The 65,923-nt window shown below is 40.4% G+C and overlaps 2 protein-coding genes and 2 long non-coding RNA genes across 12 annotated transcripts in view; all 4 read left to right on the top strand.

The window, feature by feature from the left end:
* Positions 1-1,903: 1,903 nt before the first annotated feature.
* Positions 1,904-3,188, top strand: LOC145554516 (uncharacterized). 3 transcript variants are annotated; one of them, XR_014090480.1, is made up of 5 exons: positions 1,904-1,977; positions 2,269-2,408; positions 2,584-2,721; positions 2,829-2,934; positions 3,024-3,188. It is a non-coding gene; the product is annotated as an uncharacterized LOC145554516 (long non-coding RNA). The 3 variants fall into 3 exon arrangements; XR_014090481.1 differs by lacking the exon at positions 1,904-1,977 and having other exon boundaries at positions 1,983-2,408; positions 2,829-2,910; XR_014090479.1 differs by lacking the exon at positions 1,904-1,977 and having other exon boundaries at positions 1,983-2,408.
* Positions 3,189-14,554: 11,366 nt separating this feature from the next.
* Positions 14,555-45,583, top strand: LOC103477529 (double-stranded RNA-specific editase 1-like). Its single transcript, XM_017307884.2, has 10 exons — positions 14,555-15,001; positions 22,023-22,097; positions 32,787-33,721; positions 37,368-37,482; positions 37,607-37,775; positions 37,964-38,118; positions 38,219-38,387; positions 39,050-39,231; positions 40,130-40,308; positions 40,612-45,583. Exons 1-10 carry the CDS (start codon positions 14,914-14,916, stop codon positions 40,792-40,794), a joined length of 2,250 nt encoding a protein of 749 aa, XP_017163373.1. The 5' UTR covers positions 14,555-14,913; the 3' UTR covers positions 40,795-45,583.
* LOC145554513 (uncharacterized) lies at positions 27,987-31,092 on the top strand. Of its 3 annotated transcripts, XR_014090475.1 has the most exons (5): positions 27,987-29,885; positions 30,177-30,316; positions 30,492-30,629; positions 30,737-30,842; positions 30,928-31,092. It is a non-coding gene; the product is annotated as an uncharacterized LOC145554513 (long non-coding RNA). The 3 variants fall into 3 exon arrangements; XR_014090476.1 differs by having other exon boundaries at positions 27,991-30,316; positions 30,737-30,818; XR_014090474.1 differs by having other exon boundaries at positions 27,991-30,316.
* Positions 45,584-63,153: 17,570 nt separating the features above from the next.
* The window catches only part of cep70 (centrosomal protein 70), a 5,944-nt gene continuing 3,174 nt past the window's right edge, over positions 63,154-65,923 (top strand). Inside the window, exons 1-6 of one of the 5 annotated variants that reach the window (XM_017308060.2) lie at positions 63,154-63,330; positions 63,437-63,492; positions 63,778-63,799; positions 64,226-64,325; positions 64,428-64,551; positions 65,738-65,903. In XM_017308060.2, coding sequence (XP_017163549.1) covers positions 63,470-63,492; positions 63,778-63,799; positions 64,226-64,325; positions 64,428-64,551; positions 65,738-65,903 — 435 coding nt within the window. In that variant the 5' untranslated portion in view covers positions 63,154-63,330; positions 63,437-63,469. Of the gene's footprint in view, positions 63,331-63,436; positions 63,493-63,777; positions 63,800-64,225; positions 64,326-64,427; positions 64,552-64,607; positions 64,979-65,737; positions 65,904-65,923 lie in introns of those variants that run through there. The other 4 variants (XM_017308062.2, XM_017308057.2, XM_008430437.3 and 1 more) reach the window with 4 other exon arrangements.

The following is a 65,923-nucleotide window of genomic DNA, read 5'->3' as shown; positions in this document are numbered from 1 at the left end:
TTAACTGGTAGCGATGCCAGGAATCCTTCAGCAGCTGGAACGACACCTGCAACTTGTCTTTTTTCCCACTTTCGTTCAACTTTTCTGCATTCACGGCGAGCAGCACGAGTTGTGTCATTCAGCCATGGTTCTAATTTAGTCTTCAATTTCCTGGGTTTCAATGGAGCCACTTCATCTAGAGCAGACTGACACGCAGAGTAGAACCAGGAGGTGAGAGCCTCAGTATCAGAAGATGTGGACATAGAAATGTTTTGATCAAAAATCTCAGAGAAACGAGTAGCCGTGAGCTGGTTTATAACGCGATGGCACCGTGCAGAAACACAGGGTTTAACAGAATTACCAGGCATAGCAATATTGAACAGCACCGGCTTATGGTCTGAAAACACAGCATCACCAATCAGCAAGTGAGAAATAGACAACCCAAATGATAAAACAAGGTCAAGTACATGACCACCTTCATGTGTGGGCTCAGACACCCACTGAGTGAAGTTAAAAGAATCAATCAAATTCAAAAAGTCTTTTACCATCGGTTTGTCCGGGCAGCAAACATGAATGTTAAAATCTCCAATAATGAGGACTTGATCATATTGGGGCAAAACGTCTGCCAACAGTTCAGAAAAGTCATTCAAAAAGTCCTTATTGTATCCAGGAGGTCTGTAGATAACAGCGCACAGCAAAGGGTGGGAGCGACCCAGCTCAAACATACTCAGTTCAAAGCTGGAGGAGGAGAAGGCCGCGGACAGCGGCTTACATTTGTATACGTTCCGAAAGAAAGTCGCTATTCCTCCTCCACGACCTGATGTCTGGGGACAGTTCAAATAAACACAGTCAGGAGGTAAGAGTTCAGAGAAAGCACTGAGCTCACCAACACTCAGCCAAGTCTCTGTCACAGACAGGAAATCCAGTTGGTTTAAAGTGAAGAAATCCTTAAGAATAAAAGTTTTATTTGAGAGGGATCTGGCATTTACCAGGCCGATCTTGACAGGAGCCGGTAGGGTCGGGTCTTTAGCGCCGCAAACACCCCGACGGAGAGCCTGGAGGTTCGTAGTATTAACTCCCTGCTGCCTGGAGCGGCTCGGAATACGGTAGCGAGGCCGCGGCTGCAGAAACAGTCCCTCTGAGCCAGCCACCGGCACCAACCAGGTGTAAGCAAAATCCCAAGGGCACCAAGAAAGGCTTCTTTCAGTTGTAGCAATCCGCGCTAAGCAGACCTTCAACCTCACCAGCCCACCGCTGCGTTTCCCTCGGGCACGGTGGCGTTTTCTCCGGAAAGGTAAAGCCGGAGCACAGAAAAGGTAGTCCGGAACTCCCGATAGAACCGGAGGCAAAGTTTTTGGATTTCCATAAGAAAATTTCGCCTCTGCTAGGGATCGGAGATCCAAAAGAGTTCGGCGGTCATAAATCAGTAGAGCGCTGGTGTAAAAACTTTGAAAAACAAGCGCTGATACAAACATTAACACACACAAATAAGGTGAGGACAGATGGCACGCCGTACACACTGGCGCCATCTTGCTGCAGATCAACCATGAAGACGTGCAGCGATTTTACTATTTATTAAAATTGCATACAATAAAAAAATTATAATCATGATGTAATTTTTAAGAAAGTATCCAATCAATTTTCAGATTTGTGATGTAAAACCTTATAATCAACGGCATTAGCTCCAGTTCATACTCCAGACCAGATGGTGGCGGTATTGCACATTTTCATTTATTTAAAAAACGCCACAAAGAGAAGAAAAACTTGAACGCAGGGAAGATAACAGATGCTGTTTAAATTAGCTATTTTTACTCGCATAATATTGCCTAAAAAGTAGAGAGGGCCTTGACAATAGTTACTAATTTTGGTAAATTCAAGCTGGTGACGTCCTAGTCAGAGTTAGACGACAACACAACGGGACAACAACGAATGGAAATGAAATGTGTGTCACAAACGGAGTCCGGAGGGACGAACTCTGCTAAGTGTTGCTAGCTAGTGGTAAGTTTACTTATTAATTATATTCATTTAATTATAAACAGTGCAGTAAAGATATATAACTTACATTGGTTTCATAAATTATTTTATCAATTTTATTGTGACTTATGATTACTATAGCAATCATTCAGCTTCATGTTATAACTGCATGGAGGCTGTTTGTTGCGACTTATACTTTAATTCATAAACTAACCTGGTTTTAATTAAGCTCCATAAGACAGAGAGACTTTGATATTGTGAGGTTGTTGTTCTAACTCGTTCATCAATGATTTTATCTTCAACATATGTTTGCAGTCTAAGCAAATGGAGATGAAAGAGGAAGCCAGAGAAATCAGGTGTTAGGAAACATAAAGACTTTCTGTCTCAGAAGAAGCTTTGACTCCACCAGGTCACCAACCAGCTCTGAGGATGAACCTTCACATCGTCTTCATGATGTAAGTTTGTTGTTTCAATGAGGAGCTAGCTACATTTTCAACAACAAAAACTGCTGTGTTACCAAAACTAAGTGCTTAATAAACATGATTTGATTTAAAGATAACTGGACAGAATTTATTCTCTTTGTTAATCTAATATTTATCTTTCATTTTTTTATTTGTTGTTGTCTTTCAGGGCCCTGTGATGGACTGGTGACCTGTCCATGGTGAACCCTGCCTCTCATCTGATGGCTGCTGGAGATGGGCACCACCAGCCCCCCTCACCACCCTGCAAGGATCAGTGTGTTCAGATCATGGATGGAAAGATTTTAAGGTAGTTTGTCTCCTTAAGTCCACACTCAAAACAGCTTCATAGTTAATGCCAACATCAACTGACTCTATGACATTGCTGACTATTTTTTCTACTTCTAACATAAACAGGCAAAGAAGAAACCCAGAAATGTTTTTCCACCCCAGGCATCTGGTCCCAATCATCATCAGTTCTGATGATGTCACATACATGGCGAGTCCACAACGTCTTAAAATTGTAAGTATTATTTTTTTATTTGCCATTTTTCTGTTCTCTTTAAATAAAATGCTTTCTCTGTTTAATTGCTCTCTTGTTCTCTTTTGTAGGTTCCTGTAAGGTGCAGTGAACAGGAATGTTCTGTCGTTGATCCTCACTGTCATGTTTTATTGTCACACTTAAATTGTCATGTTCATTGTGTTCACTTTTGATGTGTAAACTGATAATTTATGTAAAGTTCATAAAGTTCTGAGTAAAATTGGACAATTTTAAAATCCATCCATCCATCCATTTTCTTGCACCCTTTTTCCCTCAGTGGGGTCGGGAGGGGTGCTGGTGCCCATCTCCAGCCAACGTTTCAGGCGAGAGGCGGGGTTCACCCTGGACAGGTCGCCAGTCTGTCGCAGGGCAACACAGAGACACACAGGACACACAACCATGCACACTCACACTCACACCTAGGGGCAATTTGGAGAGGCCAATTAACCTGACTGTCATGTTTTTGGACTGTGGGAGGAAACCTGAGTACCCGGAGAAAACCCACGCACGCACAGGGAGAACATGCAAACTCCATGCAGAAAGACCCCAGGACGGGAATCGAACCCAGAACCTTCTTGCTGCAAGGCAACAGCTCTACCAACTGCGCCACTGTGCAGCCACAATTTTAAAATGTTGGTAATAAAACAAAATATTTGAATTACCTTGAACATCTTGTGTAATTAATCTTTCCATGTGATTGTAGCCTAAAACAATGTAAATACTGCAGTGTAGTTATGCATGTCATGTACAAAATAGGTACGTAGGAATAAAGACTTTCACGAGTAATTAAAATTGTAGTTTATTATCAAAAGCAGGAAATAAAAAATAAAAATTAAGTATAATTTAAATACATTACTAATATATTAATAGTATATTTAAAATATATTTGAAGTATATTAAATATATATTTTTAATATAATTCTGAGACCTAATTATTACACTCAAGATATAATAATTATATCAAAATATAATAAAGCTCTCATATATTTAAAAAGTATACTTTAAGTACACTTGAAGTTGTTCCAAAAAAGTACGTATAGTATACTAAAATATACTATTAATTGTAATTTAATACTATTTAAATACTACTAAAGTATACTAAGCACAAAATTAGTTGTTTCAAAATAGTACAGTTTAAGTACATCAATCAAAGTATGTTAAAATTTAGTATACTGAAGTATACTTATTTTCACCTGGGTAGCGCCACCTTCAGGTGCACATACCTGAATATGCGTATCTGAGTAGCGGTGTGGGTCCCGATAAAAGTTGTAATAAGCTGCAGTATGAGTTTCAGCAGAGAATTAACAAGAAAAATGTAAAGACAGAGTGAAAGCAGGAGGGTTCGCTGCCCAGCTGGCACCAGGCTGACGGCCGAACCTTACATTGGCCGTCCGCTCAGAACCCTAATGACTGTAGAACAGAAAGAAGCCCAACCAGTGGAATATCCCACTGGTACACTGCCATTACTTTGACAGCATAATGTACAGTTACTGAAGAAGTAACAATGGCCTACATGTGCATTATCATTAATAACTCAGATTTCGATGAAAGTACATCACCTGGGAGGAGAAAATAATATTTGTAGATGACCAAAAGGACGAGTTAAATGCAAACTACCAATATCAAGACTTTTTCGGGGGTGTGCTTAGTTTCTATTGCTACATGAGATAAAGTCCAAACAATGTCTTTTTTGTTCCATGATTAGCTGAAAGGCCACTCAGGCAGGAAGAAGACATTATTCCAGCAGCAACAGAAGAAGCCAGATTACAGTTCTTAAATGTCCTTTGGGACAAAGACCCACATTTCTGATCTGGTGAAAGTAGTTCTAGAATTTGGACCACTAGTGGGATTTGGAGGGGGAAAGATGGCAGCTTGTCAGCCTCTAACAATCTAAGCCTAACTGCAGCCAAGCCTAAAAGTATTCATACCCCTGGCAGAATTAGATTTAAAATTGTAATTTGACCAAGATATTTGTTTCTGACAGAAAATCAGACAGAGATCTCTCAGATCATAAGTTTTGAAAAAAGAGCAACAAACTATAACTCTAACAACTGTGATGTCTGCTTTAAAGTTATATGTTCATTTTTATATAGTATAACAAGTATAACACCAAACCATTTGTGATTGGACTTTGTTGGGTTCTGGAATTATTGTGCCATCACGTGAATGGTACCATTTTTACCTTCACTTTTCTCCTTTGCCTACCGTATAGTTTACCATTTTGGCCACTAATATCGTTCCTTAACCCCTTTTTCCGCCCTGCTCTCATATTATTTATTGTGCGAGTAAGTGTGTGTGGCCCAACACACACACTATGTGTTAACACTTTGACCCTGCTGCTTCCATCAAGACAGCCAATCAAATGGTTTCATTCAAGAGATCTCTGGGGACTCGTTCAGAGGAGCCGCTGTCCAGATAAACGCTCCCAGCATGTAGAGAAACCCTGAAGGACGAGGCACTGATGAATCTATATGAAGAGAACTCAGAACATCTGTCAGTCAGTGGACAAAAATGAAGAAGCAGATGTTCCCTGAACTCTTTGAATCCCTGAATATCTTAGAGCCTTCTAGCTTTATGTATAGCTATATGTATTTGTTGGCTGTAAGACTTGGATGACATTTTGTGGATTAAGAATGGCATCCTATCAGAACATGATAAAGGAATGTAAAATTAGACATTTATGTATTTATAAATCACCTGCCTGTGTTCTCTAACAGATTCATTCATGAACTTTTATTGGGCAGCTCCAAAACATTAGTATTACTTCTTGTCAGATGAAACATATTGATCTGATTAAAAGATCAATATGTCGATGTATGAATCATTTGTACTGAACTGCATGCTTTATTGGTAAAAGCATTGGGTTAATTCTAGGGCTGTTGTAAACGATTATTTTAGTAATCGAGTAATCTATAGATTTTTCTTACGATTAATCAAGTAATAATAATAAATAATAATAATACATTTTATTTCAAAGGCGCCTTTCTGGCACTCAAGGACACCGTACAATAGTAAAAAAAAAAAAAAAAACTGTGACAGAAACAAATAAAATGTAACAAGTAAAAGTAGATAAAAATAAATAAAACAAAACAATGTATCTATATAAAGACTATGTAAAATCAGGCAAACCAATTGTGTCATGTGGAAAAGGCAGATCTAAAAAGGTGTGTTTTGAGTTCGGTTTTAAAATTTGATAATGACTTTATGTTTCTAAGGTATGGTGGTAATGAGTTCCATAGTTGGGGAGCAGAGCGACTGAAAGCTCTGCTCCCCATGGTGGTGAGACGGGCAGAGGGGAGAGTGAAATGGATTGAGGAGGATGATCTGAGGGAGCGAGAGGGAATGGCAATATGAATAAGATTTGAAAGATATGGTGGGGAGAGATTGTAAAGGGCCTTGAAAGTGTACAGAAGAATTTTGTAATCTATGCGGAACTTGGTGGGCAGCCAATGGAGTCTTTGCAGGACAGGAGTGATGTGGTGCATGGATGGGGTTTTGGTAATGATACGGGCAGCTGAATTCTGGACCAGTTGGAGCTTATGAAGAGATTTCTGGGTGAGACCAAACAGAAGGGAGTTGCAGTAGTCCAGGCGTGATGTCACAAGACAGTGAACAAGGATGGCAGTGGGATGGGGAGTAAGGGAGGGGCGGAGGCGGTTTATGTTGCGTAGGTGAAAATAAGCCGAGCGGGTAATGTTATTAATATGAGACTGGAAAGACAGGGTGCTGTCAAGGATGACACCCAGACTCTTTACCTGAGGGGAGGGAGAAACGGGACAGTTATCAATTACAAGACTGAAGCTTTTGATTTTGGCCAGAGTAGATTTGGTACCAATGAGAAGAACCTCTGTTTTATCACTGTTAAGCTGAAGCAGATTTGAGGAGAACCAGGATTTTATTTCAGTCAAGCAGTCAGTAAGCGAAGACGGTGGGAGGTTGGAGGCGGGCTTACTGGAAACATAGAGCTGGGTGTCATCCGCATAACAGTGGAAATCAATGCCATACTTGCGAAAAATATTGCCAAGGGGAAGGAGATAAATAATGAAGAGAAGGGGCCCTAAGACAGATCCCTGTGGAACTCCTGATGTGACAGAGGAAGGCTGGGAAGAGAAGGTTTTGATCCGAATGAACTGAGTGCGGCCAGAGAGATATGATTTAAACCAGTTTAGAGGAGTCTGAGTGATGCCAATAGAGGAAAGTCTGTTGAGTAGGGTGGTATGGCAGATAGTGTCAAACGCTGCACTCAAATCAAGTAGGATGAGGATGGACAGCAAGCCGGAGTCAGCTGCCATAAGGAGGTCATTGGTGATTTTTATGAGAGCTGTTTCTGTACTGTGGAGGGGACGAAAACCAGACTGAAACAGTTCATACAGGTTATTGTTGGATAAATAAGTGTGAAGTTGGGATGCTACTATCTTCTCAAGAATTTTGGAGATGAAAGGCAAGTTGGAAATAGGACGGAAATTATTCAGATTATAGTGATCAGCACCAGGTTTTTTTAAGATAGGGGTTATGGCAGCAATTTTAAATGAAGCAGGAACTGTTCCAGTGGAGAGAGAGGAGTGAATAATGGCAGAGATAAGAGGGAGTATGGATGGGGCACAGGCTTTAACCAGGACTGTGGGAAGGGGGTCAAGCAGACAGGTGGACGACTTGGATTTGTGTATAAGGGTTGCAATTTCTGATGTTGTTGGGAGCTGGAAGGAAGAGAAGGAGTGGGCTGGAGGAGAAAGTTCAAGAGTAGGACAGGGGGAGGGTTGTGAGCTGAGATGCTGGTGGATCTTAAGAATTTTACTGTCAAAAAATGACATGAGGGAATTACAAAAATCAGTGGAACACAAATATGAAGGTAGAGAGTCCGGAACTTGAATGATGTTCTTATAAAGTGAGAATATTGACTTGGTGGAGCCTTCATTTGAACAGATTAAACCAGTGTAGTAAAAGGATTTGGCTTGAGTGATACAGTCCTTATAATGTAATATGTGATTTTTGTAAATGTCTTTATGAACAACTAGTCCAGTTTTCCGGTGGAGCCTCTCAAGTTGCCGTCCTTTGGCCTTCATGAGCCGAAGTTCAGGAGTAAACCAGGGGGCAGAACGAGCAAAAGAAACAGATCTGGTTTTTAACGGAGCAAGAGAGTTGAGTATTGAGTGAAGACCAGTGTTGTAATGTGAGACCAGGTCATCAAGGGTGGTTGAATTTAGAGTTGAGTATATATTGTCCATGAGTGAATTGACGCCGAAGGAGAGAGAATTTAAATTAATATCCTTAATGTTACGGAAGGAGATAAGACGGGAAAGCTTAGTGATTGAGAGAGGGAGACAAATATTAAATGAGAGGAGGAAATGGTCAGTTATGGCAAGTTCATCTGCTGTACAATCAGAGGGGGAAACACCAGAACAACAGACTAGATCCAGGACATGACCCTTAGAATGAGTGGGAACATTGATGAACTGCTGGAGACCAAAGCTCTGGAGGCAGGATGAAAAGTCTTTAGTCAGAGAACTATTGCCATCGTCCATGTGAATATTGAAATCACCCAATACTATGATGTTTGGTGAGAGGGTTGACAGGTGAGTGAGAAGAGCAGCAAAGTCATTCAGAAAGTCACTGTTAGTTTTCGGGGGGCGGTAGATGGTTGTGATGATGGTGGGGGTAGGTCCAGAGAGCTGACACACAGTTGATTCAAACGAAGAGAAGGTGGGAGCAGACAACGGCGAGACTTTCCACTTCTCGCGGTGAATTATCGCGAGACCTCCTCCCCGGCCGGTGCCACGGGGTTGACAGATGTAAACAAACCCCGGTGGAGTAGAATCATTGAGCTGAGAAAAGTCATCAGGTTGTTGCCAAGTCTCAGTCAAGCATAGAAAGTCAAACTTACGGTCAGTGAGGAGATCCTGGATGAGATGTCCCTTGCCCGTGAGTGAGCGGATGTTAAGCAGACCGAAGTTTACAGAGGAGTTATCAGACTTTGCAGGAGTGTTAGCTGACCGGGCTAGGCAAGCTAGCACGCTGCGGTCAACAACCCGGTTGGGAGCACGCCGGAGACGACGAGAGGTAGACCAGATGGATTGTATGGGTTTCGACGTGTCCTCTTGGAAGTTCCGACGAGACCCGCGGTGGATGTATTTCCGGCGTGGTAGGAAAGTTGCATCCGAGATGAGTAGTGAAGCAGGGGGAAGTGCAGGTAGATGAAACCGCAGCCGGAGGAGCTCAGCAGCAGAATACTGGATCTGACCTGTAACAGGTTGTTGAAAGAGTGCCAGGAGAGTCCAGAAAAGCACAGCCCAGATATATATCCTGCTAGTTGGCATTGTAGAAGAGGAGTCGGCAGCCTGGACAGGTGAGCAGCGACAGGTAAGACTCAGGTAGTAGATGAGAGCAGGAGAGTGGAAGCTAGTCCATGTACACACGCAGTGTTGTCAAAAACGGCGATTTAGCTGAACAGAGAAAAGTTAGTCAGCCTGATTAGTGCAATTGCATAGTCCATTAGGTCACAAGACCATAAACTAAGTTAATTTAACCGGCGAGCAGCGGCAGCAAGTCGCGCCAGCGTTCACTCCAAAACAGGAAATTGACTTTTTTTTTTTTTTTTTTAGTAATCGGATAAAAACAATTATGAAATAAAATATTGGTGAATCTTCCATAACACCAATGTTACTGTCGGATATCAACATCAGTCTATTTTTTCCACATTTGAGCTTCCCTACCAGTTACTTTTTTGTACACCGGGGGAGCAATACGGGATATTTACGGCTCCTCCGTTCAGAAACTCATCTACCAGCCATGTTCCGCCTCCAGTTTGTTCAGACCGGGATGATATAAGTTTATTGTGCGGTTCGTCCGTAAAGCTGCTCTGACCCTGTAAGCATCAACCCTCAGCCGCCCGCCGTGTTCAGTCTCTCCGCTCACCTGTATAAATCCTCCTCAGCTTCTTCCCGCCGTTCAACCAGCAGCTCCGGAGCAGAAAGGCTGCCGAACTCCCGGCATCGCGCCGGTCATTTTAAGGATGTTTATTGGTCCCACAAAAACGATGAAAACCCGGAATTATCACCAATCAGTAAAATCCCCGCGGGCCGAACCTGAAGATTGGACGTTATGTCGCTAACACGTAGCTTCCGTCAACAACTCAGAGGCGGAAGTCAGAGCTCCGCGCAACGCAAATAATGTTCCGGCTGAAACACGGTGCGCTAAATGATACAACATAAATTAACGAAGCTTCGAGGCAGGTCAATTTTCCTCGAGGAATTTTAATAATCAAGGTACTCGAATCACTCGAGGAATCGTTTCAGCCCTAGTTAATTCCCTTCACACATACAGTGTGAAGTTGCGTGGCATCCCATTCCTTAATCCACAGGGTTAGATAGAAAGTATGCACGCCCTGTCCAGGCATTGCAACTTCAGGAACTCTGGAAAGGGTTTTAACAGATTTAGGGGTGTCTTTATGGACGTTTTGACCATGTTTTCAGAAGTGCATATGTGAGGTCAGGCACTGATGTTGGACAAACAGTCTCTACTGCAAATGTATAAGGTTGAGTTCAGGAATCTGTGCAGAACAGTCAAATTCCTTCACACCAACCTTGCTGATCCATTTATTTGTGGACTAGTGCTCAGTTATGTTGGAACAGGAAAAGATCATCTCCAAACTGTTCCAACAAATGTCAGAGAATGAAACTGTCCAAAATATGTTGGTTTGATAGAATGACTAAGGGTTGCTCTCATTGGAACCAACAGAGTGAGCTCAACCTCTGAAGGACATTCTCCATGGTAGTCCTCCCTCCACCGAACTTTAGAACTGACACACTGAGGTCAGACAAATCCTGTCAAGTCAAATCTGAGTAACAAACGGCTTGTGTAGAAGAATGGAACAATAATGCAGTATTAACAAAGTTGGATTTTTGTTGAAAAAAAATAAAAATAAAAATCATATTAAAGGTCCTAAAAATCTGATCTTATCAGAGCAGCAGTGCCAGCATTTACAGTTAGTACAGAAATTCATCTATAGACTTCAATAAATCTGCACAAACTGAGTTGGGAATTGTTGAAGTGAACAGCAGTGGAGCAATTTCTCCAGTTATGCTTCTGTATTCAAGTGACAGACAGCAGGAGGCTGTGCTGTCAAGCTGCTGTTTTCAACTTTAAACAACCAGAAACTTCAATGGTTTGCAAGGATTTTGTGGGGGAAAAAAACCTGAATGGTGTGGCATGAATTTTTATTTAGCCAGCCTGATTCAATGCTTTGTGGAAATACATTTTGCTGCAGTTCCAGCTGCAGCTCTCTGGGGTCTGTCTCTACAAGTTTTGAGCATCTATAGACTAAAATTTTGGCCAATTGTTCTCAGTGAGATTGTTTGGAGAACAGATCAATCTCAGTTTTTAGCTCTTCCCACAGATCTGGTCATTTTAGGTCTGGACTTTTCCCAAATCACACATCTGTAATGTACCGACTGGTTTCTGTGTACAAGAGAATCTTAAAGTTCATTACAAAAATAATCTTTTGTTTTAAGTATTGAATAAGGTTCATCAAACTTGTAATCTGTTTTTTATATTTTCTATCCATAACTTTATTTGAAGACTAACCTACCTACTCTTTGTGCAGATTTGCTGGGCTGGTGTAAATTTATTCTGAATGGCCCCATTAGAAATATTTAAGCAGAGATAAAAGATGTTTAATGCTTATTTTACCAGCCGTACTTATGGCTTCTCATTTAAAAGTATGTTGGTTACTGGGTTAGATTGATCCCCCATGAAAACAGTTTTTGCTGAACCAGCTCTATGAAAATGTAACAATTTATTGATGACTTTTAAAGTTCACAGCTAGATTTATTTTGAAAGTGGGATGCTGGCGCTATAAATATAAGGGAGCTTCATTGCATGAGACTTGTTTAAAAGAGATTGGATTTACTGGTTAAAAAAACTTAGAAAAATGTAAGTTCAGTACATTTGCCTTACTGTGGAAAATATAAAAACCTGCTTGACTTTCAATTTTCTGTTTTAAATTTTGGACAAGACAATAGTTGTAATCTTTGGAGAAGAGCTTTTCTGTTTGGCTGAGTGGTTTAGAGCAGCTACTACACTCACTGCTTCTGTGACTGAACTTTCCTTTAACGTAAGCTCTGCTTCTGCTTGATGTTTCTTCCTGTTAAAACGGACAGTTCTCCTCTCAACTGTTGCTGTGTGCCTAATATGAGGGATTGCTGCAAAGTCAATGACACAATGTAAGTGAATGGTGCATTGATGACCAGGATCAGTACATGTATAACAAATTAAGACATTTCTGAGGTCTTTTATTTCAGTAATTCAGTTCACTGTGAAAGTGAAATGTGATCTAGATTATTTCCACACAGACGTCTTTATGAACAGAAATAAAATTCAAGCCTTTTGTGAAACGGATCAATAAAAAATAAATCAGTCTCATTAGAATGTATATTCTAATTTTTTAATGTGGCTGTACTTTTAAGCCTTATTCTTGTTTTAATACACTACATAAATTGGCTATTGTTATATTTGTAATATGCCTTGAGACATTTATTATGAATTGATGCTATATTATCATCTCCTCAAACAAACACTTATGAACATGATGGTTGCCGTAGTTCAGCTAACTGAGCCTATAAGGATGAGCAGCTGTAGACATCTGTCTATATCTTACATTATATTGACATTCACTTTGGTTTTATTCTTCAATATTTTAGTTGTAATCCACTGCAAGCTATATTATTTATCCTCTTATCTCATGTTTAATTTTCCTTCTCATGTCTGTTAGATATATTCATATATGGATGATTCTTTTTTTGCGGCAACATTTCGGCCTCAGGATTTTTGAAAAAAAAGTATTGATGTTTTAAGTTTTAAATATCTTGTTACAACACTGACATGTTTAATAATAAGAAATTAATAATGGGCAAGCTCAGGATTGGATAAATTAATAATTACATGTGTTTTTTTCACCATTGTCTCTGAATGTGTTCCACCTTGTTATGAACATTTATAGACCACAAATAGTTAAACACGTACATTTAGAAAAATAATGACTTTTTCTTAAAAAGAGTGTGTCCCTTTTACTACATGTTTTATTCTTGAAATTGTAACATCATGAAGTTACGAATCATTTATGACTGTAATGTAAAGAAAAAACTGTTTTTTTTACTCATTATTACTGACAGCATTGAAAATATTGGTCATTTTAAAAACTTATACTAATATTTGCATTTATTGGTTTTCAACTCCCAACATGGCTCAGAAAAATCCACAGTACTTAATGTTTCTGTAACAATATTTAATAAAAACATGTGGAATGGAACATAACAGGGTGGAAAATCAAAGTCTTTGATTCTAAAAACTGATGATTTTCATTATTAGTTGCAGGATTGGCTCTTTCAAGTCAAAGTACAGGTAGAGTGTTTGTCCTGGTTCCATTTGGGAAAACAGGTGATATTCCTGTAGTGGATTTTCTCAGGACAGGAACTCGTTGTTCCCCTCAGGAGTCAATGGGGAATCTAGTGAAATGAAAACAGACAAATGGCAAAGACATCTGATAAAACCTCAGACTGCAGCTCTATTCCATCATCTGAAATGTTTTTATTTGACTTAAAATTATTACTTTTCACCCTAATTTCTACCTTATTTGGTTCATGAACATAACAGGGTGGAACTTTTCTAACTAATCTACCTGAAGCTCTTCATGTGGTCAACATTTAGCTAGTTAACCTTCAACAGGATAACAAAACTTTAATGACTAAATCTAATATTATATTTTTTAAATTCTACTGAATAAACATTTTTCACAATCTTTCCTAACAGGGTGGAACTTTAAGCTTTACAGGTTTAACATATTGAAGATAATAAAAAGTACAGAGATGGTGACAGTTGAAGCTACTTTGTTTTCCATGGTTGAATTCACTTCAAAACTAATTTATGTCACTTACATGAAATGGTTTTTATGGAATTTTAGATTTTTTGAAGGCAGAAATGAAACATCATAACAGGGTGGAGTGTTAGTACTAGGACATGTATAATATGAAGAAAATATCAAATGAGAAAATAGTTTCAGTAGATTCAATTGCATATTAAAATAAGGTTTAGTCCAGTCAATCAACTTATTGAAGAAAAACATAAATATATATATATATATATATATATATATATATATATATATATATATATTATAGTCTAAACGTCATGAGGAAGTCTATTCCACTGCACTGGGGACACATGAAATTTAACATGTCAGTCACCAAAAAGGTGTGTAAAGAACAAAATAATATTTAAAAGGCATTTCATTTATATTGAATAATGGCAAACATCTAAATGTATAATTAAAATACTTTGTTGTAAATATTTGGCAAATTTTACTAGAAATAATTGTAAGCAAAACATGGGGACATGGAATGTTGCCACAAAAAAAGAATCACCCATATATATATATATATATATATATATATATATATCTTTGTCCCAGTTTTTCCTTTTCATCTGTTTTACTCAGAAATTGGATCAGACCTGTTTCATTTCTTAGAATGTTCTCTGGCTTTAAACAGTAAATGTATGTTCAGCCTCAAAAATCCCAACACATTTATCTTCACCCCTCCAGGTCACAATGATGCTCTACTTTGTGTTGTCGTGCCACATTGTGAAAAGGGACAAAATGTCAAAACCTTCATTGGATGTGAATACTTTAGGAAGGCACTGCATCAGGTTGCATCAACATTTCAATGTCAAGTGGACCAAAACAAATCTGAGATGAGGAGAAAATGAAATGTTCTGAGCCCTAAAATAAAGAGGGTGGAGTGGAGCTAATTCACAGGTCACTGGTGTTGTTAGCAGTTTGCTCCATGTGTGGGATACCAAGAATCAGTGTGGCAGGCAGAGGAAGGAGGTGGAGATCAGTCCTCTGCTCCTCCTCCCTGTTCGCTCCAAAGTTGTCGACAGTCTTCCAGAGCCTGTAGGGACAGATCAGCCATGGCTCTGCTGCTGGATGTGGCTGCACACTGCTGCCTGGTCCGCCGGCGGTTCAGGAGGAGGAGGAAGAAACGCTCAGAGCGTAAAGGTACGAGTCTACCTGCTGCTCCAGCTTCATCCTTTTTGCATGAAGCTGAATTTAGAAGCTGCTCTTCACTTCACAGGAGTTTTAGTTGTATTTGTGCTTCATTGTATCAAAGCCAGTCTCTTTTAGTCATTATTAAGGTGTGTCTTGTTCAGAGGAAAATATCTGTTCAGTCATTGCTCATGTTCAATAAGTGGTGCTGCTCTAGGTAAACCACTGAGCACACGGAAAGCATGGAGCCGTGGATGTGATGTTTTTGTCTTTCTTCTAAACTCTGAAATGTTTGACGTTAGCTCCACAGCTTCAGTTTGATAAGTTTCTGTCTTATTTGGTGTGGTGCTCACTAAAGTATTTATACCCTTTGAATTATTTACCTACATGTTATCCAAACTACAAACTAATGTTCAATTGTTGATTTTATATATATGTGTGTGTGTGTGTGTGTGTGTGTGTGTGTGTGTGTATACACTGCTAAAACAAAATAAAGGGAACACTTAAACATTTAAGTGAACACTGAAGTGTTCCCTTTATTTTTTTGAGCAGTATATATATCTATATCAGTGACGTCACCAGCTTCATTGCTGGTGACTCTGACTTATGACTTAAACACCATCCATGTTGTTGGACCTACGGAAATTTTGCGCATGCGTACAACGCTGTGGGGCAAAAAGACTAATCTTTTACATGTCATCTATAGCCGCGTTAACTCAGTGAAACTTACAAATGTAGGTATTAATTTCGTGCTATGATCCACAGCAAAGTGATCTGTATTCTCCAAGCTACACAGACTCGTTGCCATAGCAACAGACAACAATGCCACTTCATGTTTTAGGATTTAACACCAAAAAACATTCAAGAATTTTGCACACAGAACAAAACATTTAGTTTGTTGTTGTACGTTTTAGACTTAATGTTTTATTAATAAATAATTGCGGTGGTAGATTAGCTACCGCTTCTACTTTACTGAATTATTTAAACATTAACTGTAGCCCACAAAACGCACATTTAATTAAAAAACTAAACAAAAACATCTTATTGCTGTCTTACCTTTACGTATCAATGAAATCCATGCGCCGCTAATTCTGCACAGAAATATCCGTTCATCCAAAACCAACTTTATCCTCCATGTCTTTTCTACTCCTTCAAACTGTCTTGAAGTAAAACGTTCAGCTCGGTGTTGGTCTTCCTTTAGTTATCATCTCCTGCTTCAATTGAAAATCCACTTTAAAAAACTGTTTAAGTGTAGAAATGTAGTCTTTCATGTTGACGTCGGAAGAGAGAAGAAAACAAATTTATCGCTGTACTTTACTTATTTACTGTGTGGCTAGCTCTATGGCTAACTCACTGTGTCTTACTCTGCAGTTGTGCAGTCACTATATCTGGGATCATGAGCGCCCCCAGCGGTGAGGCAAGAGCCTCGAACCTGTTCTCTGCCGTTTCTTATGGCTCCTCCGAACACAAAACACGATACACACACAGTTGGTGACAAACAAACACTGTATATTTGATTTTCCATAATCGAAATTATGGAAAATCAGTCCATATATTAAATGTTTCTTAGCCATTTTATTGCCGGCGTACAGACAGGACGAACATGCTGTCATAATGGCAGCCAGTGCAGTGAGCGAGAGGTTCATCAATCCCAGGTGAGGCTCAGCTGCTGCTGCCTCACCGGCTTCGCTTCTGAGGATTTGAATGGAAAAATGCGAAAATTCAGCGATTTTGAAGAAAAACTAATCAGAATTGATTAAGCTAAGAAAAAAATAGATACTTTATAGTACATGAAAATAGCAATATAAATGATTTTATATTACATATATTATTTATATTACATATTATTTTTCCATGATGACAGGTGCCTCCCCTGACTGCACGTCACTGACACACACACACACACACACACACGCACGCACGCACGCACGCACACGCACGCACACACACACACACACACACACACACACGCACGCACGCACGCACGCACGCACACACACACACACACACACACACACACACACACACACACAGAGAGAGAGAGAGTTTATATTTGCTTGTATATTGTGCGTTGTTCTGAAGTGTGTTCTTGTTTAAGTGAACAGACCAAAGTACCAAACTGGATAACAACATATCTGATTAACAAAGTTCTAAATATTTTCCCAACAGCAGTCATTGTCAAACACGGATGTTTGTGGACTACTGGAAGCTGTTGAACTTCTAGAATATAGTTACAGAATCACACAACATCATCAGCTGCTTCCTCTTCATTCATCTTCATTGGCTTTGGGTGAGATTAGAAACAACTAATATCCACTCAGGAACAAATGCTCAAGTTTACTTAATCCCCACATTTATTCAAATTTTAGTTGCTGCACCAAAAGCCCAGGCAGCAGATGTGTTGTGCTTCCTCATTGCTTTATTAGTCTAATGGTAATTCATGCAGTGTGGTAAACAGCAACATCGTAGGAAAAAAGAAAAACTGTACTCAGCCATACTTTGCATGCGGGGAGAGTATAAAGCCCATTATTTTCATGTTCCTGCTAAGCGAGGTGTTGGGAGATGAACTGAAGTGTGAGTTTAATCTACTGGGAGCAAAAGTGATTTTCACACGAGCTCTAAGCCGATGTGCTCTGTGAGGCGTACATGCCATGCCGCTTCCATGGGATGTGCCTGTCGGCCCAAAACTTGATCTGTCTCGCACACAGGTGATGTGCAGGAACTGATATCGCCCTCACTCCTCCCTGCCTCCACCCTCCAATGTCAGCTCTGTCATCAAACTCTGGCATTAATCAACAGGTCTGTTAGACTTCCTCCATGACAGCCCATCAGAATGCCTGTTAAATGTCTGAGTCACCTTTTATTTACATCAATTGTATATAACACACATTAATCTGATTGGTACCTGAAAATTTTCCTCTGGACAAAAAGTGCCCTTCTGAAATCTTTTTTTTTCTTTTTTCTTTTTACAGTGTAGTGTGTGGCCTGTAATAAATCTCATCCTACTGAGGCAGCAGGCGGTTCTAAATGCCACACAAGGTGCCGTTTTTTTTATACAGTTTCTTTCTTTTGTGTTATTTCCTTTATTTAACCAGATAAAAAAACCCGTTGAGATCCAGATCTCATTTGCAAGATGGATGTGGATGGAAAATCTGCAACACACAACAACCTGCTTACACAACAGTAAAACAAATTACACAATTTAAACAAGTTTGAAACAAATTACAAAACAGCTTGAAAGCAATAACACTGATTAATAGTTATGTTGCTTGTTTTCAAGAACTGCTCCAAAGAAACCAAATCTGACATCTTCACTTCAGCCGGGAGCTGATTCCATGCAACATTTATTAATCTAAAGAAACCAGACTGAGATGGGATGGAATGACCTCCAGGATGGAGGAACCACACGGTGATGACAGACTAATGGGCTTTTGGTGCCTGATCAGCAACTGTTTTCATTTACTTCTTGTTACCTCATTAATACATTATTCATCTAATTATATCTTACAATAATACTTTAAAACAAAAAGTGGTATTTTGACCAACAATTGATAAAACCTTCAGATAATTAATACCACAGAGGCCCAAAAACTACAGGCTGAAAAGTGTTGACTGTGCTGATATTCCCTGCTTGTTAGGCTTCAGCAAACACCTTTACCTGCCCTTCCACCAGCTACTGCTGACCTTAAAACCAAAGCCTCAGAAAGTGAAATTCAACATCAGTCCATCCCCGGCTCCCAGGGAGATAGCAGTGGACCGGGCCTGGACTGGGCCTGGCTGTGGCTCGGCCGGGGAGAGCAGAGATAACCGTCTGTTGTGCACAGTGAGCTCAGTGATGCAGGGAGAACGCGGTAGAGATGGGTCAGTGGATGGCAGCAGGAATCTGAAATCACTCCTATAAACTTCTCCATCTTTATTAAAAAGCTGAGGTGAAGCAGAACTGGCACGACTGCACCTTTTTGGATTGTTAGTATTCCACCATATATTTCCCCTCAGTCAACTTGTTATCACAAAGATTGAGTTTTTACCGGTAAACTTTCTCTGTCAATCTGCTTCTTAACCAGCAACACATGCTGCAAGCTTTGAAGGCTGTGATGAAACTATGCTGGATGGGAGTTCAGCAACTGCTCTGCTCTGTGCATCCGTCACTATAACAACTGAGGTGTGTAGTGATAATTCACAAGACACAATCCAAAAGTCCATATACTTGCAAACCCCTTAATTTTCTAACTGTAATGAATGTTTTATGAAGAAAAAATCTTTTTAGGAATTATTGTAAACTTTTATAACTTTTTGCCGTTCAGTATTTTCAGGTTTTTCTGTGAAACGTGACTCAAGATTTGTTCAAAATTCCCCTAATAATGGATTTTTGTCATAGAGCATATCTAAAATATTCAAAATAAAATGTAGCTTGGAAAGCTAAAATACCAAGGTGCATTGCTCACTGGCTGCTGCTGTTTGCTAAGCAGTAAATCCTGAAGAGTCATTTGTTCTCCTGGGCTCTAAATGACTCCAAGGTTGTGTGTATTATTGCATGTTAAAGTATATTTGGGGTTTGAACTGTTAAAATATTCACTTGCATGTGTTTGTAGACAGAGTCTTAAGTAATCCAAGATGTTAGCTTTTTGTGGGTGGTAGTGATTCTTAATTCCATCAGATATCGGGAGTTTACTGATGACTGGGAACACGTGTTCATACCTTCATAATCCATTAAAGTGTTGTCTGTCTGCATCTTCTAACGGTAGTCCTCATGTCAAAAAGTTGCTCAGTTCTCCTCAGCTGCTGTAAAGAGTCCACTACAGTGTTTTAACTCATCTGCTGTCAGCAGCACTAATACCTGTAGGTGGGGATTCTGGTTTGGGGCCAATGTGGTGACTGCATGGTAACTCTGTTAGCTTTAAGTGGCATTAGTACCTGAAAATGACTCAGGCCCTACAGCGACTTCCAGAGTCACACAACAAATTAAAGCTGTCATAAAGATTTCACAGAGAAGTTCGGAGGATTGTATTCTTTGTGATCCAGCCAGGCTGAGTCTAAATCAGCAAAGAAACTCAGAAGTAATCACCCCAACCTAACTTGTAGAAAACAATTAACCTAACATCCTGTTTTTGGACTGCAGCTGATGTTTTCACATATTTTCTTAGTAATTGGTAGAATTGCCTTTTAAACTATAGGATTTGGGTCAAATGTTTCAAGCTTTCTTCCTCAAGCCACTAGAAATACCTTGCTTGGAATTATGGGCTTATTCATCAAGCTTGACTGCCTGTCACTGGCCAAACCACACTGAAACAGAGCTTGTTGCAGTGCTGTCTGTCTGCATGTGATAGATTGTACATTTTTCCAACAGTAAGTATTTTAGCTTCAGAGGTCAAAAAAAGTGTTTTCTGTCTTTTGCTGAATCTTTCATTAGACGGATCCTGTTCTGTTTCCCTATAATTTGCAGTAAATGTCACAAACATTTCCATCCGAAAAGTTAAGTGAATTTTAAACAGAAGCTTCGTGTGAACTGCAGGTTAATCAGCTTTCTTTTTGTCCCGTTCAAGCTGAAAAGGTCAGGCAGTAATCTAGGAGAATTAACTCAGCTTTACAGAAATATCTTTCTTTGCGATATTTTTTTTCATCACTTAAATGTCACATTTCAAAGATTTGTTTTATTTACATTCTAATTAAATGCCAAACCACAAATCCTATTATTGGATTTAGAAAAGTGGGTAACACTTTATTTGAAGGGCTGTGCATGAAACTGACACTGTCATAAACATAGCAACACCTTTTATGAATAGAAAGGAGACTTCATCAATGTTTATGACAGATAAAATGAAGTATTATTTGGTAAATATATGACTTTAAAGACAAAGATGCCAGTGTTGTAGTCAAGACCACCTAACCCAAGACCAGAGTGCATCGAGACCGAGTCAAGACCAAGACCAGTGCCCCGTGCTACATGACACAATAAAATGTGAAATATGATTAAAATTGCTTCTCAAATTGATATGAAAGATCCACATTCCCATAAAAGCACACAGATATTAAATGCTTAGAGTTGAAGTAAATTATAATGATCAATTCAAACTCTTCTTTGTTCTGCTTTGCTTCCATCTCTGTGCCACAATCTGCAGAGGTCTTATGTCGCCCCTAACAAGATAACGCCCGGGGTGGTTGCTCATGTCAGAAACCACCCCTGTCTTGTCCATTAAACATAAATCATTAATGGTAAACGGTCAACTATGAACACTGACCAAGGAGCAACAAGCAAGAAGTAACCAGGCACAGGGAGAACCGTTACTGTCGTCACTCTGTCTCCCGCTCCATGAAACCAGGTGACGAAAATAATCAAAGAGCAATGCGCATGCGCTACGTTCTTGTATTTTATTTATTCAATGATCAAATAAATATATAAAATTGAATAGTAATAGCTACTGCAGCATGCACAGAGCTTTGCAAAAACAAAGAACGGTTCTCAGTCGGGCTACAGTCCTGTCGTTCTTAGTAGAGAATAGGAGAATCGGATCATTCATGAACGTCACATCACTGTATTGCAGACTTTGGTTACAGAGGCGTTGCACATGTGCGACACATCAGTCAATACCTTCGCACAATAAGCGCAGAAAGTGACAGCATTTATCATCCCAAATGCAACATATTTGTCACTACACAGCTAGCTTTGCTAACATCACTTCAAAGAGCTAACCATTCATTGCATGCCATATGTGGAACCTCATACCAGGGCGAGGTAAAGGGGAGGCGATGTGTTAAAGAGTAACAGAAACACATAATTACTAAGTCACGTTATTCAATCCAGTGAAAACAAGGATGTTGACAAATAAGCTGAACAATATGCTGACAATTTAGTGACATTTTTACGGTTGTGGTTTGAAGGGTTTTAAAATAAAATTCCGAGACTGACACAAAATTGAGACTGGTCTCGAATATTACAACTCTAAAAACCCTAAAAGATGCTTCAAGTAGTAGTTGGCAACATGAGAAACGAGAGAATCCAATGAAAGCTGATTGAAGTTTGTGTTTCCTGCAGGTGGATCAGGGAACCGGCCGACCCGAACCCAGCAGAGGCAGCCCATCACAGAGGGGATGGAAACACAAAGCAGGAGTGAGTCCAAACTCCATGTTGATATCTTTAAGTAAAGTTCTGCTTTTTGTGGAGAATTGACTCTTTTTGGCTCCAGTTGCTCTCTTGTAGCATGTATGTCATTTAGCATCTCTTAACAGAAAATCATCACAAAATGTACCATTGAAGTTGTTTAAGGGGAAAGAAATAGATTAATTTGAATATGGATAATCCGTGAATGATTTCAGACTATTTTTATGTTACATTCTAACCTCCATACTTAGTACAAAAATTAAAAATACAAGCTGTGGGAACAATGACTTATTTTGGAACATATAGGAGATGTAGAACATTCCAGATTTCATTGGGGCTAATGCACTAGTTATTAGCCCCAAGTCCATTCTACCTCAGATAACATTCAAGATAGTTCTAACTGGTGGTAACATGTTACCATATTTTCACCTGACACAATGTGAATTTTGAGGTTTGGAGACAGAAGGAAGATGTTTAACCTGACAGATAATCCAGCTCAACCCAGCGCAACAGACTGAGACAGTCAGGGAAAATGTAAGTGAATGATGATTGCGTTCAGTGTAAGAGTGATAGTGCAATTATTCTCCTCTGTGGTTTGGCTGAGCCAACAATTTATTTGGCTCAACACTAACACATGCAGCCTCCTTACACTGGTTATTTGTGCTGGGTGGTAATAATCCCATCCCTGTTGGAGGAACATGTGGATTATGGCTGACAGTGGTAGAGCTCAAGGTTATTGAAGGGCTTAATGCAGCAATTTGTACAGGTTTCACTCATTGTGAGGTAATCAATCATATTGTTAAACATGGTTTGACAACATTATCATATCACTTCACAATAAAAATTTTCATGCTGAACTACCAGCTGTTTACTGCGACAGACTGGCGACCTGTCCAGGGTGACCCCGCCTCTCGCCCGGTACGCTAGCTGGAGATAGGCGCCAGAACCCCTCCCGACCCCACTGAGGGACAAGGGTGTAAGAAAATGGATGGATGGACTACCAGCTGTTTATTTAAGAGGAGTAACTTCCCCTCCCCCTCTTGTTGCTTAGGGCTTTGCCCTTTTTGTTGCTCAGTTCCATCCAGCCCTTCTGTCTTTATCATTGTCTTTGCATGCTGTCCATTTTGCTGCTAAAACCCAAACTTTGTCCTGTTTAATCAGTGCCTCCACTCCTGTAATTTAGTGTTCTTATTGGATTACATGAAGCTGAGCTGGTAATGAGTTTTGGTCAGAAACTGGCCTCAGTCCCATCTGATCAATCTGGATCCAACGGGACAAAACAGGACAACAACCTTTAGTAGTGGAAATAAAAGGGCAGCAGTTACATACCCACAGGGTGTGACATTATTCCACTTTCAGGTTAAACACAGTGTTTGCAACAGAAAAACTTGATGATTTTTTCCTTCCTGGCCAACAAATTCATAATGTCATATCTAGGCCTGTCATGATAACACATTTTACTGAGCGATTGTCTAAAAAATTATTGCGATAAACAATAATATTGTTTCAAGACCTTTAGACACTGATTTAATGGACATTATGTAATAATGCATGCTATTTCCTGCCATAGACTTTATTTTCAAAAGAACACATAACACTGGAACTGATAAACTAAATAAACAAAACAACCAAAAACAAAAATAAAATGGATTCTCAGTCTCCATTAACATAAAATGTACTTGAATAAAAACTAAACAACATAAAACCAAAGTGGAAATAAATACCACATTCAACCAAGAGAGTGCAGATTATGAAGTCTGTATACTATATTGCCCTTCAGTAATCAATAGAGAAAACGGGCACATCTGACCACCTGATGCAATAGTTCATCACTCTACACCATTTTTTGCCCCTATTTTCCCCTTATGACAATCTTAGATCGATGGCTGATCTAACCGATCATCCTGCAGTGTGTGGTGTGTTACGGCAGATCGTCGTGGCCGCTCCGATCTAAATCAGGGGTTTTCCCCGACTGGGAGTTTAACGCTGAATGTGACAGATAGCCAATCAGAAAGCGCGGATTCTCCTCCATGCTTTCTGAGGGGAAATTGTGAAGGGGAATCCCAAACAGCTGACACGGCGCAACATGAAGTCCAGAGGACATTGGAGATGATGTGTGGTATCATTAATGTTTATTCAACATTTCGTGCAAAGAATATAGAAATGACAAGGGGAGGAGTTGGGGCCAAATTACTACCGCAGTTGATGAACCCGGTAAGTTTTCAGCTGTTCTTCATTAACGTGACATAAATAGGTTATAATGATTTTTATTCAGTCAGGACTTTACGCTGACTCTATAGCCACATGCATCACAGGTAGATTCTAGTAAAGCATTGATTAATGCCTGATTTTAAATTGAGTTAACTGGACTTGTAGCCATTATTTTGTGCTACAAGTCCAAAATAATGGCTGGTGGCTGGACACCACACAGCACCATAGAACCACTATAGCCTACCTAGGATTTCTGTCGGCTAATGTGTCTCAGGTTTTGAAATTATGGCCCGACAATCGGCCGACAAGTCGTGTCGTGTGCGCTGGACATTAGACTAATGAAATGAGGAAGGGAGGGTCAGTGGAGAGCACCGGAGCTGCCCAGGTGAAAAAATAGTACACTTCAAACATACTTACATTTGTGAAAGCATACTTTAAGTATACTAAATATTAAGTGTACTAGCTATAAGTATATCTGAAGTATACTAAAATATACTTGTACCAATTTTGAAATGAGAACTTTAAACACACTTAAACATAATTGTACCAAAATATACTTTTAATATATTAAATAAAAGTATACTTTAAGTGAACAAAATATGAATGAATATGTATGAATTTAAGTGCCTTAATAATATTTTACTATTTATTAAAATTGCATACAATAAAAAATGATAATCATGATGTAATTCTTTAAGAAAGTATCCAATCAATTTTCAGATGTGTGATGTAAAACCTTATAATCAACGGCATTAGCTGCAGTTCATACTCCAGACCAGATGGTGGCGGTATTGCACCATCCATCCATTTTCTTCCGCTTAAAACGCCACAAAGAAAAAACTTGAAAGCAGGGAAGATAACAGACGCTGTTCAAATTCGCCATTTTTACTCAATGTCAAATTTATTTATATAGCACTTTAAAACAGGTATAAAACTGCACCAAAGTGCTGTACAAGAACGACAACACAAATAACAAAACAGAGCACAAAGCTATACATCAATTAAATGCCAAAGAGTAAAAATGAGTTTTAAGAAATGATTTAAAATGATCCAGGTTGTGGGCAGATCTAATCTGGAAAGGTAAGTTATTCCATAAAACAGGAGCAGCAACAGAAAAAGCTCGATCTCCTTTCCTCTTAAGTCGAGTCCGAGGAACTGCAAGTAATAACTGATTATTAGATCTTAAAGTTCTGGACACAGACCGGAAATTTAAAAGGTCCCGAAGATAAGGGGGGGCTAACCCATTTAAAACTTTATAAGTTAACAAAAGAATCTTAAAATCTATTCGATAAAAGACAGGCAGCCAGTGTAAAGATGCCAGAGTTGGTGTTATATGGTCATGCTTCCTGTGAGAAGCCGTGCTGCTGCGTTCTGGATCAGTTGAAGTCGCTGAATCTGTGATTTATCCATCCCTCTATATAAAGAGTTGCAATAATCCAGACGAGTTGTTATGAAGGCATGGATAAGTCCTTCAAAGTCCTTAAAACAGAGGAAAGATTTAACTTTTGCTAAAAGCCGAAGGTGGTAGAAACTTTATTTAACGACAGAACTAACTTGTTTATCTAACTTTAAAAAGCTGTCAAAAGTGAAACCAAGATTCCTAGCAAAGGTTTGATAAGACCGAGCCAAGAATCTGATCTGGGTTTGTAGTCTGAAGTTTTTGACCAAATAACAGAACTTGAGTTTTGCTCTCATTGAGGTGAAGAAAGTTTTTTTCCATCCATAATTTAACTTCAGCTAAACAGTTTAGCAACAGCTGAAGAGAATCATTTGTACCATTTTGAATTTTAAGAGGCAAATAAATCTGGATGTCATCTGCAAAGCAATGAAAGGAAATATAACATTTTTGGAAAATCTTACCAAGAGGCAGTAAATACAAGATAAACAAAACGGGCCCTAAAATTGACCCTTGGGGAACACCATACTTAAAGGTCTGGCCCCAGAACAGGATTGGTCAAGATGAACAGAGAAGGTTTTGTTTTCTAAGTAAGATTTAAACCATTCTAATACTGAGGCCCTCAGGCCGACACAGTGTTTTAATCTATGTAAGAGAATCTGATGATCTACAGCAGGGGTCCCCAAACTTTTTCCTGTGAGGGCCACATAACGTTTTCCTTCTCTGGTCGGGGGCCGGAGTCAGTTTGTAACAGAAAAAGTGAGACGATTGCTTGTATTTTATTGTATTGCAATGTATTGTTTTCCAGAAAGCACAATCAAATAACCCTCTCTGGGTTCTTCACCACACTGCTCTTCCTGTTCATTACTTTTATGGACAGAATTTCTAGGCGCAGCCGAGGTGTTGAGGGGATCCGTTTTGGTGGCCTTAAGATCGCATCTCTGCTTTTTGCGGATGATGTGGTCCTGTTGGCTTCATCGGAACGTGATCTGCAGCTCTCACTGGAGCGGTTCGCAGCCGAGTGTGAAGCGGCCGGGATGAGGCTCAGTGCCTCCAAATCCGAGGCCATGGTCTTGAGCCGGAAAAGGGTAGAGTGCCTTCTCCGGGTCAGGGGGGTCATTCTGCCTCAAGTGGAGGAGTTTAAGTATCTGGGGATCTTGTTCACGAATGAGGGAAGAAGGGAGCGGGAGATTGACAGGCGGATTGGGGCAGCGTCTGCCGTGAAGCGGGCGCTGTACCGGTCCGTCGTGGTGAAGAGAGAGCTGAGCCAAAAAGCGAAGCTCTCGATTTACCGGTTGATCTACGTTCCCACCCTCATCTATGGTCATGAGCTTTGGGTCATGACCGAAAGAATGAGATCACGGGTACAAGCGGCCGAAATGGGTTTCCTCCGCAGGGTGGCTGGGCTCTCCCTTAGAGATAGGGTGAGAAGCTCGGTCATCCAGGAGGGACTCAGAGTAGAGCTGCTGCTCCTCCACGTCGAGAGGAGCCAGTTGAGGCTCGGGCATCTGGTCAGGATGCCTCCTGGACGCCTCCCTGGTGAGGTGTTCCGGGCACGTCCCACCGGGAGGAGGCCTCGGGGAAGACCCAGGACACGCTGGAGGGATTATGTCTCTCGGCTGGCCTGGGAACGCCTTGGGATTCCCCCGGAGGAGCTGGAAGAAGTGGCTGGGGAGAGGGAAGTCTGGGCCTCCCTTCTGAAGCTGCTGCCCCCGCGACCCGACCCCGGATAAGTGGAAGAAAATGGATGGATGGATGGATGGATGGGTTCTTCACAGAAAAAATCCAGGACAGATTATAGTCCGTATTTTCCTAACTATGAGCCGCACCGGACTATAAACCACAACCCAAAGTTTTTTTTTTTAACCAGTAAACATACACATATAAGCAGCAGATATCTCTGCCGCTCCAGGTTTGCCACAACGATGCAGCAGCAGCAGATGGGGGGGGGACAGCCAACATTTGAGTCATAACAGGTCAATTGAATATCACATTACGTTGAAAAAGAAAAAGTTGCCAAGTTTAGATTTAACTGAACTGATTACGGTAGTTTCTGTACGGTAACTAACAGTAAAAGTGCTGATCCTTCGTGTTGCTACTAGCATGTGCTAAAAGAAAATGGGCGCCTTCTTCTTTAGATTTCAACTGCAGCTTGCATCCATTATTGTTGCACTACTGCCATCTACTGGATCCTAATATCTATACCTCAAATTATCATAATGATCCCAGTATCATTTAAAAAACTGTTAAATAGCATTTCCCCTCAATGCTATTTAACTGATCAACAACATTCTCAAATTTCAATTCCCTATTAAAACCTAATTCCGTTTTAATGGGCGCTTTCTACTTTTATTTCCAATTTTGATTCACTTTGTAATGGTCTCACTATGGTGTCTTGTACCAAAACTAACCATCAGCCAAACTCCTTTCACACCAGTCAGGATTAATTAGTTCTTCCTTTATTTCCACATAGAATGGAGTGAAACTGTCAAAACACAAACAACTCAGGATGAGCTCAGAGCAGCTTACAGAAGTGTTTTACATTCAATTTCACACATTAGAAGTACAACTGATACAGCAGCTACCTCAGAATGCTATGAGCTGCAATGCTATGTAACGACCTGAGAAATCTTAGCAGCCTGCTAGTTAGCAATGACGTATCACATAATCAAATTGCCCGCAGGTATTTCCAAAACTAATTCAATAAACAAGTTACTTATTTTATCATATGTTAACATAAAGGCTCATTTTGAAGTATAGTATATAGTATATGCTTCCTGGTATTGTTCAGGGGGCCGGACCAAATATGGAGGCGGGCCGGATCCGGCCCGCGGGCCGTAGTTTGGGGACCACTGATCTACAGTGTCAAATGCAGAGCTCAAATCTAGAAGTAATAAAACTGCAACGTTGCCTGAAACAACTGTTAAGAGGAGATCATTATACACTCAGAGCAAGGCAGATTCAGTGCTATGAGCAACTTTAAACCCAGACTGAAACTTCTCAGTTATATTATTCTCATTTAAAAACATTTCAAGCTGGATAAAAACTAATTTTTCAAGAATTTTAGATAAAAAAGGCAATTTAGAAATGGGCCTGAAATTTGCTAGGTCACTGGAGTCTAGATTGGATTTTTTAAGAAGGGGTTTGACCACAGCCTGTTTAAGAGTAGATGGGACACAACCTGACTGCAATAAGGTATTTATCACCTTAAGAATATAGCTGCCAAAAATCAGAAAAATGTCTTTTATCAGACGAGTAGGAAGACAGTCCAATGGATAATTTGAAGGCCGCAGATGCTTAATAACCAAAGTCAGTTCATCTATAGAAACAGGCTGAAAATGCTCCAGAATAGCTATGCATTGTGGCATTCCATAGGATTCTAAATCTACCAGCTTATTCGAGCCTCTAAGAGCTTCAATCTTGTCTATAAAAAACTTAGAAAAAGCCTCACAACGTTCAACAGAGCCTAAAGGGCTAGATATAATCGAGGGATTGACAATCCTACCCAGGACATTAAAAAGGACTTGCGGACTATGCTTATTTGAAACTACAAAATTAATGAAGTATTTCGATTTTGCTAATTTGACAGCATTCTGATAATTAAATAAACTGTCTTTCAAAATTCCAAAAGAAACCTGCAGTTGATCTTTTTTCCACCTCCTCTCAGCGCGCCTACATTCTCGTCTGAGCGCACGAGTGGTTTCATTAAGCCATGGCTTTAAAACTTTCTTTCTTGTAGTTGATATAGTTTTCAAAGGAACTACAGTATTTAGAGCATTAGAACATACGTTGTTAAAATTTGTAATAAGAGATTCTATATCAAGGTTATCAGTAGGGAATGTAGTATGAGCGAAGATTTCATTCTGTTAGAGAGCAGTATCAGAGTTAATGGTACGACAAAGTAAAGGTTTAGCATTGGTTGTAACCACAGAAGGTGAAATCTTAATAGAGAATAAAACAGGGAAATGATCTGAAATACAAGTCTGAAAGATTTCAATGATATCTTGCATAATATTGCCTAAAAAGTAGAGAGGGCCTTGACAATAGTTACTAATTTTGGTAAATTCAAGCTGGTGACGTCCTAGTCAGAGTTAGACGACAACACAACGGGACAACAACGAATGGAAATGAAATGTGTGTCACAAACGGAACCCGGAGGGACGAACTCTGCTAAGTGTTGCTAGCTAGTGGTAAGTTTACTTATTAATTATATTCATTTAATTATAAACAGTGCAGTAAAGATATATAACTTACATTGGTTTCATAAATTATTTTATCAATTTTATTGTGACTTATGATTACTATAGCAATCATTCAGCTTCATGTTATAACTGCATGGAGGCTGTTTGTTGCGACTTATACTTTAATTCATAAACTAACCTGGTTTTAATTAAGCTCCATAAGACAGAGAGACTTTGATATTGTGAGGTTGTTGTTCTAACTCGTTCATCAATGATTTTATCTTCAACATATGTTTGCAGTCTAAGCAAATGGAGATGAAAGAGGAAGCCAGAGAAATCAGGTGTTAGGAAACATAAAGACTTTCTGTCTCAGAAGAAGCTTTGACTCCACCAGGTCACCAACCAGCTCTGAGGATGAACCTTCACATCGTCTTCATGATGTAAGTTTGTTGTTTCAATGAGGAGCTAGCTACATTTTCAACAACAAAAACTGCTGTGTTACCAAAACTAAGTGCTTAATAAACATGATTTGATTTAAAGATAACTGGACAGAATTTATTCTCCTTGTTAATCTAATATTTATCTTTCATTTTTTTATTTGTTGTTGTCTTTCAGGGCCCAGTGATGGACTGGTGACCTGTCCATGGTGAACCCTGCCTCTCATCTGATGGCTGCTGGAGATGGGCACCACCAGCCCCCCTCACCACCCTGCAAGGATCAGTGTGTTCAGATCATGGATGGAAAGATTTTAAGGTAGTTTGTCTCCTTAAGTCCACACTCAAAACAGCTTCATAGTTAATGCCAACATCAACTGACTCTATGACATTGCTGACTATTTTTTCTACTTCTAACATAAACAGGCAAAGAAGAAACCCAGAAATGTTTTTCCACCCCAGGCATCTGGTCCCAATCATCATCAGTTCTGATGATGTCACATACATGGCGAGTCCACAACGTCTTAAAATTGTATTATTTTTTTATTTGCAATTTTTCTGTTCTCTTTAAATAAAATGCTTTCTCTGTTTAATTGCTCTCTTGTTCTCTTTTGTAGGTTCCTGTAAGGTGCAGTGAACAGGAATGTTCTGTCGTTGATCCTCACTGTCATGTTTTATTGTCACACTTAAATTGTCATGTTCATTGTGTTCACTTTTGATGTGTAAACTGATAATTTATGTAAAGTTCATAAAGTTCTGAGTAAAATTGGACAATTTTAAAATGTTGGTAATAAAACAAAATATTTGAATTACCTTGAACATCTTGTGTAATTAATCTTTCCATGTGATTGTAGCCTAAAACAATGTAAATACTGCAGTGTAGTTATGCATGTCATGTACAAAATAGGTACGTAGGAATAAAGACTTTCACGAGTAATTAAAATTGTAGTTTATTATCAAAAGCAGGAAATAAAAAATAAAAATTAAATATAATTTAAATACATTACTAATATATTAATAGTATATTTGAAGTATATTAAATATATATTTTTAATATAATTCTGAGACAGAATAATTACACTCAAAATATAATAATTATAAAAAAATATAATAAAGCTCTGAAATATATTTAAAAAGTATACTTTAAGTACACTTGAAGTTGTTCCAAAAAAGTACGTATAGTATACTAAAATATACTATTAGTTGTAATTTAATACTATTTAAATACTACTAAAGTATACTAAGCACAAAATTAGTTGTTTCAAAATAGTACAGTTTAAGTACATCAATCAAAGTATACTAAAGTATGTTAAAATTTAGTATAATGAAGTATACTTTTTTTCACCTGGGTGAGCCTTTCTCATTCAGTGTCATCAAGAGAAAGAAAAAAAGGCAGGAAGAGACGATAAAGTCGATAATTAAAATGAGGTCGATATGTTTAATTTATCATGCGATTAATTGATTTATCGTTTATCGCGACAGGCCTAGTCATATCATTACTTTTGTCATGTTGAAACTTTAATTAAACTGAATGATTCTTTTAAAATCTATATTAATAATTATTTGCTATGACAATTTTAATATTGTGCAATGTGTAATTGTTTAATGTGAAAGGTTTTTATACAGTTAGAATTTGAACTCCGATCCCCTGTGACTCCATCCAGTGTGTGTTGACTGCTGAATTGATCTGTTCTTGCTGACGTGACGAGAACTTCCAGAACACAGAGGTTTCTTCTGCTAAGAAGCAGAACAAAAAATATATATATATATATATATATATATATATATATATATATATATATATATATATATATATATATATATATATATATATATATATAATTTCATTCCAAACAAAACTTGGAATTTATCCATGAGGATTTATAATGTTTAAATGTTGCAGAGTTCATACATTTTGTTTTATGTTTTTTTCTCCTTATCCTGATTTTTTTCTCACGAGCACCAAAAGCAGTAACCTATCAAGCTTTTGCTAGAGGATGTTATAAATGGGAATTTATGTAGCATTCCAAGGACTTTGTTAACAGGGTCTGGTGATATGTGTTCCTAAATGCCATGAATGACTTGAGAAAGAAGAAACAATTCAGTTGGAGTTTGAGCTTTAATTTTCATATGAACTTTCCAGTTTTAGGTGCAAATGAGATAGAGGCAGCTTTATTTTTGTCTTAAAGAATAACTCTTGCTGGTTGTAAGTTTTAGCAGTCATAAATGATGAAAATACTGTTACGCTTCAGTTGTAAATTTATTCTAAATATGTAGTCAGAGTTTCATGTTTCATAAAAACTTCTATCAATATTTGACACTGTTAATACACTAAGTGTGAGTGAGAACTTGAGGTCCGGTTGGAGAACACACATCACTGAGCTCAGTTGCAAAGAGATAATAAAGGACTCTAAATTTTACATTTACAAGATCCTGCAACAAAGGCATTGTAAGTTACTCTTTCTGGGTACCGCAGGTTCATGCAGCACAGATGTTAAGGAAAATCACAACTTGGACAACCTCTTCTCAAAAGAAGGGGTTGCATCTGTTGCTGTTCAGCTCCGCAGTGGAAGGACGGGCAGAGCTAGGAAACGTCCCTTAGCGGAGGGTAACAATGGCCGCACACCCAGCAAGTACTGGCCGAAAAAGCGTAAAAAGGTCTCAGGACCCATTGTGCCCAAGAATGCCCTCATGCAGCTGAATGAGATAAAGCCTGGACTTCAATACAAGCTGCTTTCTCAGTCTGGCCCAGTACATGCGCCTGTGTTTGTGATGACTGTTGAGGTCAATGGACAGATATTTGACGGCGCAGGTCCGACAAAAAAGAAAGCCAAGCTAGGCGCTGCGGAGAAGGCCATGCGTTCCTTTGTCCAGTTCCCTAACGCGTCTGAAGCACACATGGCCATGGGTCGGACTCTGGCTGTTCACACAGACTTCACCTCAGACCAGGGGGACTTACCTGATGAGCTCTTCAATGCCTTTGAGACATCCAGAGCTCTAGGCGACCCATTATACCTGACCCCCAACAGCAGGAGATCTTTCACAACTCTGGGAATAGAAAGCCCATTGCTCCCTCCCCCCACCTCAAACATTGTTCAGTCTCCGCTGCCCCCTAATCCATTTGCCTTCACTTCCTTGACAAGTGGCAAGAACCCTGTAATGATTCTGAATGAGTTGAGGCCAGGACTTAAATATAATACTGTGTCTGAGAGCGGGGAGAGCCATGCCAAAAACTTTGTCATGTCAGTGACAGTGGACACTCAGAACTTCCAGGGTTCTGGGCGGAACAAGAGGCTGGCCAAAGCTCGAGCTGCTCAGGCTGCCCTGTCTGTACTCTTTCATATTGAGCCGGACCAGGTATTGTCCCGGCAACCTATACCCAAAGAGGGATTGCAGCTTCATCAACCACAGGTGAGCAGGATTTTACTTTGTTTTACTGTCTGTTTACCTGTACCTTACTATAAACTAGAGAATCATCAACTAACTTAGTAATTAATTAATTGTTAACAGACTTTAAAAACAGCTATTTGCTGCAAGAACAACTAGTCAGAGCTGTAATTTAGCTAAAAGTGTTTGTGTAATATAACATAAAAGTGGTTTCAATGAGAAATCTGCAGAATTGGACATTTTATTTTACCAAATTAGTCAATTAGTCAACAGAATAGTTAACAGAATAATTGATTGAATAATCAATTACTAAAATAATAGTTACTACAAACTGACTTTCACTTATAGCTCTGTGCTGTTTATATCAGTACCATCAGCTGTTAGGTATCTTGTTTCTGATCACATATGTGATTTAAATAAGTAGAAATAAAGTAAGAAAACTTTATTTATGTAGCATCCTTAATCATTGACATTTACCTATTAAGAAAATCTAGTTACCTATTATAAAAATCTTAACACTTTGCAAACATTTAAGTTTAAATTAATTCTTTGTTCCATCCATCCATCCATCCATCCATCCATCCATCCATCCATCCATCCATCCATCCATCCATCCATCCATCCATCCATCCATCCATCCATCCATCCATCCATCCATCCATCCATCCATCCATCCATCCATCCATCCATCCATTTTCTTCCGCTTATCCGGGGTCGGGTCGCAGGGGCAACAGTTTCAGAAGGGAGGCCCAGACTTCCCTCTCCCCAGCCACTTTTTCCAGCTCCTCCGGGGGAATCCCAAGGCGTTCCCAGGCCAGTAGAGAGACGTAATCCCTCCAGCGTGTCCTGGGTCTTCCCCGAGGCCTCCTCCCGGTGGGACGTGCCCGGAACACCTCACCAGGGAGGCGTCCAGGAGGCATCCTTATCAGATGCCCGAGCCACCTCAACTGGCTCCTCTCGATGTGGAGGAGCAGCGGCTCTACTCTGAGTTCCTCCCAGATGACCGAGCTTCTCACCCTATCTCTAAGGAAGAGCCCAGCCAAAGCTCATGACCATAGATGAGGGTGGGAACGTAGATCGACCGGTAAATCGAGAGCTTCGCTTTTTGACTCAGCTCTCTCTTCAACACGACGGACCGGTACAGCGCCCGCTTCACAGTAGACGCTGCCCCAATCCGCCTGTCGATCTCCCGTTCCCTTCTTCCCTCATTCGTGAACAAGATCCCCAGATACTTAAACTCCTCCACTTGAGGCAGAACGACCCCCCTGACCCGGAGAAGGCACTCTACCCTTTTCTGGCTCAAGACCATGGCCTCGGATTTGGAGGCACTGAGCCTCGTCCCGGCCGCTTCACACTCGGCCGCAAACCGCTCCAGTGAGAGCTGCAGATCACGTTCCGATGAAGCCAACAGGACCACATCATCCGCAAAAAGCAGAGATGCGATCCTAAGGCCACCAAAACGGATCCCCTCAACACTTCGGCTGCGCCTAGAAATTCTGTCCATGAAGGTAATGAACAGAATCGGTGACAAAGGGCAGCTTTGGTGGAGTCCAACTCTCACCGGAAACGAGCCCGACCTACTGCCGGCAATGCAGACCAGACTCTGACACCGGTCATACAGGGACCTGACAGCCCGTATCAAAGGGCCCGGTACCCCATACTCCTGGAGAATCCCCCACAGAACCCCCTGAGGGACATGGTCGAACGCCTTCTCTAAGTCCACAAAACACATGTAGACTGGTTGGGCGAACTCCCATGCACCCTCCAGGACCCTGCTGAGGGTGTAGAGCTGGTCCAGTGTTCCACGACCAGGACGAAAACCACACTGCTCTTCCTGAATCTGAGGTTTGACTATCCGACGGACCCTCCTCTCCAGGACCCCTGAATAGACCTTACCAGGGAGGCTTAAGAGTGTGATCCCCCTGTAATTGGAGCACACCCTCCAGTCCCCCTTTTTAAACAGGGGGACCACCACCCCAGTCTGCCAGTCCAGGGGAACTGCCCCCGATGTCCATGCGATATTGCAGAGTGCGTTAGCCAACACAATCCCGCAACATCCAGAGCCTTAAGGAACTCCGGGCGGATCTCATCCACCCCCGGGGCCCTGCCACCAAGGAGCTTTTTGACCACCTCGGCGACCTTGTCCCCAGAGATTGGAGAACCCAACCCAGAGTCCCCAGGCTCAGCTTCCTCAACAGAAGGCATGTTGGTGGGATTGAGGAGGTCTTCGAAGTATTCCGCCCACCGGCCCACAACATCCCGAGTTGAGGTCAGCAGCGCACCATCCCCACTATAAACAGTGTTGGTGCTGCACTCCTTCCCCCTCCTGAGACGCCGGATGGTGGACCAGAATCGCCTCGAAGCCATACGGAAGTCTTTCTCAATGGCCTCTCCAAACTCCTCCCACGCCTGAGTTTAGCGACCACCCGAGCCGCATGCCGCTTCACCTGCCGGTACCCATCAGCTGCTTCTGGAGTCCCACAGGAGGGGCCCCGGTGACCCGCGTCCGGGCGAGGGAAAACGAAGTCCAAAGTTTGTATTCATCATAAGGGGTCTTCGGGCTGCGCTTTGTCTGGTTCCTCACCTAGGACCTGTCTGCCTTGAATGACCCTACCAGGGGCATAAAGCCCCAGACAGCATAGCTCCTAGGATCATTGGGACACTCAAACCCCTCCACCACGATAAGGTGTTTTATAAAAATGTAAAATAGCTATGATTGTTTTTCTTTAATTTGTTAATAACTTTAATATTTCAATTATGATTTCAATATTTCCCTTGATTCAGCCAAACTCCGATTTGCCTATAGCAAATTTAACTCAAACTGATTTCTCTTTTTCTAGTCTTTTTCTAGTATTCATTGCTAACATAAGCTATTCATCTATATCAGCACTTTCCTTCAGTTTTACATGATTCATTCACATTGTGGAAAACTATAGAACTTTATTTCAGTAATTTCCAGGTGGTGAACATTGAAAAAAAAAAAAAAAAAAAACGCTTAAAAATATTTGCATTTGAGAACTGAAAAGTCCTGCCTTTCCTTCCTGGTTTTCTGTCAGGTTTCACTTAAACTCCACCTGGTGTAAAAACGTCCAGAATTTTTATGAAACTGAAGGAAAACTGGAAATTTGTGTATGGGAAAGTATGGAATTACTCTTTTCTAGTGAGAAAAAATTATAAAGAGATACCTTGAACTGACAATAGTTTTATTCTAAAAAGGCTTTTGTTGTGACCAGTTTGACAAAATATGATTAAAGGTGACTTCAGGAGAGACAAGTTCAATTCACTGAGAGTCTATTTACACATAAACTGATCCATACCTGTAATCCCTGCACACTGATAACAGAGTTGTTATCTTAATTAGTATCAGCACCATGGCTGAGTACCATTCAAACACTGTTCTTCATCAAGCTGCCTCAGAACGTCAGCGAGTGCAGCAGCTCTCAGAGCGCTTCGAGTGGAGAACCTGAGAGCTTCTTTGCTCTCTGCCTGTCATTTACACCAGCAAAAAAAGTGCAGAAGAACTATCATAGCTTTTTACCTCTTTTTAGCACGTTGTCTATTGCTGTTTCATAATTCATAAATACTTATAATGAGATGCAGGTGCTTATCAGGAGCCTTTCTTTCAGACTGTTTCTGGAAGCTTTGTGTCTTATTGTTTTGCTTGCCTTAGGTCCTGGCTGACGCCGTCTCTCGTTTGGTTGTTGAAAAGTTCAGTGAACTAACTGATCACTTCACATCTCCACATGCTCGAAGGAAAGTCTTGGCAGGTGTTGTCATGACAGCAGGTATTTTCTAATTTTCTTACTCTGTACTTTACTAGGCGCTCTGTCAAGAATAAAGAAAATGTTAAAAATAAATGTGGAGAACTTATGTACGTTGTCATCTGAGATTTGGATTTTCCCCACCCAGGTTCAGATGTAAAGGAGGCACAGGTTGTCTGTGTATCCACAGGGACAAAGTGCATCAATGGTGAATACATGAGTGACAGAGGACTAGCCCTGAATGACTGCCATGCTGAAATTATAGCTCGGCGCTCTCTCATCAGGTTCCTGTACTCCCAACTGGAACACTTTCTCAGGTGAATTTTGCTGAGTTGAAGAAAAAGAAAATAATTAAATTATGACCAATACTCCCCACTTGCTCATATTAATAGAGAGAACTGTGATTTTTGCCTTGCATTTGTATGTGTTGACTCAGTTTCATAAGCCTGATTGATACCAGTTTGAAACTAAACTTTGTGTCTGTTTTATGAATTTGAATCTTTAGTCCTAAGGAAGAAGATCATCACAAATCTATCTTCACCTGCTGTGACAACAAACAAGGCTTCAGATTGAATGAAAATGTCCAGTTCCACCTGTACATCAGCACCTCCCCCTGCGGCGACGCCCGCATCTTTTCACCTCATGAAGCTGCTGTAGAAGGCGAGGATGGGTTCTTCAGCTGCCTTTAGCAAAAGGTTTTCTCCTCATTCCTCAGAGGTTGTTGCTCCATTTTCCTTGTTTCTCTCTTTGAATCTCTCAGACCAGAGCGACAGACACCCTAACAGGAAGGCCCGCGGGCAGCTGCGGACTAAGATTGAGTCTGGTGAAGGAACCATCCCAGTGCGCTCTGGTAGCACCATTCAGACATGGGACGGGGTTCTTCAGGGTGAGAGGCTGCTCACCATGTCCTGCAGCGACAAGATAGCCAGGTGTGTCTTCTGGCCCCCACACACAGACAACTGACCAACTCACTTTGGTTGTAAAGCTTTTTGACACCTTGGGATTCATCAGACTCTGTACCTGTCAGTACTTTCTGTGTTGTCATTTTAATGATCCACTTTTGATCAAATTATGGCATAATATGCCTTGTGAAAGTATTCATACCTATAAAACGTTCTTACCCAAAATGATTGGCCCCTAACCTTTGTAGACCAACCCTACATGCATGTGTAATGTAGGGTTGATGAATTAATCATTCTTACTATGAAATGATGACATAATATCAGACTTACATAGTGCTTTTCAGGACACTAAAAGATGCTTCACGTGATTATGCTGTATCACACAGTTAGCCCTTATGAACACCAACAGGTAAGGCAGGTGAAATGTCTTACCTGGGGATCGAACCCACCAGGTTGAAGAGCCAACTCATACCATCGTCGTCATTGTGTCTCTAGATTCGTAGATGTCAGTATCCAACATATTATTGGATTATGCTTTTTGATGAGTCAGCAGAAATTGTATTACAACTACCTAACCCTGTCAGAATTTCTAGGATACATTTTCATTGCAAGAATGTTCAGTGGGTGTTGTAGATATGTGATTTTCTTTGAGTTTCTTTTCTGTATTTGTCTTTTGGCATCATGAAAAGGTGGAATGTGGTTGGATTCCAAGGCTCTTTGATGACCTACTTCACTCAGCCCATCTACTTCTCCAGCATCATCCTGGGCAGCTTGTATCATGCGGACCATCTGTCCAGAGCCATGTACCAGAGACTGACTGAGATGGAGATGCTACCGCCACCTTTCAGCCTGAACAAGCCTCTGCTCAGTGGTAACTGATGTCATACTTGCATCCCACAGTCCTCCAGCGGTGGCCACGTCTAGCCCTTAAGAGCTACTATTCTGCTACTCTTAGAAACAATCCCTCTCCAACACCCCAGAATCACATGAATTATCAGTCCTCTGTAGAGCTAAAGGTCTGCTGATGAGGGAATTCAGGTATGTTGGACAAGGTGATGCACATGACAATTGCAGGACAGTTCTTCTCAAGGACTGGTCTTCCTTACACAGATTCCTGTAAATCTGGTAGCAATTTCTGAAAACTTAAAAATAACCAACTAGTTTATTGCCATAGTGTTATTTCACACTGAAACTCAATTACAATTTGATATCAATTAACTTTATTTATATAGTGCCAATTCATATGTCATCTCAAAGCACTTTGCAAAAATGTATTTCCATACAATTATACATACATTCCAAATGATCCTAGTTATCAAACAGTGCAGTCAAATTCAATTTGCTATTCAAATTCGTTTAAAATTGGTCTATCTAAGGAAAACCAGTATATTGAATCAATCTACTCAGACTAAGCATGCATGTAGTAACTCGTCCATCTAAATCTGTCCTGTCATGGTGTGAAGTAGCTGAATAAGCAAGCAGGACTAAGACAGTAAGGAGAAGGTTCTGTTTCACTGCTAGAGACATTTTTAGTGTGAAATGTTATACTGTATTGTGTCCATCACCTGTTTTATACCTCTCACTATACTGATCGATTTCTAGTTTCCATAAAAATCTGAATATTTATGAGTTAAGGGGAACATTTCTGGTTTGAACCTTGCTTTGAAACTCATGAACGAATCCTCTATCAGAATGTTTTAGAATCTAACCTGTTCAAAAGACAGAGTCTGATGAAGAACCTGAATGAGCGAGACCCTGATTTTCTACAGGAATTAGTAACACAGAGGCTCGTCAGCCTGGAAAGGCCCCAAATTTCAGCGTGAACTGGACCATCGGAGACCAGGGTTTGGAGGCGATTAACGCCACCACAGGAAAGGATGACCTGGGCCGACCCTCGAGACTCTGCAAGCATGCTCTGTACACCCGCTGGATTGACTTGCACAGCAAGGTAACGCCTATGAGACAGAACACTGCATGTATTGTGACAGAGCAGGAAATATGAGCAGATCACAGACAGAGGTGACCCTAATGCATTTTATCTTGCAGGGTAACAATAGCTCACCTGAACTGAAGCATGTGTTAGCAAAGCCAGTGTGCTTTACTAGGCTTATCCTGTTTGTATTCTCTAACTACTTTGCTTAATTTGTATTCATCCCTGATGTTGTGCTTTTTATGCAAGAGAAGACTGTGAAATCATTCATCTTTTATGAATTTTTCTTTAAAATGTCCCTTTTGTTTTTATGCTTAACAGCTGTTCTCCACCCTGCGTATTCAAACACTGGAGCCCAGGAGCTACCATGAAGCTAAGCAGGCCGCAGTGCAGTACCACTCTGCCAAGCAGGCTCTCTTCAGAGCCTTCCTCCAGGCCGGACTGGGAGCCTGGGTTAAGAAACCTGTAGAGCAGGACCAGTTCTCTTTCAGCAACTGTGTGTGAGCTGGTCATGGATCTTAGGTGGAGAAGTATGTTCCCTATTGATTTTCTATAGACTGAACTCTTAAATTATTACATTTGTCATTATTAGTATGTTCAATAGGAGATAGAATAGAGGGAAATCACAAAATATGATGCAGTCTGCAGAAACAGAATGTAGCTCTGTTCTGCTGCATATTTGACTGCACATCCACCCTCAGTAGGATGCAACTTCACATTTAAGGTAACGACAGGACAGTGGAACCATGAATTTGAAGAAAGTAATAAAAAGTCTTTCTCTGATTCAACATTTAACAAGTAGAACTAGTTTTGGTAATCTTAAATGACCCAAAACATTGGCAAAAAATATCCAGTTTCACATCAGAAATAGAGAAAATAATGGCTATGTGTATTTTTATATGGTTTATATGGTTCCAGTTGTGTGCAAGGCAGATGGAAATCCTGTAAACTTAATTTCATGACAGTGAAAGATGATGTCTTATTATTGATTGAAGTCTATTTCAGGCTAATCAACATCACATAAATCTTAGTTTGGTTATGATTATTATTAGATGTAAACTAAATTTTAATGTTAAATATGTCATCATGGTGGTGTACAAACTCCTAGACTGACTCAAATGTACAATCAAAATAAGTTCAGCTTAAATGTTTATTTAATGACCCATTCAGATCTAGTTGTCATGGTGACGTGATTTTCACAGGCTTAAAAAAAACTTTGTTTCACAAAACCAGTGATCAACTCAGATGGAAAGTAGTACACATGCAGACAAATGGAGGAAATCTAAATGATTTTCAAGGAGTTAGAACAAGGCCATGTGGGTTAACAGGAGGATTTTAGATCCAGTGGGAACATGAGGTCTTCCGCTCACACCGTCATCTAGACGCTCTAATCAAAGATTTGTTATCCATGTTTGACCTCCAGTTTTTGCAATGCTTTGACCTGACAGTACTGATCCTAACCAGAAATGTAGAGTCCTCTGTAAGAACTGTAATTATATATAAACAGTGTTCAAAATGTTTTCTTTCAGCCTTCCTAGCGGTCATCAAGGATCTACAAACCAGATTCCAAAAAAATTGGGACACTAAACATATTGTGAATAAAAACTGAATGCAATGATGTGGAGGTGCCAACATCTAATATTTTATTCTCAATAGAACACAAATCACAGATTAAAAGTTTAAACTGAGAGAATGTATCATTTTAAGGGAAAAATATATTGATTAAAAATTTCATGATGTCAACAAATCCCAAAAAGTTGGGACAAGACCATTTTTACCACTGTGGCGTCTCCACTTCTTCTTCCAACACTCAACAGACGTCTGGGGACAGAGGAGACCAGATTCTCAGGTTTAGAAATAGGACTGGTCTCCCATCAGGCCTCTAACTGTTCAGTCGTCTTGGGCCTTCTTTGTCACACCTTCTTCTTCATGATGTGCCAAATGTTCTCTGTAGGTGAAAGATCTGGACTGCAGGCTGGACATTTCAGTACCCGGATCCTTCCCCTCATAGCCATGATGCTGTGATTGCTGCAGAATGTGGTCTGGCATCATCTTGTTGAAAAATGCAGGGTCTTCCCTGAAAGAGACGATGACGTCTAGATGGGAGCATATTGCTCTAGAACCTGAACATAGTTCTCTGCATTAATGGTCCTTTCCAGACATGCAAGCTGCCCAGGCCACCAGCTCTCATGCAACCCCAGACCATCAGTGATGCAGCTTCTGAACGGAGCGTTGATAACAACTTGGGTTATCCTGGTCCTCTCTGGTCCGGAGGACATGGTGTCCCAGTGTCCATAAAGAACCTCAAATCGTGACTCATCTGACCACAGAACAGTCGTCCATTTTGCCTCAGTCCATTTTAAATGACTCCTGGTCCAGTGCAAACGGCTGAGCTGGTGGAGCTTAGAAATGGCTTCCTCTTTGCACTGTAGAGTTTCAGCTGGCAGCAGTGGATGGATTGTGTTCACTGACGATGCTTTCTGGAAGTATTCCTGAGCCCAGGCTGTTATTTCCTTGACAGTGACGTTCCTGTTTGAGGTGCAGTGACGTTTAAGGGCCCGGAGATCACGAGCATCAGTAGAGTTTTACGGCCTTGACCCTTACGCACAGCGATTGTTCCAGATTCTCTGAATCTTTTGATGATGTTATGCACGGTTGATGATGATAACTTAAAAGCCTTTGCTATTTTACACTTGGTAACACCATTCTGGTATTGCTGCACTATCTTTCTGCCCAACAATGGTGGAATTGGTGATCCTCTTACCATCTTGGCTTCAGAGAGACACTGACACTCTAAGATAGTGAGTAAAAAGGGGGCGTGTCCGATGAAGCCCCGCTTTGAGGCTTGTGTGGTCTTGCTGAAAACCACGTGACTGGCAACAAACGAGGCCTCGCATTGCATGGGTCACGTGACTGCTTCATTTTGCGTGTTGGTTTTCAAAATAAAAGCGCTGCATCATGGGTTGTTGTCCTTTTGGTCTTGCATCAGAGGATATTTGTCTTCAGTGGCCAAAATAAAATGAACATTGACCAACATATTTGATGTGTATTGATGATGGCACTCATCAAAATGTAATGTTTGTTACTGCTTTTCTCAATTGTAGATTGTTGTTTTTTTATAATTATATTTTTGTGATTTTATGATGTAAATCTCTTTGAACTGTATTGTTGCTGACATGTATTACAAAAGTAAACTTGATTAATTGTCTGAAATGGAGCCAGCAAGAGGAAAATCTCTGACATCTGGGAATACTTTGAGATGATCGCTCACAATACAATTCTGAGATAATAATTAACCCTCCACCTCCCAATTTCTCACCTTCTGCAAAGTTCCACTATTATTTGTAGTCTGATTGGCAAATATATATCAGTCTTGCACAGCAGAAACAGATTTAATGGTGTTGCAGAACTAAAGTTCAACTTGTAGCCACATATAAGGGATCAGAGCCAATTAGAAATCCAAGAAAAAGCAAATGTCCCAACATGCACTGCACTCCCAAGACACTAAAACATCAAATGTCTTTATTGTCAAATCAGTCTGGACATAAAAGAAAACCCAACACAACCACTGACGTTCAACATAAACCAGGATTAGATTGGCTCCAAATCATTTTAATAATTAAAACAGATGACGATTAAATATGGTTTCATTGATTCTCCTGTTACTAAACATGAGTTTGATAAAAACTTTGTGACAATATTACATTTAGTAATTTTTGGAAGTATGATCCAACTGAGTGACGAGGCTGTTACAGTTTCACCAGCAGGTGTCACTAGTGAGCAATGAATGAAGCATCGAGTCATGAACCTTTTTGCAAAGCAAAGGGCTGGAAAGCTTCATTGCTTCATGAGGCTTCCTTTGCTCATCACTACTCTAAGAAGCTCTTTTTATACCCAATCATGTTGTCAATTGACCTGATTAGTGTTAATTGGACTTCCAGCTGTGTGTTTTATGTTCAATTTCCTTTTTCCAGCCACTTATTGCTACTTGTCCCAACTTTTTTGGGATTTGTAGACACTGAACTCTTGAATCAACATATTTTTACTTGAAAATGTTACATTTACTCAGATTAAACTTTTGATCTGCCATCTATGTCTATTACAAATAAAATATTGACATTTGTCAGCTCCACATCATTGCATTCAGTTTTTATTCACAACTCTTTTGGAATTCGGTTCGTACTTCAGAAGCCAAGGTGACATCACAAGGTGCATGATAATAGTAGTTACAGGAAAATCATGTTTTATGACTTCAGAACAGACTAACTGTTTAAATTGACATTTAAAAGTTTCACTTGACATTTTATGTTAGCAATCTGTGCCACTTTCATGGTAAACAGCAGGGCCATGTTTATTCCCCACTGAATGTAGATCCTTTTGCTCTGATATTAGGTAAATCTGCCAACAAGGTGCCAACATGTCTAAAGGTTATAAAATGGCAAATGAGCCATCTCATATTTTATTTAAATTATTGCTCCCAATAAGCCCCTTTACAGTTTTAGGGTAACATTTGGGTAGAAATTTTATTAGGATGGACCAAACATTTTAAAATATGTCTTTTGATTGAAGTCTTTATGTATATTTTATGTCTCTTTTAATGTTTAACTTAATTTACAAACTCACCAAAAGTGATGCAAGGATAATTACCTCAAGAATCCTCATTTCCCTTGTTTTTATTAGTGTTTTCTGCCTTTAACAATAATTTGTGAAACTTTTTATATGTGATGCGGATTTCAATATAGTGTGATGTAACCCCTAAAACATTAAAAGATGGAATAAAAAAATGTTGTATTTCCTTGAGCATGTTTTACTTTGTATTTGCCTTTTTGCGGGACATATTATATCTATAAATTAATTCCTATTTGATATTTGTATTTAATATATTTCAGGCCTTTATCCCCTTGTTTCTAACTAGTTTCTTTTTGTATTCCTGTTTTGTAACATAGCACCGCTTTTCTTTTATAGGTGTGAGCTGGATATTTGCACAAACTCATCCACTTTAATGGCATTCTGCTTGGCAGGGCGACATGTTCCTGACTGTAGCAAAGTGCATTGGAGTGGGTGAATGGAGAACAATGGTCATCTGTGTGTCAGTTCTTCATTAACAGAAATGATATCTCTATTTCCTCAGAACCTACCTTTGTGGATGAGTGAGAAAACTTTGTTACTGATTGTTTTCTCAGTGACATGATAAAGTCAAACTGTGAGGCACAATGCATGAGCTCTACAGGTAAAACATAAAAGAATATGTAAAAGCTGACAAAATGTTTAATAAAATATTACTGTCATTTTAGCTGGTTTTGTTATTTTTAAATAGTTGGACTTGGAAACAAATCAAAAAATATTTATTCAATAAAATATTTATCCATCCATCCATTTTCTAACACCTTTGTCCCTAGTGGGTTGCTGGTGCCTCTCCAGCAAGACATTTCAGGTGAGAGGCAGGGTACACCCTGGACAGGTCACCAGTCTGTCGTAGGGCAACACAGAGACTGACAGGACAAACAACCACACACACACTTACATCTAGGGAGAATTTAGAGAGACCAATTAACCTGAAATTTGGACTGTGGGAGGAAGCTGGAGTACCCAGAGAGAACCCAGCATGCAGAGGGAGAACATGCAGAAAGACCCTGGGAGGCTGACCATGTTTGGCTATCCATGAAGAAAGTAGTGAAAGCTGGAGTGGGTATAGATGATGGTTGGATTCACCTGCCTCCAAAGTGATGGTGCCAGATGAATTTGGTTTTTAAATTATTTCATTTTGGCCATGGGCAAGGCACTGTCTCAATGGGGTAATGTATACTGCTCAAAAAAATAAAGGGAACACTTCAGTATTCACTTAAATGTTAAAGTGTTCCCTTTATTTTTTTGAGCAGTGTATAATGGTAGAGAAGCTGCAGAGAGGCAATTGTTCTTTGATTTATCCAGTGCATTTAACACAATTCACCCTGATTTGCTTTGTCAGAAATTCCAGAAGACACAGGTGGAGGCCTGAACAATCACTTACCTCATGACTACCTCACAAACAAACCACAGTTTGTGATGTGTGCCTAACCAGGTGATCAGCAACACAAAAGCACCACACGGCCTGTACTCTCAATGTTTCATTTTCACTCTGTACACTTCAGACTTCCAGCACAAAAGTTAGCAAGATCTTTCAAGATACAATGTCTTGTTTACAGCGTCATCTCTTCTGTTGTCATCTGTTGGGGCAGCAGCATCAGAGCCAGGAACCTAAAAAGGCTCAACAGCCTGTTAAAAAAGGCTGGTTCTGTTGTAGGGATTGTGGAACCTATGGATATAATGACGCCAAGGAGGATTCTTCATAAAATCACGAAAATTATGGACAACCCTGACCCTCGTTTTCATGAGACTGTCTTGGGAAGGCAGAGTGTCTTCAGTCAGAGGCTACTTCAAATTCTCTGTAACACAGACCACTACAAGAGATCTGTCCTACCAACAGCCGTTGGTAGGACTTATTTGTAGGTTAATAATTGTTGATTTTATTTATCTTTTGTTTTATTATTTTTTCTTATTTTTTCTAAGCAAACAGGAAGTGAGGTGGGTTGGTCCACTTTCTATAAGTGTAGAGGCCTAGTAAAGGACCAGCAGGAATTTGGGTTTGGGGCCGATGGTTTTTACCAGTGCAAGAGAGGTAGAAGGAAAGTTGATCTCTGTAATTGTTTTTTGCAAAGATGTGAAGAAATAAATTAAGAACAACAACTTACACGTTTGGATATTGAATCTTCTTTTGCCTGCGTTAAAGAAACTTGAACCCAGTGCCTTAGTGGCTTAATGGAAGTTAAGTTGGATGTTTGGTTTGACAAACAATCGCCACTACACGTTATTTAATTCAACTTAGTGTATAATGTTTCAAAATGAATATCCTAGATAAGGATATTCATAAGGATTACTCTAATTTAGCGGTTCTCAATGTGGGCGTTCAGAGGACGGCAGGGGGCGCTCGCGGATATTTTTACAAAAGGGGGGCGCTGGGATGCCTTTGGGGGGCGTTTGGTTGAAGGTAAACTTTACACCTTAAAATGCACAACAATTCCAGTTCAGACTTTGAGCAACTTGGTAAAACTGTATTGTGTAACATTAAAACATGCCTGGCTGCAACTGTATCGATGGCAGCTCTTCTTCTATTTGTAGTGGTATAGAAATATACATAATTTCACACAAATAGCTTCCAGGTGAGAAGTTCTGGTTGGGCGTGGTGTATATAAGGAGTTGCGGCTTTCATTCAGGATGTGTCTTTGTTCTCCCACTGTGTGGTTCGCGTCCTGTGGACTCTGGCAGCGGAAAGCAACAAATCGCTGGCTGGTGCGTGTTGTGCTGATATCCTGGTGGTAGGTGTTCTCTCTCTCCCTGCACTTTAGCTGATCAGAAAATCTAAACTGAAGTGTGATCGTAGGTAAAGCGCCACTGCGCTGCGCTCCTTCTCTTCCTCGGTCTGCGAGTGTGTGTGTGTTTGGATCGGCAGGTAAGAAATTAACACTCATCTAAGCTCCAGTTTCTTCTAGCTTTATTTAAAATGGTGACTAATTTTTTATAGGTTCCCCCACAGTTGGACCATTGCTGCTCTGTTCTGCTCCGATCTTCTCTGCTTTGCTCTGAGTTCGTGTCCCGGACTTCTACACAATCATTTTTAAAGTTGGATGTTTGTGACCTCAGTAACAGCAAAACAACAAAAGAGAGGCAGTTAACCAATATAACAATCTTAAACCTAAGAAAAACAATATCAGCCCGACTAAATAAAGAACAAAAAGGGCCGTAAACAAAATGAGTAAAGAAATAGAAATCAACAATAGACAATGCAAATTAAAACATCAGGACCAGGCGTGGCCCGCTTGTCAGCCACAACAGGAAGTGAAATGGCGCCGATGCTTCACCCCAAACACGCTTCATGGAGGCGGATGATGCCGCCGCAGTCCAACTTTAAAAATGATTGTGTAGAAGTCCGGGAGACGAACTCAGAGCAGAGTAGATCGGCGCAGAACGGATCCGGGAAACGAACGCAGACAAAGCAGCTCAACTGTGGGGAACCTGCTGAGCCACACACATGCGCAGAAGGAGCGCAGAGCAGTGGCGTTTTACCACCAGAATATCAGCGCAACATGCACCAGCCAGCAACTTGGTGCTTTCCGCTGCTAGAGTCCACCGGACGCAAGTCACACAGTGGGAGAACAAAGACGCATGCATGAATGTTATTCTTCTTCTTCTTCTCTTCTATTATGGCGGATTGCAAGCAACTTTGAGGTGCATATGTAACATAGTTAAAATGGTTCGGCTTAAATCCTGCTAAAATGCACCATCTGCTGGTAAAAAGTTGTATTGCCTTCACCTAGAAAGAGCGGGGTATTATGGGTAATCCTCAGAGCCATGAGGATCACCAACGAGGTAACGTGTCTCTGCCATGTAATAAAGAAATATTATTTATGCATTTTGTGAAGTGTGTTTATGGTTTTCGTTTTTGCATATTGTTGAAATATGTTCGGTTTGAGTCACGCTAGTTCTGTTATTATGTCGTTTTTGTCATGTTTGAGAATGTTTAGTTTGTGGGAATTTCCCACGCGGTAACATTATGGCTCCTCCTTGCAGGAACTTGTTTTATGCCAGAGACTGACTTTACCTCCAGGCCCGTTCTGTGAAATGCAGATGGAGAATTAAAGAAACCGCTGATGCCAACTTGAGCAGCTCCTTGTCATTCATTGCCGCACCGATAGAAGCCACCAGAACCACATAGGCCACACATACCGCCACCTACTGTACACGAGTGTGTAACATTTCTTTACATCTATTAAATTCTATTTATTAATTTCCCTCTCCTTGGGCTGCCACCTTATCGTGGTGGAGGGGTTTGAGTGTCCCAATGATCCTAGGAGCTATGCTGTCTGGGGCTTTATGCCCCTGCTAGGGTCACCCAAGGCAGACAGGTCCTAGGTGAGGAACCAGACAAAGCGCAGCCCGAAGACCCCTATGATGAATACAAACTTTGGACTTCGTTTTCCCTCGCCCGGACGCGGGTCACCGGGGCCCCACTCTGGAGTCAGGCCTGGAGGTGGGGCACGATGACGAGCGCCTGGTGGCCGGGCTTTTACCCCCGGAGCCCGGCCGGGCTCAGCCCGAAGAGGAGACGTGGGTCCCCCTTCCGATGGGCTCACCACCTGTCCGAGGGGCCAAAGGGGTCGGGTGCAATGTGCTATGGGCGGCAGCCAAGGGAGGGGACCCTGGCAGTCTGATCCTCGGCTGCAGAAGCTGGCTCTTGGGACGTGGAACGTCACCTCTCTGGTGGGGAAGGAGCCGGAGCTAGTGTGCGAGGCTGAGAGGGGTCCGGCTAGAAATAGTCGGCCTCACCTCGACACATGGCTCTGGTTCTGGAACCAGTCTCCTTGAGAGGGGCTGGACATACTTCCACTCTGGAGTTGCCCACGGTGAGAGGCGCCGGGCTGGAGTGGGCATACTTGTTGCCCCCCATTTGGGCGCCTGTACGTTGGGGTTTACCCCGGTGAACGAGAGGTTAGCCTCCCTCTGCCTACGGGTGGGGGGACGGGTTCTGACTGTTGTTTGTGCTTACGGGCCAAACGGCAGTTCAGATTACCCACCCTTCTTGGAGTCCTTAGAGGGGGTACTGGAGAGTGCCCCTCCTGGGGACTCCCTTGTTCTACTGGGAGACTTCAATGCTCACTTGGCAATGACAGTGAGACCTGGAGAGGCGTGGTTGGGAGGAACGGTCCCCCCGATCTGAACCCAAGCGGTGTTCTGTTGTTGGACTTCTGTGCTCGTCACGGATTGTCCATCACGAACACCATGTTCAGGCATAAGGGCGTCCATATGTGCACTTGGCACCAGGACACCCTAGGCCGCAGTTCGATGATTGACTTTGTCACCGTCTCATCGGATTTGCGACCGTATGTCTTGGACACTCGGGTGAAGAGAGGTGCGGAGCTGTCCACTGACCACTACCTGGTGACGAATTGGCTCCGGTGGTGGGGGAGGAAGCCGGTCAGACCTGGCAGGTCCAAACGTGTAGTGAGGGTCTGCTGGGAACGTCTGGCGGAGTCCCCTGGGAGACAGAGCTTTAACTCCCATCTCTGGCAGAACTTCAAACATGTTCCGGGGGACGTGGGGGACATCGAGTGTGAGTGGACCATGTTCCGTGCCTCCATTGCCGAGGCGGCTTATCGGAGCTGCGGCTGCAAGGTTGTTGGTGCCTGTCGCGGTGGCAACCCTCGAACCCACAGGTGGACACCTTCGGTAAGGGATGCTGTCAAGCTGAAGAAGGAGTCCTATCGGGCCTTTTTGGCCTGTGGGACTCCAGAAGCAGCTGATGCGTCCCGCCGGGTGAAGCGGCATGCGGCTCGGGTGGTCGCTGAGGCAAAAGCTCGGGCATGGGAGGAGTTTGGAGAGGCCATGGAGAAAGACTTCCGTATGGCTTCGAGGCGATTCTGGTCCACCATCCGGCGTCTCAGGAGGGGGATGAGATCCGCCCGGAGTTCCTTAAGGCTCTGGATGTTGCGGGGTTGTGTTGGCTAACGCGACTCTGCAATATCGCATGGACATCGGGGGCAGTTCCCCTGGACTGGCAGACTGGGGTGGTGGTCCCCCTGTTTAAAAAGGGGGACCGGAGGGTGTGCTCCAATTACAGGGGGATCACACTCTTAAGCCTCCCTGGTAAGGTCTATTCAGGGGTCCTGGAGAGGAGGGTCCGTCGGATAGTCAAACCTCAGATTCAGGAAGAGCAGTGTGGTTTTCGTCCTGGTTGTGGAACACTGGACCAGTTCTACACCCTCAGCAGGGTCCTGGAGGGTGCATGGGAGTTCGCCCAACCAGTGTACATGTGTTTTGTGGACTTGGAGAAGGCGTTCGACCGTGTCCCTCGGGGGGCCCGGTGGGGGGTACTCCGGGAGTATGGGGTACCGGGCCCTTTGATACGGGCTGTCAGGTCCCTGTATGACCGGTGTCAGAGTCTGGTCCGCATTGCCGGCAGTAAGTTGGGCTCGTTTCCGGTGAGAGTTGGACTCCGCCAAGGCTGCCCTTTGTCACCGATTCTGTTCATTACTTTTATGGACAGAATTTCTAGGCGCAGCCGAGGTGTTGAGGGGATCCGTTTTGGTGGCCTTAGGATCGCATCTCTGCTTTTTGCGGATGATGTGGTCCTGTTGGCTTCATCGGAACGTGATCTGCAGCTCTCACTGGAGCGGTTCGCAGCCGAGTGTGAAGCGGCCGGGATGAGGCTCAGTGCCTCCAAATCCGAGGCCATGGTCTTGAGCCAGAAAAGGGTAGAGTGCCTTCTCCGGGTCAGGGGGGTCGTTCTGCCTCAAGTGGAGGAGTTTAAGTATCTGGGGATCTTGTTCACGAATGAGGGAAGAAGGGAGCGGGAGATCGACAGGCGGATTGGGGCAGCGTCTACTGTGAAGCGGGCGCTGTACCGGTCCGTCGTGGTGAAGAGAGAGCTGAGCCAAAAAGCGAAGCTCTCGATTTACCGGTCGATCTACGTTCCCACCCTCATCTATGGTCATGAGCTTTGGGTCATGACCGAAAGAACGAGATCACGGGTACAAGCGGCCGAAATGGGTTTCCTCTTCAGGGTGGCTGGGCTCTCCCTTAGAGATAGGGTGAGAAGCTCGGTCATCCAGGAGGGACTCAGAGTAGAGCTGCTGCTCCTCCATGTCGAGAGGAGCCAGTTGAGGCTCGGGCATCTGGTCAGGATGCCTTCTGGACGCCTCCCTGGTGAGGTGTTCCGGGCACATCCCACCGGGAGGAGGCCTCGGGGAAGACCCAGGACACGCTGGAGGGATTATGTCTCTCGGCTGGCCTGGGAACGCCTTGGGATTCCCCCGGAGGAGCTGGAAGTAGTGGCTGGGGAGAGGGAAGTCTGGGCCTCCCTCCTGAAGCTGCTGCCCCCGCGACCCGACCCCGGATAAGCGGAAGAAAATGGATGGATGGAAATAAAGCTTTCCTTAATCTATAAATCTCCATTATGTTTCCTTCATTTCCTAATATTCCTTTAAGACTCCATTCCTGTCCTTCCAACCATTCTTTTCAGATTCTCCCTTTCAGATTCATATGTTCTACATGTTCTTTCTCTCCACATCCTTCACATTTATCATTACTTTTCTTCCCTATTAAATATAAGGTGTCATTTAAATAGGTATGACCTACTCTTAATCTGGTTATAATTATTTCTTCCCTTCTGTTTCTCTCATTAATATTTCTAATTAATACTGACTTTTGTACTTTATATAATCTTCTTCCTTTCTTGGCTTCATTCCACCTTTTTTGCCATTCTTTTATTTCTTTATTTTTAATACAGGATTTCCCTTCCCCTTTCCCAAAAGGAATTATTGTTATTGCCATTTCTAAAGCCCTTTTTGCTAATTTATCTGCTTTTTCATTTTCTTTAACCCCTTCATGAGCTGGTACCCAGCAGAACCAAACATCAATGCCACCTCTATATATTCTAAATAAACTATGCAGAGTTTCTAATACTAAATCTTTCCTATCATTTCCTTCTCCCTGAATACTTTCTAAAACTGCTTTAGAGTCTGTACATATCACCACCCTGTGTGGTCGAACCTCCTCTACCCACTGTAAGCCTAATATAAACAGATAGCAGATCTGATGGTCTTTTGGAGATGTGGATTTCAAACTCTGGTATATTTATTCATATTCCCACACATCCTTGAAGATTTTTAGAACCGTCTGAATAAATTTTGAGGTAGTTATAATATGATTTTATTAAATATATGTGATACACCACAAAGTGGGAAAATTTAATTATCACTCCAGACCAAATTACCCTGTTAAATAGAAAAAAAAGTAACCAAGGTTCGGGCAACGTCTCACCAGGAGACCGGAAGTGAGGAGCCCCGCCCCCTGCCCTTCAGACCGAGTTTGGGGAAGAAGATGGCGGTTGTCCTTTTTTTTTTTATCTCTGACGCTGTTCGTCTTTACAGGTTAGTAATGAGAAACTGGTGAAGGCTGCCCCCCCGGTAAAAATGTGGAGTAACAATGTATATTTGGATAGGATTTGTAATTTGATAGATGTGCTGAAACATTGAAAAAAAAAGATTTGTTAGCTACATTTTGGCTACAACGGTCAACTAACGGCCGTTCTGAAGATCACTACATGTATCTTTTAGCTCCGTTCCATTCCCCGAACAAACATTGGTACCTTGACATACATTGTGTTGTTTTATCTGTTAAAAGTTAATTATTATTATTATTATTATTAGTAGTAGTAGTATTATTATTATAGACGTTACTTTTTCTCCCTTTCTATGTAATAAATTAAACTGTAGTTATTCAGTCGGTCAGTAGTTAGTCAAAAGAGATTAGAGCTTAATCTTTCATTCATTATAACATCTCCATCTTGCATTATTTAACATAATTAATCCTCTTATTTGAGAAATGTTTTTTTTAATGTACATCTCTGCGCTGTGGATTGATTGTGGGAGTTGATACTTTTTTTTTCCTCAGGTGAAGGCTGCGTGTTTTTTTTGGTAGCAGCAGAGGGACACAGGAATGTGATTGTTCTAGGAAGTGTTAATAATTTCATGATTTCAATAATTTGTAATAAAGAGACCGAGTTTGGGGAAGAAGACGGCGGTTGTCCTTTTTTTCTATCTCTGACGTCTTTACAGGCTCTCCTTCAGGATCAAAGGGGAAGCAGAAACTCACGCAGGAAGAAAAATAAAAAAATAAAACATCATTTGTTACAACTGTCCATCATATGCTGAGACGTGTAACATATACATCAGTCTTTACCCCTATTTCATTTAAATTCCAGTCGTTTTTCATTTTAAGAAGTCTCATGTCTACATTAACCTCAGGAAATAACCATGGAGGAATAAGACTAGTCGGATTAATCTGAGCTGTTTTCTTTTCCTCTAATCCAAACATTTTGGTCAATTTACTTATCATCCATCAAATCCATTACTGGGGAACTTTGCATATTCCCAACAGTTTTTTTATATAATTGATGCTACATTCTCTTCATCATTACTTTTCATTTTCAACCAATATATTAAAGCTAGGCCTGCACAGTGGTGCAGTTGGTAGAGCTGTTGCCTTGCAGCACGAAGGTTCTGGGTTCGATTCCCGGCCCTGGTCTTTCTGCATGGCGTCTCCATGTTCTCCCTGCATGGTGGGTTTTCTCCGGGTTCCCCGGTTTCCTCCCACAGTCCAAAAACATGACTGTCAGGTTAATTGGCCTTTCCAAATTGCCCCTGTGAGTGTGTGTGTGCGCATGGTTGTGTGTCTCTGTGTCCCTGCGACAGACTGGTGACCTGGTGACCTCGCCTGGAACGTCAGCTGGAGAGGCACCAGCAACCCCCCCGACCCCACTGAGGGACAAGGGTGCAAGAAAATGGATATTAAAGCTAATTTTATTCTTCTCATTTCCAGTGGAGTCTCTCCAGTCTCTATTAGAAGAGCATTAATAGGTGTCGTTTTCACCACTCCTGTACGTAAAGCCCTACTCATAGTCTATCTATCTTTTGTAGTGTTTTAGCTGCTGCTCCATATACAAAACTGCCATAATCAATTATTGATCTCATAAGAGCCTTATATATGTTTAATAATGACTCTCTATCTTCCAGCCACAGCTTTTAGTAAATTTATAACTTTCTTACATTTGGTTTCTAAGTTATCTATGTTTTCCATTTATGAGAACTATCCAACCATAATCCAAGATATTTAAATTCTTTAACCCTTTCCAAAGGCTGTCCGTATAATGTTATTGTTCCTGTATCGATATTTCTTTTATTTGAAACAACCATAAAACAAGACTTGCTTGCTGATCATTTAAAAGTCCTTCTCTCCACAGTGAATCATATGTTTTTTCTATATCAAAAAATACTATAATAATTACCTCCTTCATTTTTAAAGCTTTCTCTATATCATCACATCTGGTTAGAGCATCCATTGTTGATCTCCCTGTTCTAAAGCAGCTCTGGGATCCATTCATTAGTTTCTTATGCTCAAGAACGTATCCTAATCTACTGACTATTATTTTCTCCATCCATTTACTTAAATGAGAAGTTAAAGTTATTGGTCTAGTTATTTGGACTAGTAGGATCTTTCCCTGGTTTATTAAATGGAAGTATTGCCCTTTTTCAGCTATTTGGTATTAAACCTTCATTCCATATTTTATTAAATAATCGTAATATTAATTTCAATGTTACTTCTGGAGTCTGTCGAAACATAGCATAACATAGTTGACCCTCTCCTGGAGCTGAGTATCCTGTCCCTTTCAGTACCGTTTTCATTTCTTTCATGGTTATATTCATGTCTGATGTTGACATGCATTTCTGACATTTGTCCAAAATGTTTTTATAACTTAAAAGTTTTTGTATTTTCTGCTGTCTATGAATGTCTGTAAGATGTTCACCACTGTGAACTGCAGCAAATGTCTCCCCTAATAAATCTGCCTTATCTTTGTTTAAAACTAAGATTTCCTGCCCTCTGACTAATGCTGACATTTTAACTTCATTCCTTTTCACCATCATTTTCCTAAACAACCAAACGTTCTGCAACTTTATTTCTGAACCTATTGAGGAACAAAACTCTCTCCATGTTTTCTTTTTAGCTTCTTTAATAATTTTGTGAGTCATTGCTCTTTTCTTTTTATATTCAATGAGGTTTTCGGTTGTTACATTTTTCTGTAATATTTTAAATGCTTTGTTACGTTCTTTAATTGCTGTACTGCATTCATCATTCCACCAAGGAACTACTTTCTTCTTACCTTTTACTTTGATTTCTGGGATGCTAGAACTTGCAGCATTTAAAATGTGTTCTGTTATGTGTTTTGAACATTCTTCAATGTTACCTTTTAATGTAACCATATGGCCGGTTTTTTCACAATTGATTTTAAATTTTTGCCAATTAGCTTTATTGAAGCACCGTCTTGTTAACATGAAATCTTGCTGCCTATTTATACTGTCATTAATTATTGTACTCCCTGGAAAGTGATCACTCCCTGATGTAGTCTCCCTGTTAATATCCATTCACATAAACTAACAAGACAGTCAGTTATTAATGTAACATCTAGACATGAAACTGTTTTTATGAATATTTACTCTTGTACCGTTTCCATTATTAAGACAAACTAATGATATTTCATCCATCATTTCTTCAACTATGACGTCATTATGATCTGTCTTCTTGTTACCACAGACTATTGAGTGCATTAAAATCACACCATAATTCTCTTCTATGTATTTTTCCTGCTACTTCTTTAAACATTTCACTATCAAGACTTTTACAAGGATTATAGTAATTTATCATTGTAATATTTCCATATTTTCTTAATTTAAATATTTCTATATTAACACATTCTAGTTCTTTATTCGTTATGTTTTTCTTATAAGTGGCACATCCACCTCCACTACCATGACTTCTATCCTGTCTTTCTATATCCTGGGATTTTAAATTCTAGGTTAGGTTTCAACCATGTTTCTTGAATACATATTATATCTGTGATTATTTCTAAATCATAAATAAACGTTTTAAGTTCTTGTCCATTGGCTATTAAACTTCTAGCATTCCATTGAATAATATGTAGAACCATTATAAAACCTTGAATCCTGAGCATTCTGTTGTTTCACTCAAAATGGTTTGAATCTGATCTGCTTGGATTTCTTTCATATCTAAGAATCTTCCTGCTGCTGTTACGGTTGCTTTTATTTTATCGCTTTTCTTCATTTGTATTGTAACATTGATAATATGGCACATAAATGCTACAAAGTTTTCTTTTTTCACCACCATTGAATTTTCATCCACTCTACATTTATGTTTTTTGTATATTTGTTGTTGGTACTAAGATTTGTCTCTGATCATTCTGCCCTTGATTTGAACTCCAAGTTGTGTTTCTTTGACCTGTTTCTCCTGACCTAATTTCTCTTGAGTTATTTTCCTTACTCTTTTTAAAGCTTCAGCACATGAAACTCTTTGTTATTTTATTTCTTTGAGCTTCTCTGGCTTCCTTTTGTATTTTACATCCACCATATGCTGCACTATGCTCTCCTCCGCAGTTGCAACATTTGATTTTAGCATCTTTTTCACATTTTCCATATTCATGTGGACCTCCACATCTTGCACACCTGGTTTTTCTTTGCAATGTGTCCCATTCTTTGACAAGTAAAACATCTGAGGGGTTTGGGGATGTTTTGTCTAACCCTGAAGTTCAAATATCCTAGCTGGATATTTTCTGGCATGATATTTTCAAATTGCAGAATTACTGCCATTGTGTCTTTAAGTTTCCCATCTTTTACTTTTAATCCTGGTGGCGTCTGTTATCTTCCCTCCTTTGATTTCTTTTTTCACATCCTCCATTGGAACTCCTGATATTACTCCTCTCAGTCTTGCTAAAGACCCTGGAATATATGTTTTAATTCTTTCCCCCATCAAGTTTTTCATTCTGATTATCTTTTGTTGTTGAGTTTCACTGCTAGCATATATTAGCACTCTTCTGTTATTCATGATTCTAGCCGTTTAAATTTTTCCTATTTCTTCCTCTATTGCTCTGGTCAACTTTATCGGGTGGATAAATCCTCCTTCTTGCTTGAATTCCACTATGATTTTAAATTCCACTTCTCTATTAAAGTCATTCTGTTCTGACCTCGCCCTGTCGTTTGTTTTTGTCTTTTTGTTAGCTTCTTCTCTGGCTTCGCTTTCTTCCGACCAACTTCTTGGCCTTTCTTGTCTCTTCCTAAGTGTTCTTTTCATTCTTGCTGATCTTGATATCATCCATTCCATTTCATTTCCACTATTCCCTTCTGATGTAGAAGCCATGTTGCTACAGTCAATGTACAGTTTATGAAATCCGCCAAAATCAAATCCTACCGCCTTCGTTTGTTTGCTACGTTCACTTGCTTCTCCTTCCGCCAACTCCTCCCTCCTTCCGACCATTAAGCACATGCATGAATGAACGCCGCAGCTCCCTTATATACACCACGCCCACCTTAAGAACCGGAACTTCTCACCTGGAAACTATTTGTGTGGAATTATGTATAAGTCTATACCACTACATATTTGGCGTTTGTTAGCTTCTGTTAGCTTCTTGGTGCAGCTCCGTTCTCCTGCTACTGGTAGCTAAAATTACGATACCCTCACTGAGTATCCCTCTGAAAAATGAACCCATTTAAATCAAGAAATAAAGAAATCCCTCCATGGTGATACCACGATAGAGAGCGTTCATTTTATAGCGTTAACACGGTGCTGTAAGTGGTCCGGTATGAAACTGGGTGATAGAACAACACAGCACTTTTAAATTTCAATATTCAGAATGCAGAAATTGTTTCCGTTGTTTTAAAAGGTTTATGTCAGTCTGCCTTTTGCCCATCTATACGCTTCCCAACCGCCCTGCACCTTAGGGGGTAAAAAAAAAAAAGACATGCACATTGTGCAAATGTAACAGTGTTTTGGTTGTAGAATCCCACTTGCTTTATGCATCAGTGCAATGGGGAAATAGCGCCCCCTCTCTGTGTGGCTGGTTATATACTGCTGGCTCCTGTACTCATTGCCAGTCTGTGAAAGCTGCACGAGAGTGTGCTGATTGAAGCTGAGCCTTTGCACTGATTCGATCCCCGATATGTTCTCATTCAGTAAATAAACTGCAGATCACCCAGAAACTCCTTGTCTTCATTAAAAAACTACACAATGCAGAGTCGAGGGGTTACTTGGGCCGGCCTGGTACAGTGGAATGGTTATCTTAACACCGGTGCTGTAAGTGGTCCAGTATGAAACGGGGGTGATAGAATGTCAAGAATCAGAATGCAGAAATTGTTTCCGTTGTTTTAAAAGGTTTATGTCAGTCTGCCTTTTCCCCATCGATACGTTTCCCGACCGCTCTGCACCTTAGGGGTTAAAAAAAGACGTTCACATTGCGCAAAACTCTGAAACAGGAGAAGCGGGACATGAAACGGAGCGACGAACTAGATGTGAATTATGGCATAAAAACAGAGAATCCGGTGCTAAACAGTGAAAAATCAACACATGATGTGAAACACATGACGATTAGGCGGCGCAGCAGCTGATGAGTGAAGATTACTGATGGTCAATAAATGATAAAATAAATCTATCAACAGGAAAGAATGCCTCATGGACGCCTCCCTGGTGAGGTGTTTCGGGCACGTCCCACCGGGAGGAGGCCTCGGGGAAGACAGACCCAGGACACGCTGGAGGGACTATGTCTCTCTACTGGCCTGGGAACGCCTTGGGATTCCCCCGGAGGAGCTGGAAGAAGTGACTGGGGAGAGGGAAGTCTGGGCCTCCCTTCTGAAACTGCTGCCCCCGCGACCCGACCCCGGATAAGTGGAAGAAAATGTATGGATGGATGGAACAGGAAAGAAACTAAAGTGGACATAGCAATAAACCAAGAGAGGATAAAACTAATCAAATTAAACTAAATGGAAATGAATGAAGAACAAATTGCAAGAATAAACTAAGAAACTAAAGTAAATACAGAGGAATAAGCTGGTATGACAAGACCTTTAGAGCAATAATTAATACAGAGACTGTATGACAAGAATAAACAGACACTATTTCCAGATAAAAGGTCAAATAATATTGTTGAAGTGTCATGGGTTTGTTGAGACCACATCTAGTACTGAGAATAAATATATCTTACAGACCATAACAGTAAAGAACTGATCACTTATTTCAGTGATTCCTGAGAATAGGGACAAAATGGGTTTTAATTTTCCCATTTTTTTTTTTATTTCTCAACCTTATATATGCAAATATGACAAATAATGTTTTGGAAATGTAAAGACGCTAAGGTACAGGCTCCCAGTTACAACATTTAAAAAAAAAATAATAATAATTTATCGACCTGGCCTAGAACGTTGTCATCACCATCTGACAAAAATAAATAAAACATTTTTTTTAATCACCCTAATAGTGATATTTTACTCATTTTACAGACAAATGCTTCTCAAGAAACAAAATAAATATTATTTAAAACAAAAAACAACAAAAAGTTCATCTGAAGGAGTTGACACAGAACTGAAGGTGACAAACTAGTGAGTAAAATGAAAAACTTGATACATGTGAAGTAATGCAATTTATGTAAAATACATTAAAATGAATTAATGCCACATTTAAGTGAGATTTGACAACAATTTCACTGAAAGAGTCAGAAAAACTGACGGAGTTGACGAAATGCCAAACTACCTCAATTTATATGATGTTATTCTGAAGGAGGCCATGTTGTAGCTCATCAGGTCCATGAAATCTTCACATTTTTACCAAAATTAAGCTTTTATTTCACAAAATTTCATCAAAGTTTTGTAAATTGTCAGTTATGGTGTTGACACATCATGGTTGTGACAAACAACTTAGGAATAAAAAGAAGAAAAAACTAAAGAATAACTTAAGCTAACCAGAGCTAACTAGCCCTCTTAGCAAAGGAAGAGAAAGGAAGAGGTCATGGGGTCCTCAGAAGTTCTGGTGCCCCCCAATAATGCCTGATTTTTTTACATTCTTTTCATGTCTGACGGTGTTGACAAAAACTAGGGACAAATTTCAGTGGAGTTGGAAAATATATAAAAATGATTTTTAATTCAATTTATTGATACTTTTATAATTATTTATATGACTACTTATACTTAATTGTCATAATATATAATTTTAGTATTTCTTTAATTATTTTAAACTATTATAATGTATTGAGTTCTGCTCCTGGACGAGGGCTTTTACAGGCATCATCCACCGACTACAATGTTTAAAATAAAAAAATATTCAGCAAATACCTGGAAAATATACATTGTTGTGCTCACATGACCCAGGTTAGTTTAGTCAGATATTTGAAAAACATATATTTTGTGTATATTTTATTCAAATTTTGTGCTTTATCCATAGGACCTGTTTTGTCTCTATTCTCAAGAATCACTGATTTATGTTTTTAATCAGATTTGATTATATTTATTTCTTCAATATTATTTTTCATGTCAGTGTTAATGTCATGAGGCTGATGACTCCATGACACTTTCAATTTGACTCATTAGGATTTGATTAAGAACCAGATTTGTTCTTTGTCATTTCTGTCCAGTAAAACTATTAATCTATAATCAATAGACAGGTCTATATAAAGATATAATCCATGTTTCTGTCTCATATTTCTATGGCATTAAAAGGATCTGGAACTTTAGTTTTTCCACTGAAAGCTCTGGTTTGAACAATAAATGTCATGTGGGTGAAGTTTTATGGATGATTCTCTGATGTCCCATTCTCCTGAAGGCAGCACAGAGCTGCACCACCAGAAACTGACAAACACTGAAGAGAAGAAGAGTTATGATTAATGTAGTTACAGTTCTATCCATGTTTTAATGCTGCAGCTCAGTCGTTTGCAAATAGTTCAAAGTTTAAACTGGCATGTTGAACATCTTTTATCTGGTCATTTTATGGAATATTTACAACTAGAAAATGGCACAAAATAAGAATATTTCTCCACTCTGATTGGCTGCTGTTAGACCTACCAATTTTAACTTGAATGTTCATTACATTTTTCATAGACGCCTGTGAAAATAATTTCTATTGCCATGACTTTTTTGTTCTCTGGTAAATTATCTTGATGATAAATACAGAAACAAGCATAAAAATCAAAACATCTACAATAGTGATAGTAATATTAATGATAAAATAATAGTCAGTGCAAAGTAGCCTGTAAATTCTTTGGTGGGGGGCAGTGAGGGACCTGGATAAAGGCTGGGGGGGCGCTGGGCTGAAAAAGGTTGAGAAACACTGGTCTAATTGAACCATGGATATAATTTGAAGTAGATTTCCTTATTTGAAACACCATTAATTTTACCTAATTATTGAAGATGTGGTTAAGTTTTTATAACTAGTTTATTTTAAATATATTTTTTCTCAACACTATCTACAATAACTATTTGAAGAATCTGAGTTAATATGAGTTACAACAACTTTTGATTTCCCTTTGGGATCAATAAAGTATTTTTGAATTGAATAATTTAAACCTCTGCTTCAGGACATCAACCAGATGACATCACATGTCGAGTAGATGACATAAACAGTGTAAATGTGTTAAAAAGCATGTGTGTAAAAATGACCTAATCCAAGTCCAGAACTAAATCCAATTGAGGGTCTGTGGTAGGACTTGAAACTGATGTTCTCCATTAAATCTAACTGAACATGAACATTTTTTCAATGAAGGAAGGAAAAAACCCTTCAGTCTGTAGATGGTTTTACACATGAATCACACAGAGAGCCAAATAGAAATGTGCACTTTTTAACGGTTCTAGGTTGAAGTGTCAGTAAGTTGGGTGGTCCAGGCTGCATCAAGGTGATGTAAGCAGTTACCACAAATCATAAAATCATACAGCACACGTCAACGGAATCCTTGACTATGTGAAGGCTTAAATTTCCATTTTAATTTTCTGCTCAGTGGAGTGGATTCATGCAGGGACACAGTGAGTGGCCAGACTCTTTGCTCTCATCTATCCATTAATAAATGACAATGACCTTTGCTTTCTGACTCTATGGATACACTAATCCCTCTGCTGAGCACATCACTTTACTGACATAAGAGATACTGGAGACAAGAAAGGTCAGCCATCATGTAGAGGGAGATCATTTTATTATAGCACCTTGATATTTTCCTCAACTGTAATATCAACCAGAGGTGTTCATCTCTGTAAATAATAATATATAATATTCGTTCTATTATTGAAACAAATTTGTTCCAGATCTTCCATAAGTGTGTTTTTGTCATTACACTTGAAAGCATCACTTATTGCCGCTAAGAGGGCTGCGGTATTGACCCAGCAGCTTCTGCTTTGTTTCCTTCAGGAACATAAAGAAGATGAAGCCGGTAAAATAACCCAGTGATCCGTCATTGGGACTAGTTTAACTGACATGTTACCGCCATCTTGTGGTCGTGGGGCAATAAAGAGCTGTTCTGTTGATTGGTTAAAGTCCTTTTGTTTAATAACTGCGTCAGGACGCACAGTTTGAACTGCGGAAGCGCGCTGCTGTTTGCAGCAGGTTTGTACGGAGTTGGTTGGCAAGGTAATTTATGGCTTTTTGTATTTATAAATGTTTTGTCATTATTATATATCTTAATGCGCTGTTTTGTTGTTAGCTACAGATGCTATTCTGTTCGGTTTTCCTTTAGCTAGCTTAACTCACGAGACGCAGTGCCAAGAAGATGGAGGTAGCGTCGCATTTAAGGTCTGTTTCACTCTTTTAAGACGGTTAAAACCTAAAATGTATTAGTAAAAAGGTCATTAAAGGGATGACCGTAAAATTCAGCTTATAAGTCAACTGTAAATGGTATCAGGTAAACTGATAAGAGTGACTGTTTAAAATGTGATCTGGAGGGGTTCATTCCAAGAGTTGGGAGTTTTTCTTCTAGAGTGGCACCATGTAAAAAATAGGTGTGAACTCATTACACTTGAAGGCATCACTTACTGCTGGGTGGTATTGACCCAGCTGGTTTTGCTTTGTTTCCTGCAGTGATGTAAAGAAGATGAAGCCGGTAAGACTCCTCCTCACCTTTTAGTGTGTGTGTGTGTGTGTGTGTGTGTGTGTGTGTGTGTGTGTGTGTGTGTGTGTGTGTGTGTGTGTGTGTGTGTGTGTGTGTGAAGTGGAGGGCCCCTCCCCTGGTGGATCGCCTTTCCTTCATTGTTGAGTTGTAATAGCGACCTCTGCTCTCAGAGATAGGATCACTGACAGGAGGGTCAGCTCCTGCACACTTTGGAACACATTTACTTAGGAGTTAAACTGATAACAACTACATACTGCTTAAGAATGGGTACAGAAGCCAGAACAATGCATTTTTCATGCATTACAAATAAGACTTATGTTTATCTGTGGACCTATGGACAGTTTCAGGTACCACTTAAATCTTCATTATGTATGTGGAGCAGGTTTGACTGAAGCTGATTGTGGCTGTGTGTTGCAGCAGGAGCAGGTAGAATGGGATGACGTGAATAAACTGCTGCAGCATCACGGCTTTAAACCTGTGTTCTTTGCAGACCCTGTGGAGAATAGGAACCTCACAGGTGAGGAGATTTGTTTCTGAAATGGATGTTTCACAGCTGCAATGTCTGATGTGGTTTTTATTTTCACATTTCTTGATGATGGGACTTGCATGTGTCCCACAGATTTGGTCCTGCTGGACAAGAAGTCAGCAAATGAGTTGAGAATGACTCTGAGGATGATGCTGATGGACTCTGAGAGGAGACAGACGCTCATCCAGGAGGTTGTCAAGTCTAACAACCAGCTCAAGTACGTGTTACTCAAATCACCATGTTGGGTGATTCACTACTAACTGTGGCAGCGGCATGTGTGAGTACAATTTGTTCCAATCATTTTTGTGAATTTTTCAAACATTGAATGTTTGGACAATTCACAAAAATGATTCCTTCCGGTGTTTTATGTTTTTTATTTTTGTACTTTAGGACAGTTGCTATGATGCATAACCATGGCAACATTGTGTTTTTGGGGGGGGTTTTCCAACTGGGAGCCACTGATTAGAATCTCAAAAGCTCAAATAACATCTCAACTACAGGACAAAACCCTAGCTGAACCAAAAAAAGAAGTCTTCAGTCAGAAACTTCTTGAGATTTGTTGACCGACTGCTACTGGAGATTCCTTTTGCTCACAGCATGAATATCCATAACAACTCTTTGAAGACACTTGAATTTGAGTTGCGGTAATATTTAATTTCCCTTTCAGATAAATCAGGTATTTTTGAATTTAATCAGAAGAGCACTGGTAACTCTGGAGGAGCTGCAGAGATTGGCACCATGTTTGAACAGATGCCCTCAAACACACCGTGAAACAAGTTGTGCCAATGTACTACCTTTATTAGGCATTATATTTGCAATTTCTGGCAGGACTTGTGAGAAAGCACAGCTTTGAAATCCAATAAGTAGAATTTGTATTTAAATAAGCTGTATTTTTTCAGAGTATACAGATAATCTATATTTTGTCTTGAATTTGATGGCAATACCTTGCTTCAGAGTAGATGATTCAGCCGGGTACCACAGCATGAGGTTTAGAAATCTAATGGGCACAAAAAATATTTTTGTGTCTTTATTTCTTCACCAATATTTAATCTACAATATGAAGTAACTGAAACCATCAGCGTGGTTGGCAGATTTCATCCTGCTGGAGAACAAACAGCAGGCTTAGTGTCGTATCAAGCTCTGGCTCTTTAATAATGGATCTGGTTCTGTGTGGACCACCTGGCCTCCTGTCACCCAATCTCATCAGCATCTGAGGGCCCCTGACTGGTGACCATGGAAATCATACATATTCTATGTAACCTTCAATGCAACCATCTCTGACTCTAAATCTAATAATCTGTCAGATATTTAATTTCCTCTTGATTAGAACTATGTCAATATTTGAAGATATGTGGACATTACAGAGCAAACTAAGTGACACTTTTCTGTATGTGTGTTGTCAGAGAGGAGGTACAGAAGCACATGAGTCATGCAGCTCAGCAGTCCCAACGAGCTGCTGAGCTGCAGGGGCTGCTGGATGAGGTGAAGAGCAGAGTTCAGCACCTGGAGGAGCGCTGCCTGGGGAAGGCGGCCCAGCAGCTGCAGAAGGAAAACAAAGAGGCTAAGATGGTTTACTGAGTTTTTGTTCT

The sequence above is a fragment of the Poecilia reticulata genome, chromosome 2 (assembly GCF_904066995.2).
Source record: "Poecilia reticulata chromosome 2, P_reticulata-male-v2, whole genome shotgun sequence".
In the NCBI taxonomy this organism is placed as follows: Eukaryota; Metazoa; Chordata; class Actinopteri; order Cyprinodontiformes; family Poeciliidae; genus Poecilia; species Poecilia reticulata.
This window is presented reverse-complemented; position numbering and strand designations above follow the sequence as displayed.

Excerpts from the sequence above, each read along its gene's own strand:
- LOC103477529 (XM_017307884.2), top strand. The coding sequence starts at position 14,914 with ATGGCTCTGCTGCTGGATGTGGCTGCACACTGCTGCCTGGTCCGCCGG. Across the intron at positions 22,098-32,786 it reads GATGGAAACACAAAGCAGGA|GTTCATGCAGCACAGATGTT; the intron begins GTGAGTCCAAAC and ends TGGGTACCGCAG. Across the intron at positions 38,119-38,218 it reads TCATGAAGCTGCTGTAGAAG|ACCAGAGCGACAGACACCCT; the intron begins GCGAGGATGGGT and ends TGAATCTCTCAG.